At 43.7% G+C, this 71,326-nt stretch overlaps 2 protein-coding genes across 3 annotated transcripts; both read left to right on the forward strand.

Annotated features, from left to right (window-relative positions):
* Positions 1-9,047: 9,047 nt before the first annotated feature.
* Positions 9,048-22,303, forward strand: LOC306800715 (very long chain fatty acid elongase 4-like). The gene is given in 9 exon segments (XM_079303012.1): positions 9,048-9,092; positions 9,095-9,188; positions 10,350-10,415; positions 11,889-12,070; positions 13,816-13,896; positions 14,634-14,690; positions 15,784-15,898; positions 16,804-16,931; positions 18,174-22,303. Coding segments are annotated over 9 exon segments (924 nt in total). The 5' UTR covers positions 9,048-9,062; the 3' UTR covers positions 18,345-22,303.
* Positions 22,304-24,622: 2,319 nt separating this feature from the next.
* On the forward strand, positions 24,623-50,096 carry KCNA5 (potassium voltage-gated channel subfamily A member 5). 2 transcript variants are annotated; one of them, XR_013773942.1, is made up of 4 exons: positions 27,826-28,177; positions 44,965-45,044; positions 46,896-47,017; positions 49,425-50,096. XR_013773942.1 is itself a non-coding variant. In XM_079303396.1 (3 exons), exon 1 carries the CDS (start codon positions 24,780-24,782, stop codon positions 26,673-26,675), a length of 1,896 nt encoding a protein of 631 aa, XP_079159522.1. In that variant the 5' UTR covers positions 24,623-24,779; the 3' UTR covers positions 26,676-28,177; positions 46,896-47,017; positions 49,425-50,096. The 2 variants fall into 2 exon arrangements, 1 of the variants encoding a protein (XP_079159522.1); XM_079303396.1 differs by lacking the exon at positions 44,965-45,044 and having other exon boundaries at positions 24,623-28,177.
* The last annotated feature ends 21,230 nt before the right edge of the window (positions 50,097-71,326 follow it).

Below are 71,326 nucleotides of genomic sequence, written 5' to 3' on the forward strand. Positions count from 1 at the left end.
TACTAAGATTACAAATAACACTCTCAAACTCTTCATTTTTGAGATAAATATGATGCAAATTTATACTTGCCAAAATTCTCAGCATTTTACCACATTTTAAAGTGAGTTAACACTAGGAAGAAGAGTACTGTATAAAACAAAAAAAAAAAAAAAAAAAAGGTGAGAAGTGTCAGAAGGGATTGAAAGGTTTTTTTTTTTTTTTCCCGTTAGGTGTTTTTATTGTAAAACAATTTTTGGGGGGGTGGTTTGGTCACTGATCACTGTATTTTGGTGGAGGAGCAGGCAAATTTGAAAGGCTTCAGAAGAGCTCAAATGAAATGCAGGAACATGGTGGGATTGTTGGGATGTCTGTGCAGGACCAGGAGCTGGACCCAATGATCCCAGAATCCAAGAGAGTCTATTATTTTATTGCTAAATTGACTTTTTAAACAGATTTCTTGCAGCTGTTAAGTGTTCCCAAGTATAGAAGATGTGATGTCTGATGCCTGTGATGTCTGATATATCTAAAGACTCTTGACTACATGGCAAAAAACTCCCAAATCAGGTAATAACTGGTATAAGTCCCTAGTCCACAGCTAAGCCCTGGCATCTATGGTTTATTTCCAGATAGCTCAGAGAGAGTGACTATTTGCCTGGGGTCTACAGGATGTCTCTGATAATCCATTTAACTGAGGTATAATGCCCTCAACAGAAGTGATTTCCTAATAGTGCTGAGGGGGCAGTTATTCTGTTAATTTAGGGCCAGAGTTGGTCTGTCCTCTTGATGAGAAATTCCTCTTTATGAGCCATTCATGGGGTGGAAGCCTTGCTGCACCCCTCCCACAGTGCTAGGGGAGTGTCACCAACTCCCCAGGATACCACTGGGAGCTCTCAGGTGTGACATGAGACCCTTCTCTCATCACCTTTTACTGGTGGCAGCTGTGTTTTGGCTGAGACATTGCTCCTGGGGAAGGGTGAGGCTGTGAAATGCTGAAGTGAATACTTCTCTCAGCAGATGGGGAGATCTGTTGGTGCAATTCTGGCACTGTGCTGGCACTCAGTCCTAAATGGATGCCTTTGGAGATGCTTTTGGGGGGGACAGCAGGAAACCTCCTTTTAATCTTCCTCACCTACCTAGCACAGAGATGGAACTATCAGCCCCTTACAGTTTGCTGTAACTAATTTAGCAAATCATCCTAATTTCAGTGCACAATCCCTGTAGTCTTAAGGAAGCCCATGAGCCATGTAGACCTTTTTTTTTTGCTAAAGGTGACTCCTTTTCTTTTTCCTATCTGCTTTCTTTATATCATTAGTTTGGGCCCTGCTAGCTACAGAGTCATCATATCTTATTTTAATTGTCTAAATCTCCTCCTGACAGAAAGTTATTAAAAGGCATCCTTCATCTGCTGTAAGACAGATAAAGACAAATTGTGCACCCTCCATTTTTTTAATAAGCAGATGAGACAGGGGTATGTGCCCTGCATACTCAGGGTTTTTTTCCAAGGTCACTGCCTGCTCTGTGCTGCATCGTGCCTGCCATGGCAGAGATCAGTGTTTTCTCCTCAGAGGGGTGGTTTCTTGCCTTCCAGCTAGGAGAATACTCTATCACTGTGTTTTTCCCACACTGGTGTGTAGAAGATTGTGTCTCAAAAGCAGTGCAGGGCAACAAGGACTAACCCACAAACCAGAGCAGCATGTATCCCTAAGGGATCAGTTCCAAACTTCTCACAGTAGTCAGGATGAGAAGGAAGGATGGAGTCTATTGAAGTACATCGAGCTAGCCCACATCATTCCTCAGGATCTGGCCTGTAGCCTGCAATTATGACAAGGCCTGTCCCTGTAGGGCAGGTCAGCTTTCCCTAGAACCTAATCCAGTTACAGGGAAATGGAAAACAGGAGCAGAGGGAATTCCTGCATGTTACTCTGGCTCATTTATTGCCATCTTTATCAGGACTGCACTTGCCAGCAGCAGCAATGATATTAACAGCTCTTGCCATGAACAGATGGCCTTTCTCTAAGGATCCCCAAGAATAAAACAGTAATTAAACCTCATAATGCCTCGGGGAGTTGCAAAGGAGTCATGTCACTTTTATGGTGCAGCTCTGCAGCTGTTTGACTGTGTATGGCCCTTCTGTTATTGACTGATTCACCACAGGCCCAAGGAATCTGAACTGGAGGAGTCCCAAGCACATTCAATTTCTGCAATAAATGGAGGAAGAATGGCAGTTTTTCTCCAGTGAATCACCCATGCTGTTTTCAGAGAATCCCAAAATGGTTTGGGTTGGAAGGGGCCTTAAAGATCATCCAGTTCCAACCCCCTGCCTTGGGCAGGGGCAGTTTCCACTAGCCCAGGTTGCTCAGAGCCCCTGAGCAAAACCTGGCCTTGAGGACTTGAACACAATGTTCATTATGTTCATTACTTTGAGAGCAATGCATAAAATCCAGCCAAAGTCCCTCCCAGTAGAGATGTTGCCATTTTTTTTTGATGCGTGGAGGAGTTTGTTGCCTCAGTAAGGATTTCATGTCACTGTATTTTGTCATGAGTTACTTTAACTCAAGGTGAAACCTTCTACTTCACACAAAGATAGAGATTCAGGATGGACCATGAAAAAACTGCATCTTTTTTGCTATTGTAAATATAAGGCAATTTCAGGAAGATGTCTGCTGTTCTCCACACAGTAATTGCTTTAGAGGACAGAGATCAGAACACTCTGTGCTGCCTATTGGCTCCAAAATCCACCATTGGAAGTTGGAAAGTCAAACTGCTCATTTTTTGGCTCCTATAAATATCTGCTCTATTTGGCTTCCAGATCACTGGGAGCAGATGTACCAGATCATTAGAAGAGCAAAGAGGATTTTGCATCTTCAATTTTTATTGCTGCCATAAATACTTTGGTAGTCACTGCACAGGGAATGAGGCTCTGCAGAGCCTGCAATCTGCATGTCAGACACGATCCAGTGTTGTGCAGGCACAGGAGAATGGCAGGAGCAGGCAAATGGGAATAAAAGGAAAAGTGGAAAGAGCTGGGGACACAACACAGGCTGGTTGACACCACATGTCAGTGATTTGCAGGCATGATCAGGGTGAAAGGTTGGATGATGAAAAGGAGCAATCCTAATTTCTGTGGGGAGGTTTCTCCAGGTGTAGGGCAGGAACAGAAGGGGATGAAAGCACAGTGCCATCACAGAGGGATCCAAGTTTAATTTGGTGGGCACATCTTTGCAGAGGGAGGATTATATGGTATCTGCCAGGCAAACAAAAAACCAGGAAGAGTTGTCTTAGACTTCCAGAATCCCCATGAAGCAGACGCATGTTGGTGTGGTAATTCAGGGCATCTGATTTTACAAACAGAATGCATATTATTTTCTTTCAACAGCAGCATCCTCTTTCCTATGGTGTGAACCCCAGACATTTACAGGTGGCCTGCATAATGTTTGTGCACCATTAAATGTCTCTCTTCAGCTTCTGAAGTAGCATCTGGTATGACTGGCATGTTTGATCAACTGAGAGCACATAGCAGAGGAATATCAGAAACTAGAGGAGAAAAAAATAAAACAAAAATAAAAGGAAAATAATATCTTCTTCAGTGGCAGTGGATATTCAGTGGCAAGCTCTATTATGTGCTCTCCCTTTGATAGGAACAGCTGGCCAGAGTTAATTTCTCAGCTCAGTGCTGTTAAGGGGATGTGTGGGAGTGAAATAGAAGAGGAAAGTTCTCAGAAGCACTGAAACATTTAAATATTACCAAGAGACAGGTATATGGAGATTTGTATTCCCTTGATTTCCAATGGGAAAACAAGCCACAGTCATCAGCACTGCACTCTCATTATGTGGGTACTGCACTAATTATAGCAGGAATTAAATCTGTGCTCTACCCATGGCTCCAGCACATTGGAAATGCCATGAGGTCTGGATTTGGAGATCCACAGGCTGCTTCTATCGGAGCCCTTGGACAATCAGGTTCATTCTGTTATTTGTAGAGCTCTAGGACTAGAACAATATTCCTGGCATCCCTTGGATGTCAAAATGAAGGTTCATCACCTTCTATTCCTTTTGGCTTCTCACTCCTTTGCTACCATGATTCCTAAGGTTTGGGTTTTGGTTTGTTTATTTTTTGGGTTTTTTGGGGGTTTTTTTTGGTTTTTGTTTTTGTTTTTGGTTTTGGTTTTGTTTTTTTTTTTTTTTTTGCTTGTTTTTGGGGTTTTTTTGTTTTGTTTTTTGGGTTTGTTGTTTTTTTTTTGTTTTTTTTTGTTTTGTTTTGGTTTTTTTGTAAGAGGTTGTTACTACCTAATTGATCAATAAATAATTTTAAGCTCATTTCTGGGAGGTTTTTGGATAATGCTTGGGATCAGCATTAAATCCCTTCTCCTTGCCAGTCACAGTGCAACTTTGAAATAACACTGATTCAAGACATGCTTTAAAGACAGCAGATTTTGAGATGAAAGTCAAAGATTTCTGAGTTCTCTAGGCCTAGGAAATACTTGGGAGTGCATTTTTGGAGACAGGGCTGTTGCAGGCTCCCACACCCAAGACTGATGCTTGGTCACAAAAGCACATCACGATACAAGGTCCTTATCTCAAACAACTGATCAAGTAAGTAGGCAAGGTGGCTCTAGAAGCAAACAGGACTCAATTCAGATGCTTGCACATAGGAAGCTGCCCAGTGCCACTGGAGATGCCTTAAGATAGCTCTGATATCCATGTGGATGTGCTCAGGTGAGATACCTTGAATGTCAGCAGGTTCCTCTGTGTGGACAGCTGGATCAGCCCTTAGAACTCCCTTAAGCCTTGCAGAAGTTCATTAGGGGCAGACACCTAAATTTAGGGCTTTTACTCGATGATTCACACTTGAAATTACTGGCCCAAGGTCACAAAGAGCCAGAATTACCCTAGTTTGCACCCGGATGGGTGGAACATGGCAGATTTGGCTCTCCACTTGCTGCAGATCACCTTCACCACACTCCTGTGGGACAGACAAGGTTTCCTTCTACTTTACAGCTCTGGGAAGGAGAGGCTGAATGACTTAACTGAGACCCCCACAGATTAATTAAACTGAAAAATCTATGCTGGTAAAATTAAAATACTGGGGTTTAATACTGTTAAACTGTTTTAACCCCAGTTAAAATACTGGGGTTGTAATTTACACAAGAGTTGGTGCAATCTCCCAGTCCTATGCTCAGAGACAGTCTACTCAGTACTTCTGTCAAAAATCCCTTCCTGTAATCTCTTCCTAACCTTTCAAGGTCTGTGCAATTGGTTCATGGTGCATAAGGGAGGCAATCAAGAAACAGAATCCCTGTTCCAGAAGCATCCTCAACTGCTTCACTGTGCCTCTTTAGGGCTCCTTTTTGCTCTAAATCTATGTGAGTTTGGATTTTTTCATGCACAAGAGCTTTGTGAACTAGATCCAAATGTAGTGGAAAGATTGGTGAAGTTTTCAGAGTGTTTTAGTGATAGCTGATTGTCACCTGAAACCAACATAATTCTTAGAAACGTGTAAGCTGGTAATTGCATATTAGCAAAACTAACTCAGCCATTCAATTATTATTCTTTGGGAAATTCCATTGCTATAAAAACATCTATTATTGTGTTCCCCATTGTTGAGAGAGTACTCATAAAACCAGCTGTCATGTATTTCTGTTGTGAGGAATTGAGAGCTGAGGTTAAAAAACCTTTATTGAGAGCTGGTTGTTAAAAAGCTTGAATTAGGGGGGATGACATGAACCTCCTCTGTCAATATATTCACAAAGATACCATTCCAGGAGTTCAGAGTTTGCTCTGGGGCACACTCCTGCCAAGGAGCAAGGTATGCTTCATCTGCTGGAAGTGCAGATACAATCCTTGAACTTCTCCTGACTCATAAATGTGTTGTCCCATAAGCAGCTTGTTTAGCAAGAGTGGAGATGTGAGCTGAGTAAGAGATTTGTGGGTTTGTCACCTTCCTTCCTGTTCTGTGGCATCCTCAGCTCTGATATTTATCTCTCTTTGAAGTCAGTTCCATACATAAGCTACCAGTAGTTTTTATTATCTGCATATAAAACATTTCACCTGAATATCTGCATGCATCAAACTCTTGAGGAGTTTGATCCACTTGGATTGCACAGGAAGTGAATTTGATGCCATTCAGGAGTTCCAAGGGACAGGTGTGTGCAAGTTTGAGAAGTTATCTGGCCACAACAAATCTTTAGGAGTGTGCTGGTAGCTAAGGCTGTGGTGCCTGAAGAGGTTAGATATTCTGTGACCCAGCTTTAAATTCCTACTATTACTTGGTGTTTTGTTGATTTGAGCAGGTTGGTGATGCTTCTTGAAGGTGTGTTCTGCTGAAGAAGGGATCAGAGTCACTGAATGGTTTGGGTTGGAAGGAACCTTAAAGATCATCATCTTCTTCTTCTCCCTGGGGAATACAAAGCTTTGGGGTGACCTCACTGTGGCCTTGCAGTGCCTGAAGGGAGCCACAGGAAAGATGGAGAGAGACTCTTGACAAGGGCCTGGAGTGACAGGACAAGGGGCAATGGCTTCACACTGACATCAGGGTTAGATTGGATATTGGGAAGGAATTGTTCCCTGTGAGGGTGCTGAGGCCCTGGCACAGGTTTCCCAGAGCAGCTGTGGCTGCCCCATCCCTGGCAGTGTCCCAAGCCAGGCTGGATGGGGCTCTGAGCAACCTGGTATAGTGGAAGGTGTTCCTGCCCATGGCAGGGGGTGGAACTGGATGATCTTTAAGGTCCCTTCCCTCCCAACTCATTATGTAATTCTGTAATCTGCCAAGTCCCTGCTGTGGGGTTCAGAGCAGCACAATGACATAGCCTCTGTATCCAGATGTGGGTAGTCCCCTGCTCCTTGTCTTTCTCAAGCATTTAAACAGGTCTCCTTTGGTAATTTGTGCTTTTAGTACAGCTCTGGTTGAAAGCAACAGCAATCAAAGGACCAAGAGCAAAAGCTGCACAGTCTAGAAGCCCTCAGGATTGTTTTACTGCAGGTATTTGCTATTCATAATGATTTTGGGGCAACACCTCTAAACTCTGCTGAAGATAGCTAGGTTTTTCATTAGTTAAAATATTTTTTAATCTCTGATGGAGTCATCTGAGCTGTCACACATTCTGCATAACTGAGTTCTTTATTACTGTGCCTGTCATTCATATCCCTGTAATCCCCTTTTTTCTTGCCAAGGCACTGAATGAAAAACCCAATTCACTTTGGCATTCAGAGCTCCCCTAATACTATTCCAGAGAAGGAGCAATGCTGGGGGTTATTTTTCTACTGAGTTCTTGCTGAAAGTGAAAGCCCTGAGGCTTTTGTGTGTGGTCCCTGCAGAGCTGCCCTCTCAGTTGCACTGAAATTCATCAAAGGACACCCATTCCTGGAGTGTAAAAGTACCATGTTACTGATGACATCTCTCCATCTGCCAGCCATGCTAGGGAACATCTGCAACAGCACCACTGGGAATACTTCAGGAACAGGGAAGGTTTTAAAAAAATAAAATAGGTTTCATGGCATTAAAAAAAAAAATCCAGTTTATGTGAACAATGGAATAGTTTTTCACAAATGAAATTTGTGAAAATTCACTGCAAGTGATGCTTTTTCACCAGGGTAAAAAACTTGATGCAAAGGTTTTGCATCTGTAATTCTGAGTCTCATACATCAGTATAAATAGCTCAACAAATATTACTTAAATTACCAGATAGATATAATAAAATATAGTCCTATCTACATATGAGAGATTTATCACTTCCATTGATTCACACAGATAAATCATTGAACCTCTTTTAGGACTGGGGCACCAAAAATATAGAAATGAAACCTGATGGTTCATGAGAAATTAGAAAACTTCAAGGAAAGGTCTTTATAGGAAGCTCTGCAAAAAGAAAACAAACAAAAGAAGTGCGTAAAGTTCACTATAATTGTCTCCCTGACCCTGGGTCAGCAAAAAACCCAATATGATACCAAAGGCTAGTCAAACCCTCTTCTAAACTTGATTGCCTCGAATTTAAAACCTTCATCCTAAATCACCTTTCCCAAAAATATTTGTTTAAATTCTTTCATGTTTTCCATAAATCACAGACAGGCAGTAGCTGTCCAGCAGCATCAGCATGTGATGTGTTCCAATGAAAAATTCCCAGCACATGATATGCCTAATTCCTAAAGCTGCTTTGAAAAGCTAATCTTTGGTGCTTTGCCCTTCAGAAAGGTTTGTCATGGGTCTGGTGACAGACACAGTGCAGTGGTATGAGAAATGGTGCAACCCTCTATTTTATTTGGAGTTTGCTAATAATCTGTGCCCACTGGGAAAAGAAGATGACATATCCACAAACAGGTGACCAAGCTGAACCCCATCACCTGGCTTTGGGCTGTTTCTTGCAGGGTGGGGGTGCAGGGTCCTGGTTCTGTATTGGTGCCCCCACTTGGGGCTGGATCACTGCAGCTCTCTGCATTTCCTCTTGATGCAGTTGCTGGAGATGCACTTGGCATCACTGTCACACCAATTTTCCTGTTTCATTAAAAAAGGTGAATGTGACTCCCCCGGGGACACAGGTTGGATATGAGGGGTGAGTGAGTGAGTGAGTGAGTGAGTGAGTGAGTGAGTGAGTGAGTGAGTGTCCCCACTGTCATCTGCCCCCTCCTTTGGTGGTCTGGATCTATTTTGGCCACTCAAAATGCTTGCTGACATCCCCTCGTGCTGGTCTGAAGGAGTGCTCCAAACAGCCCGGTTTCCAGCCGTGACCCCTCTCCTTTCACCATCTCCAAAGATGTCGTGCCATGTCCTGAAGGAACCTGCAGGAGAAACGCTGGCCCGGTTCCCACTTGGCCGGGCGTGACACCAAAGGTCAGAGGCTCACTCCTGTGGAATCCCAGTCCTCTTCTGCACTGGTTTCCCTCTCCTTTCCAGTTCCCCTAATCTGATAAAGCTCGTGGGGAGAGGCAGCAGAGGGCGGGGGAGGAGAATGTGATGTAAGCTCTCGCTCCGGCCAAGGCGCGCTGCAGCCCCGCGGTGCCCCGGGGTTTTTTGGTGGCCGCCGCACTTTGGGAGGCTGGAGAAGAAGGCGTGGAGATCCACCACGGCTGCGGGAGAGCCTAGCAGGTGATGTACTCACCTCCCCTGCGGAGAGGAAAGCCGAGCACGGTGTGCAGCTCCTTGTTTTGCCGGCTGTACCTGCGCTGAACACACCTGGAGGAGAGCGGGATGCTCGGAGCCAGCTGCGCTGCTGCGGTGAGTCTGCTCCTCCTCCCTGCCCCTTCCCTGCCCTGGGCAGGGGAGCAAGGGAAGGGTTTGGGGTCATGGAACCGTGTGGAATCCCTGCTGGATTGACTCTGAGCCAGCTGATCATCGCCGGCTAATCTGGGGGCGGGCCAGCTGATCATCACCGGCTAATCTGGGTGCTGGCACAGCCCGCCCGGATTACAAGGGCGTGTGGCTCTGTGTCAGGGTGGGTGTGACACCTCTCAGGGGCTTGTGTCACAGTAGCAGCCCAAAAAGGAGCTTGTCTGCAAGGATTAACTGCAGGAGAGAAATTTGTGAAATTTTGATTTGAGAAATTGTGTCACCGACACAATATTGGGCATGTCTGTGAGGAGGAGTCAAAGGAGAAAATGTGCTTTTCCCCATGCCAGCAGGAGGTGAAGGTGGGAGGAAGCTGGTCCTATGTGTTTGCTGATGGAGAGAACTGGATCAGGTAGCTCAAGCTGTTGAAATTAACTGTAGAAAAGTCTTTTCTAGGAGAACTTCCAAGTGCAATTGAAAACATCCTGCTAAAGGAAAGAAGGGAAGAGGAGGATCATCATAATATGTATGAGTATTCTACTTTATATACTATATTATAGAATTCCTACTGGTAAAACAAAATTAATGTATTAACTGAGGCCTCAGAAAACCAAATAACCAGCTCTGTTAACACCTCTGGAACTGCAGCAGTGCTGAATGAATCCCTAGCTGCCTTCCAGCACTGGGAGTATCCAATAATGCCTGCAAAAGGATGCAGTTATGACACCTGGTGTGAGTCCTCACTTAAATGTTGTGCCCACACTACTTTAGGAAAAAATGCCACGCGACTGATTTTCCAATGGTACTGGCAGTTCCCTCCTGGGTCTGGCAGAGCACATGCAGCTGCTCAGAGCATTTTTTAGAGGTGAAACCTCCATGAAATATAAAAATCTGGAAATTAAATGATAAGTTATTTAAATTTATAAATAAATAAAATCTGGAACTTAAGTAGCTAATCATTGGGGTGGGGATTTCTCTTTCTTCCTTTTTCAAAGGTCTAAAAGTTAACTTTTTAGAAAGCTAACTATAGTCCTTTCATTAGCTGTATTTCTGAGCCTTTGTCTAAAGAGCCTCCTGATTCTAGGCTCAGTCAAGTTAATTTCTTTCCAGAACTTGGGATGGCTTCAACTTGGCAGAAAACTCAGGAATTCTACAACTGGATTCTTGAAAGTGGAGGTTGGTAAGAGATGCTGTCTAAAATGGGAATTTCTGCATGAATAGCAGGATCATGAAAACCAAACCTAGAAGGAACATAATCCTTATATTAGCTCACATGCTCTGCACTAGGCAGATTTCCACTTTTCCTTCTCCATGATCACAAACTTCCCTCAAGTCTTGAAATATCACAGGAAACAACACCCTCCCATTGAATCACAACAAAGAATAAAGGATGGGGGATTTTCCATTGGAAAATCTGACAGGACTGCAAGCAATAAATGCTTGGGATTGCCTGGAATACTAAGTGATTTTTTTAAATGCATATTGATGTGTCATGGGAAAGCTTAGTTGACTAAATGGTTAATACTTTGGGGTTTTAACTCTTTGTGATGCCAGTAAAACCTGTTATCAAATGAAATATTGGCAGTAACCACTCCTCAGTGCTTGAGATTTGACACCTTGCAGTGAGGAGACATCAGATATTCAGTAGTTAGAGGCTCAGCTTGGTCCCAAGGGGCTCTGTTGTATCTCTGGATGTAAAGAAAAAACACAAAATGCCATGAAGGTAGAACAGCAAGCTTGCATGATGGCTTTGGCAGGAGGAGGACATGGGACATAATGCTCAGACTTTATATAATGCTCAGTAAATGTTTCAGGATTTAAAGTTCACAGGAGAGTGTAAACTGAAATTCAGGACTTCTGATGAACTGCTAAATCCAGAAACATTTACTGAGCACAGCCCATAACAACCATCATAAAGAACTGGGAGGTTTAGAAGGGTGAGGGACTAACAGTGTTGTCTAGACTGGTATGGAACTTATAAAAAATGAAGGAGTGTGACAGAGCACAGATCACACTGGGAACAGGAAAGGGAAGCATGAATGGCACCTGGGATGTTTTTGCTGATATAACATATCCTGGGTGATAGCAGGATTAGGAGCAGGTGGCATGACAGAAAATCTGTTGAGTTTTCCTTTGCTGTAGGACCAAAGAGCTGTTTCAGCCAGGATAAGTGTTTTGGCACTTCCCAGTGAATTCATGCTTTTTAAGAGAGCAGGTATAAAAATGAAGGACTGGAGAATTTCAGATGTTCTGAGGGTTGTAAGGAAATAACACCAGTGATTGAAACACTTTTATGGTTTAGCTGTAAAGATTTACACTCCTGAAGAGCCACTGTTGCTTTGGCTGCTCCTGTGCATCCCTGCACAGTGTCTGGGATTGCTCCTTTCACCCAGGGAGGGTTCCAGCTCATCCCAGGAAAGATCTGCCTTCCAGTACTGCAGTCCATACCCAAAACCTGGGCTAAAACCTTTGTGTAAAGCCTTTTAGCAGAGTCAGATCAGGACTGAGGTGCAGCTCTGCAAAGACACAGAGACACCAAAATTTTTTCTGCCAGCGAGCGCGTTGATGGGAACTAATTAAATCCAATTAAACATATCCTCCCTGCGCTGTGTGGAGGTGCCAGCTGTGGCTGTGTGCTTTTCCTTCCAGATCCAAGGACAGACCCGTGGCCACTGGTCTACTCCCCAGTTCCTGTCACCCTGATCTTCAGCTGCTACCTGCTGCTGGTGGCCCTGGGGCCGCGCTGCGTGAGGCAGCGGCTGCAGCTGCGGGCTCTGCTGCTCACCCACAACCTGGCCATGGTGGCACTGTCCAGCTACATGTTCTACGAGGTGAGCAGGCAGGAATGGCTCCTAGCTAAGCACCTGGGCAGGGCTGGGATTCCAGAGTGTGATAATTGATAAATGGTTCATGTTAATCATAGAAGTTTTGGAGTTTGGATAAGCCAGAATACCTATAATAAGAAAAAAAGGTGGACCTAGATAAAGGAAAATATATGATTAAACCCACTTTGTTTAAATCCCCCTGTTATGAATAGTGTATATACCAGTTTGCAAAAGAAAAAAATGGGTTTTCCATAAGTCTGAAAGGTTTTTTTTCAGAATCACATTTCCTGCCTTTGTGTGATCAATCACAAACACTCTACTAAAGATCAGACTTCCCACTTTTTCTGCTTTTTATCTACCAAGACCAGATAGTTACATGACCAGTTGTCCCAAAGCTGTCCCACAGAAGTTTGGAAGTTTCTTTGACCACCACTGCTTAACTTGCAGAATTATGACAACAAAACAATAACAATTATTGACTACAAGGAAAACCATCCTATAAAAAGGGAGCTGCAAACCAAGTTTGGTGGAAGAGTGGAGTGGGCGGTGACCCCTCACGTTTTCCCCAGCGCTGCTTGCTCTGTCTATATAAAATAAAGCAATCTATATTTTGCTGAATATCAAGACTTTGCTTTTCATTTACAAGAGCCTCCACATTCCAGCTTTTGCTGATGGACTGTGCTGAAGGGAGTGGGAGCTGGCATGGACATATCTGTGTTTTGCCACAAGAGGAGTGGCATTGTCCTGCTGTACTTGATTTCCTCCCATTCCTCAATCCTCTTGCCATTCATGAAATTAACATGGGATTTCATTCATCCTGAGTGAAGGATTACAAGTTCATTAGGCACAGAGTGTGTGGAGGATGTGGAAAGGCCTCATTTCACCTCCAGTGTGGCTGGTGATGGATCCATATCTGAGGATGAGAACCACTGGTCTAGTGGAAGGTGTCCCTGCCCAAGGCAGGGGGCTGGGACTAGATGATTTTTAAGCTCCCTTCCAACCCCTTAACATTCTATGGTTTTCCAAAGTTGGCAGTTCTCTCCAGGAGTGACAAGCACTCTCTGTCTTCCTGATGCTGAGAGTGTAAAGGACGTTTTTTTTCTGCTTGTTCTTAATGCATAAGCCTTTCCACAAGCCTGTTCCCCCTAGTTTATGTAGGCCACTGAAAACTTTGAGGGAACATAGCCAAATAGGTTTCAAAAACATTCTGATGCCAACAAATATGCCCTTTAATTTGTATCACAAGTGTTACATTAATCCAAAGTGTTTTTGCTCTTTTTGAACCAATGCTGCTCTATCTGAAGACAGATGTGAAAATTGCTTTTCTGTGCTGGATTGTTCAGTTATACTGGGTACTTGGTCCATTTTTTTTGCCTTCCAGTGAACAGGCAAATGCAACCAACCAAAACAAAACAGCCTGTGATCTATGCAAAGAACAGAGTCTCTCAGCCTAGAATTCACTATTCTTGCTGAATTAGTTTTGAGTCCTCCAGTGATTACACAAAGAGTTACAAATCTTCCTAGGCCAAATTTTCTTTTTCTTTTTTTTTTTTTTTTTTCTTTTTTTTTTTAATATTCCAACCTGGATGTGAAGTATTTTGTTTTAGGTTTTTTTACTATTTGTTTGTGGATTTTCTGTCAGTAACTATAATACTGAAACCCTCCTACCTTAGCATTGATATACCCACCTTTTTTATAGCAGATGGCATTGAACAGATAATTGATTTCTATTTGCTTTTTGTTTGTTTCAGTTTCTGGTCACTTCAGTCTTGGCCAACTACAGCTACCTGTGCCAGCCAGTGGATTACAGCCGGAGTGAGCTGGGAATGAGGGTACAGTTCTGGAGAAAGCTTGCCTTAGGCCCTGCCCTTTCATGGCTATGCAGATTCGTCTGCACATAAATAGAAACTTGCATGGCTAAGAAGGCTTTGACTCCAGTTTGTTGTTGCCTGGAAATCTATTCCATTAAATTGTCTGCTTCAACAGTTGGTGCACTTTGCTTTAGCTCTCTAAAATTAATAATCTCAGTCCACCCAGCCATCTAAGTTTGATCACTGCAGAGAGGGTGATCTTACTAGCTGAAGTATCAATATTGCAAATTACTCTGAAATAGGTGTGATTCTTTGCATGGATTATAAGGATTCTGGGTGATCACTTCCAACAAGAAAACTAACTTTTATATCTTTTGCCTTGCATGACAAATCTTACTCAACACTTCTTTTAGCAGAGGGCTTTGCCTAAAACTATTCCTTGGTCCTCACAGGGGTTGGGTCTCACCAGCATCAGCTTTCCAAAAATGCTGCATGAGTTTTTTCTCTTTGAATTTGGAGTTACAGTGCCTTGCTTTGAACAGATGCATGCATCATATTAACTTTTCAGTTTTTCAGAGTCTAGCCATCTGGAAAAACAAAAACAAAAACAGAAACAAAACAAAAAAAAACCAAAACCAACCAAACAAACAAAAAAAAGTCCCCCCTTGCTGCAGACCCCGGGTGGGCAGGGATACGGCGTGGTTGAAAATGTGATTTTGGGTAAAGCTCTAACCGTCGTGCCTTGTGCTGCCCAGCAGATGGCAAGAGTGTGCTGGTGGTTCTTCTTCTCCAAAGTCATCGAGCTGCTGGATACGGTAAGGAGGGCTCAGCTCCTCAGCGGGAAACAGATATTTCCTTGTCAGAAAGGGGCAGCAGGCCAGAAATGATGTCCTGGGTTGATCCAGTATTGATTCGCTGCCTGTCTCCATCCCTTGGCTGCACACCCTCCCTCCCCAGCACCTTCCTGAGGCTGGGCACAGTGCTAGGAGAGAGGTTTTAACCCTGGCTGCTGCCAGGTTGGCTCCCAAAATTTTAGCTGCTGGTGCCTCACAGGTGCTGCTATAGCCTGGCTGATTAACAGTGGGGAAATAAAGGAGCTGCAAGTGGACAAGTCCTGGCATTTCTGCTGCCATGGATTATCAGGGAGCTGTGTGCTAAAGGTTTGTGTCCTGGGGGTTTGTGTCCCACCTCTTTATAGCTTGTCTTCAGGTCTCCTCCTGCACTGTAAATTAACTAAGTGACTGCACAAGGCCAGCAGAAGAAAGTTTTGTCCTAGTCCAAAACTTCACAGCTCTCTGGGGTGTAAGTTGACAACCCATCAAAATGTGAATAAACGTGGATCCTCCCTAGGCTATTGCCAGGGATTTGGCCAATCCCCTCTCTGTTTGCATCAGCACCAAAAGAAGCTTTTTGCCAGTCCTGAGTGCCTGAAAAGCAGATTTTGGTATGTGTTTGTGTGTGCATGTGCATGGTGAAATGCAGTGACCTGACACGTCTGGCAAAACCATTCTCTTTACTAATGCAAATTCCAGGAGGGTTTGGCCATTCAACACAGTGTTTTTTTCTGTGGGATATTGTCTGGTAGCAGTAAATATACAACTTATGTCCTGAAAAGAAGCAGACCAAAGCAGCTGTGAATTGTATGGAAGCTCAATCAGAGTCTCAGTTGTGTCCTCTTTGGACTTGGGGCCCTGAATCCAGACACAAAAATATTTGGGGCTTTGTGGAAGAAATTCTGTCTTCAGTTCCCTCTGTAAGTTCTATTGTGTTTCACCAGTTTTTGTCAGCAGCAGAGGAAATGGGTTTGGGAGATTCAGACTCATTATTAGCTATTTTTATAAGTTCTTACTGTGAAATTTTTGTCTAACCACATCGACTCAAAGTTTTCCTTTGCCCGGCTTCTTTCAGGTTTTCTTAATTCTGCGCAAGAAACAAGAGCAGGTGACTTTTCTGCATGTGTACCATCATGGCTCTATGCTCTTCAACTGGTGGTCAGGGGTCAAATACGTGCCTGGAGGACAAGGTATGCTTGTAAGAAATGCTGCTGCAAGAAAACTCTGTGTTTCTCATGGATTTTTAGGGGCTGTGGAGGTAGCATTAATAGTGCAGATGGGCTGACTGGCAGGTAGGAAGCTCACCTACTTCCAAAGGTGAGAAAAAGCATGTGCATTTCAGATGATTCCATCTGCTCAGATGTTGGGGCTATTTAGGCTGCCATGTTCACTGCCTCACCCAGAATGAGAGTGGGCCATCAGAGTGAGTCCATCAGAAAAAATAACATCCTACAGAAAGTCTATGTACATCTCCTCCCAGAGCAGCGCTCCCTCTCTCCCCATTCAGAGACCCTGGGACAGCAGCCCAGGTTCTGGCTCTGTCTCCTGCTCTGGCTGTGCCCATTTCTGGGCTGTATCCAGAACACTGGCCCTTTGTGCTCAACTGGAAGAGAGGCATCTGGGCACTAAGCCACTCTAGATGGGCCCTATACAAGTTGCTGGGGCATTCTTTTTTAGGAAGTCATTTTGGCTATATGGCCTTGACACCAGAATGGTGTGAAATGCTTAGGTCAGACAATCAAAGTCTCTCCTCTGAACACTTGATATGGGATTGGATATATTGTGGATGCCCTTACCCAGGCAGTGTTCAAGGCCAGATTGGATGAGGATCTGGGCAACTCTGGTGGGAGATGTGCCCTGGGGGTTGGAGATAATGGCCTTTAATGTCCCTTCCACCCAACACATGCAAAGATTCTGGCTACTGAAGGAAGGCAGAAGCTGATGTATTTCCATGGCAGAGCCCAGGTGGAATGTTCATCCCTCGGGGTGGGTGTGATGTGTTTTGGAAGCATCACCATAGTGCCTGTGAGCTTTTCACAGGGTTAGCCTGGAATGGGTGGTGTGCCTTGTTCACCCTCACTTTTTCACCCCTCAGCCTTCTTCATTGGGATGCTGAATTCCTTTGTCCACATCTTCATGTACGGCTACTACGCCCTGGCCAGCCTGGGACCGCGGATGCGCCGGCACCTGTGGTGGAAGCGTTACCTGACCATCCTGCAGCTGGTAATGAGCTCCAGGTGTCCTTCCCTGCCCTGCCCTGGGCCAGCTGGGATGGCCCTGCTGTCTGTCACCTCACTGGCTCAATCTCTGTTTGCTGCCCACGGAGAGCAGCACGTCCCCAGTGCCCTCCTGAGAGGTCAAGCCATGGGGGACCTGCTCCAAATGCTGCTTCCACAAGACTGCTGGAGGCCTTCAGTGACCAAATCAACCTAATTATCCACAGCTTTGTAATGGGGAGGGGAGAGAAAAATTAACAACTGGATTCCTCCTGTTTCTGTTGTATAAGGAGCACTGAAAACAGAGCTTGGTGTGGAGAGGTGGGGCAGCGATTCAGGGAAACTTTGGATTACCGATAGGGCAGCAGACTGGGGAGCTTTGATGCAGTTCCTTCAGAAAGGAAGGGTGACTCTAATGGTAGGCAAACAGGGATGTTAAAGAGAAATATGTGAATTTTACTCTTTCTCTAGAAAATCCCTTTGGATTTTCTCTCATCTCTGACGAAATTACAAATCCAGAAAACTCTGTGTTTTTTCAAAGATACAGCATAAATGCAATGGTCCAGACACGGACAATAGTTGTAGGAGAGTTTTTTCCACTTAAAGAGAGGCTTTGCAAACCAAAAGTATGCAGTTACAAGGGAAGAGAATATGTGTAAAATAGTGGTGCAGTGAAGGCTGCTCCAGAATTCTAACTTAGCCTGCAAAGCAAGGCAGAGCAAGAAAGCATTGCATAGAATAAAAAGGTACTTGTAATGCAAATTATAGCACAGAAAAAAAAAAAATAATAGCTTTTTGGTAGGTAGAACTCATTGCTTCAGTGTATTGAGACAGGTGACTTAGTAAAACACAAAAAAGAAAAATTATTGTTTAATGTTTAAATTAATAAGGGTAGTATCTGTAGTATCTGCAAGCTAAAATACAAATCAAAATAATTATGGGTACAATAACCTGATTACTACTGGGGAAGAAGAATCTCTCACCTTTAGTCTTCATACTCCAGCATCTCAGTTACTGCACTGTGGCAGAGAAATGGGTCAAGGGCAGGAGAGGCTAGGTTGGTTAAACCTCCAGGTCGGATGGGCATCTTTCCTGGTGGGAAAACACTGCTGGGTTTGATGTCAGGAGAGGCAAGCCAGTGATGCTCTGTGTTGAGGACACTGCTAGGATGTTGTGATAGCTGTGATGGTCTCAATGGCTAAGATGAGGTGTCCCTAATCTGGCTGCTTCTTTTTTCCACCTCTTGCAGTGCCAGTTTGTGGCCGTTGCTGCTCATTCTTCCTACAACCTCTTCACAGACTGCCCATTCCCTGATGGCTTCAACACTGCAGTCTTCCTCTACAGCCTCAGCCTCCTGGCTCTCTTCTTACACTTCTACTATGGGACCTACATTAGGGGAAAGCAGGAAAAGCTGGCTTAAAGGAGATCAGAGGGCACAGAGAGCACAGTCTGATGAACATGTGCATTCTCTGCTTCTTGTCACGTGCTTTCAGGAAGAAAATGTGTCTGGGGAGTATGTCTGAGGCTCATGTCTTGCCTTCAAATATCCCAGGTTAGGGAGAAGGAAGGAATGATGTAAACTCAGGGATTAAGGAATGAGGAGCACACTTAATTAAGCTGAGGCCAAGCTAAGCCACCAGCAGAGCAAGCCTTGGGACATTTGCAAGATAAGGCCTCTTTCCCTTCCATCTTTAACTCAGTGTCCAAGGTCTGGCAGCCAGCTACAGCTCCCTGCCTCATTTCTTAGGCTGTAGAGGGTTTCTCTGCATCCACAAAACTATCTCAGCCTCAGGGTCATGTGCCTCCAGGCTGGAAATCAATGTCCAGGTAGCAGCAGCAGCCAGGAATCCACACTCAGCTGCACTCTGCATCCCACCCTGCCCTGCTAAGGGAGCTCCTGCTAGGCCTGGGGTGCTCCTGATGGTTTAACTTAAAATCAGCATCAGCAGCAAAGAAATTGGACATTAGGTTGTCTGGCTGGGCAGGTGTCTTCACTGTCCTGGAGCTAAAGAAGGCATTATTAGAACTTTCACCCTAAAAAGAAACTAGTGCAGTAAGAGTTTCCAATGTCTCATTTTCTGGAATGTCTATTTTGTTTTGTTTGCTCTCATACCAATAGAGAATTTTAATGCATGAAAATACTTGGTATTATTCCTTATAGATGCCATAATTGAGCTAGAAAGAAATGATTGGTGTTCCTATTCATAACTTATCTACTCCAATTTGTTATTATTTTTAATGCTGTTATTTTAAAATTTTGTTTCTTGTCAAACCTAAAGAGTTTAACACCACCATAAGCAATCACCTCTACTACCTAATTGTATAAGAATTAATGCAAAATGTATTGGGCAAAATTCATTGGGTAGTGCAAAGCTGCATAGCCCCACTGATTTTAAGACATCTCTCATTGTCTTATTTTTTTTGCTCCTAAATCAATTGCAACTAGATTTTGGCACTTACATTCATCTTCAGACTGCTAAATGCTTTTACAGTTTTGATATGGCAATGCCTTGAAAACCCTAATTAAACTACAAAGTGATAATTATTGATTGAATCCTGCTCAGTTGATTAAAACAGGTATTACAGAGCAGTGGTATTTTGTGAAATGCAGAGGTGTTGAAGGAGGGGGCTGGAATTAGTGACATGGTGCATTGCCATTGCCAAGCCAAATCCACCTGAAATGTAGATAAGTCCAACTCCACTGGGATTGTCCAGAGGACTGGAGCTGAACCCAGCACATGGATGTATCCCAAAAGACCTGTGTGCCCTGGAATTGCTGCTCACTGCTCTGTGTTCATACCCCAAACCTTTCCTTCAGCCCTTCCACACACATGTGGAAGATAAAACAATATTCTGCCTTTGCTCACCCTCCTCCTCTTCACAGCCACAAAGGACTTGTTCACACTGTCCCAAGGACACATCATAAATGTCCTTCCTTTGATTTGAGCAGTCTCTCTTCTGATTGTCACTGGTGAGAATGAGAATCACTGCATCTGTGCTAGTTGGTTTTCTTCCTGTCTAATATTTTTCCATGCTAATTAATAAATAAATAGTGACACATTTGCATAGTGGACTTCTCTCAGAATTTTAACTAGCAAACCCCTGAGTGGGTGCTTCATTCCTCCCTTTGTTTGGAAAGACAGGAAAAGTTATCCAACATATTCATGTGGAAGATTCCTCTAGAGGCCCTCCAGAGCCTGAAGACTCAGCGCAAGTAAAGCTGTTTCATTACTCCTGTCCACTTAATGATTCATTTATGGCTCTCTCCTGCTTAAGCCATCAGTACATTTGGCCCTCTAGTTTCATGGTAGAGCATTTCCTGCAGCTGGCTAAATTATCTGTGCTCACAAAGCAATCTAATGGTCTTTTCCCTACACATTAGTGGATATCAACCTCAGTTTCCCCTTACTTTAATATTTTCACAATGTAGTAACTAAGTTGACTCATAATTTTATGCCAGAATAAGCATCATGTATTTTGATTTTTCTTGATTCATGACTGCTTAAAAATTAGAAATGAGCATGAAATCTGAATGAGATCACTCAATGCTTTTCCACTCTTAAAATATATGAATTTGTAATATGCCATTTAGCTTTTTTTAAGGCAGCCTATGGAGCCTAATTTGTGTCTGTGTGTGACAGAGCAATGGATTCTGGAGTGTCACTGGCCACATAGGTGGTAGCAAAACATGAAAGTACAAAACTGTCACCTGACAGCTTGAAGTGACAGATCACCTAAATCAGACACTGCTGCCACCATTTGTTCTAGACATGAAACCTTTGATTTATTCCTGTCCCTCTTCCTCACAGTCTGAGTGAGTGGCCTGATCTTGAATGAGTAAGAGCTTTTTGTTGGTGTGACTTTGATGGCATAGGATAAAAATAAAGTATTTTCAGTTGACTGATGAGGAGGGATTTGAGATTTGAGAAACACCACGTTTTCCACACAGGAACAGACACTGGCATGGAGCACAGCTGTTACAGAATCATTGATGCATGCAAAATTCACTTGTGAGGGCATTTGCACTGGCAGTGAAGAAAAAAATGCAGTACTATAGCTGAGTGGCTCTTTCAGATTGCACTTGCTTGTCTTCATTCTCCTGTTTTAAAATTGGGTTATCCCAGTTGGAACTGTCCACCTGGGCCACCCTGTTGTGACAAAAAAACAAACCTGAGAGTACAGCTATGTGCTCCTGGAATTTAGCAGAGAATAAAGGCACTGAATGGGATTTCCCCACTAAGATCAAGTCCCTGGAATTAAAGATTACCCCACAGCAAAGCACTGAAAGCCAAAAGGAATGGAAATTATAAATTGCAAGCTTGGATAGCTCATGCTCTCCGGTAGAGTCCAAACCTTGAGGATGAATTAAAAATACAATGTTGCAGATGGATTTGTGAAAATCTGGGCCAAATACTGGTTCTCCCAATATCAGTGACAAAGGCTGCAGATTGCTCTGGAAGGAGGCAGGCACAGCTCCTGTGTGGAAAACAGCTCCACAGCCCTGTTTGCTGGGAGCAGGCTGGAGTGTTATTCAATCTTTACAGATGACTTTAGAGGGCAGGTGGTGTGCAAGTCCCCCCCTTGTAAAATGTGGGTCATTAGATGTCTGTAGAGCAGTTCACATGAACAAGATGTAAAGCACAGTGTAAGTAGGCTGCTGAAATGAATAAGCTTGGTATCTGGTAGTGCTCAGCATCTTTCCGGCTGTTCCAGTCAATGTAAATTATGGATGTTCTGATCAAATTACTTTTGAATTAACCAGACCATTTACTCAGTGCTTACTTTCCCTCTGAAGATAAATGAGAGGGATTCTCATTTTAATCAAAACAAAATACAGAAAAGAAAATCAATTACTATTTAATGTTTTTTCCATCCCTGTGTGATGGAAAGTTTCCAGAGGAACTTAGGCTTAAAATTGCAAAGCAATATAAAATGCAGGGACATGGCTGGGTTTTAACTATTGGATTTTTTATGTACTATCAGAAAATATGCCTGTGTTTTTTTGCTTTTTTAGGGCAAATAATTACTCTAAACAATTAAACAAGCAAAAGCAGAATACACTAGATTGCTTCACCCAAAAAAATAAAAATGTCAATAAAGATGTAAACCACCTAGAAGCCAAACATTTAAAAAGATCAGCCAGCTCTGTATATAGAACAGTGTGAATGTGCTGAATTCATTAATGAATAGCTTCGTGGATTAGAGCTTGATAGATGGAGTGCTCCCATCCAGATGTTTACTGTGATTTGTCAATGGCCTCGTACTTAATCCTCCTGGGCAGGAAATGCGAGCCTTTCCTCTGGGGTCTCCCCTGGGGACTGCGGCAGTGCTTCTCCCTGCCTTGAATCATCTCAGCCCGGGATTGGGCTGCCGAGGAATTCACCAGTTAACCCTTTCGGTTTCCTCTCAGCTTCAGGTGATTTCCTCACCATCTGCCACAGCCTCGCTGTTATTCAGTCAGCACATGGAGAAGGAAAAAGAGTCACTCGTGTCACCCTGGGGTCCCTGTAGCACATCTCAGCTCTGTATGTCATCCTTTCTCTCCAGTACCTTAGCTTTCTGCTGCTTTTCAAGACAGTGTTCAGGGTCCTAACATTGAGATGAAAAAATGAAAGCTATTAAATAAAAATTGTCCTTTAAAATTCCCTGTAGATGTTCCTTCCCCTTTAACATCATCCTCCCATTCTCTCTTGTCCCTTTTCTCTGCTCTTCTTTTGTATACACACACACACACAGATACACATACAGATTCTCGGAGCTTTTAAAGCTGCAAACAAACTAGCTGCAAGTTACTCAAATGCTGTACAAGCAGAGGCATTTTCTGATCAATCAATTAATAATGTACATTTTCTTCATAGGGTTTTCTGCAAGGCTTTCATCCAGGTGAATTTGGGCAAATCTTTCTTTGAACTTTAGCATAATCCCATCTGCTTTCAAATTCAGGATGTGAACACTGCAACTGGATGCTTGGAAAGGCTAGAAACTTGAACTAGAACTTCAATTCAGTGTGATCCCTCCCAGGTATGCCCTGCTATTGATGAAGGAATGGCAGAATGGATACAACCATCTGAGAGGCAGCAAGTTACTGCTACTCTCTACATTTCATTCTGCTCTGTGTGGTGCCCACCATCACAGATGTCTGAGGATGTTTCCTCCTGAAATAAATGGGTTATTCCTGAGGCAATATTTGGAGGGAGAATGCCTTGCACGATAGCAGCTGACAGAGTAGGAAAACCAGAATAGTTTTTGAGTGTGCAAGCCCTTCTCTGGTTGTAATTCCTGACATGCATTGGTAGCAGATCAGCCACTCCTTGTTGGGGTGCACAGGTGTGTCTGTGGTGTGTCTGTTTATTGTGGGTTTTGCTAGTACCAAAGGGAGTTATCCCACATTTTGCAGGTTTAATATGTTATCCCATTAAATAACTTTAAATCAAAGGGCCGTCATTTTTAAAGGAGAACTTATCTTCTACACAATTTTGCTTGTAGAAATTACTTGTGTGAGTAAAGCTGTCTTCTATTTCACAGACATGATGGCAAAACAGGTTGGCAATTCTGTGTTCAGTTCTCAGAGATAAAATGCAAGCCACCACTTACAGAAACCATTTAATACAATAATGATTTTCGATTTAAGCTTTTAATATCTTTAGGCATATTTCATACACAGAGGTAATGTTTTAAATTAAGGGAAAGCCACCAGTCACAGTGAATCTGGGTAAAGTGTTTGATGGAGCTATGAGTAGTAGCATAAAGATTTAGGAAAAAATGTCAACTGGAAGGCAAAATGGTCACACTTAATTTTGTTAGAAAACCAGAAACTCCATAAGGCTGGAGTGGTGTACACATACCTACAAGCTCTAATCCTACAGTATTTATATACACATTTAGTATATTTCTTTGCAGACCTCGAATAGAATGGATGAGTTAATGGCTTGAATATAGAAAGTAAGATCTTAGCATCGATAGTTTTCCTGAATTGTAACTGAAGTCATTGTGTAAAGCTGCTTGCTCCTCTCCAATAAAATGTGCATCTACTGGAACTTTTCAGCCCTGTATGCGGGTTTAGGAATGTTTGCCGGCTTGGGAAGCACCTTTTTGGAGCCGCACTAATTCAGCGAGAAACTCGAGGGAGCAGGAGCAGAGAGAACAAACGCAAAGCTGGAAAAAAAAAAAAACAAAAACAACCATACCAAATCCCTTCCTTTGTTCTTATTCCGCTGGGGAAGGGGGAGCGAGGGGACACGTCAAGAGGCGCCAGAGGAATCCCCGGAGCTTTCAGCTCTGATTTTCACTAGAGGTGCGCGGGGGTTCGCAATCCCTTCAGCGAGCAAACTCAGGCGCGGGGGCCGCTCCGTAATGCCCGGGGAGCGCTGTGCCCCCGGCCCCGAGGGCAGCCCAGACTCCAGCCCCAGCTCCTGCCGGCATCCCACCCTTCCGCACACCTGTGGGCATCCCTCGGCCGGGCGGGGCGCGGGGGGACGCGGCATCCCGGCTCCCGAGGGATGCTGCCGCTGCCTGCGCGGGGGCGCGGAGCAGGAGGGATCCTCTTTGACGTCAAGCCACCATAATATAATGATGGCTCGTTCATATCCGGGTCCCCGGGCGGCTCCCCCGGGCCCCGATGGGTCTCGCGGTGAGGGGAGGCGGCTGAGGCGGGGCAGGGCAGGGCGGTGAGGGGAGGCGGCTCGGGTAGGGCAGGACAGTGAGGGCAGGGCGGTAAGGGGAGGCGGCTCGGGCAGGGCAGCGCGGAGCTGGCGGCGGCGGCAGCGCGGAGCGAGCGCAGCATGCCCGCCGTCTCAGACGCGCCTGCCTCCCGCCGCCGCCGCCGCCGCCGCTGCTGCTGCTGCTGCTGCCGCCCATGGAGATCGCGCTGGTGACTCTGGAGAACGGCGGCACCACGGCCATCGCGGGCGGCGACGATGCCGCGGCCGCTGGCGGCCGGGCGCTCTGGCGGGGCAACTCGCTGCACCTAGGCTCACCGCAGCTGAGCGACGGCAAGGAGAGCTCCGCGCCCCGGGAGGGCTCCGCGCCCCGGGAGGGCTCCGCGCCCCGGGAGAGCTCCGCGCCGGAGCAGCGGGAGCGGCCCCCGCGGGGTCCCCGCGCGGCAGGCGGCCCCGAGGAGCGGCCGGCCGAGCCCCGCGCAGCCCCCGCGCCGCCGCCGCGGCCGCCGCCCCGCGCCCCGCGGCCCGCCGCTGACATGGGACCGGCCGAGGAGGGGGGACACCGCCGGGGCATGGCCATGGCGGCGCCGGGCGACGAGGAGGAGGAGGCGGCGGCGGCCAACCCGGGCGCCATGCACCATCAGCGGGTGCTGATCAACATCTCGGGGCTGCGCTTCGAGACGCAGCTGGGCACTCTCAACCAGTTCCCCGACACGCTGCTGGGCGACCCCGACAAGCGCATTCGCTACTTCGACCCGCTCCGCAACGAGTACTTCTTCGACCGCAACCGGCCCAGCTTCGACGGTATCCTCTACTTCTACCAGTCCGGGGGCAAGCTCCGCCGGCCCGTCAATGTCTCCATCGACGTGTTCGCCGACGAGATCCGCTTCTACCAGCTGGGTGAGGAGGCCATGGAGCGCTTCCGAGAGGACGAGGGTTTCATCAAAGAGGAGGAGAAGCCCCTGCCCCGCAATGAGTTCCAGCGCCAGGTCTGGCTCATCTTTGAGTACCCCGAGAGCTCCAGCTCAGCCCGGGCCATCGCCATCGTCTCCGTGCTGGTCATCCTCATCTCCATCATCACCTTCTGCCTGGAGACCCTGCCCGAGTTCAGGGACGAGAGGGAGATGCCCGTGCCCTTGCCCCCACAAGGCGGAGGTTTGAATGGCACTCCCGGGGACTCCCCACCCATGCAGCCTGCCAGCAGCCTGGCTGACCCCTTCTTCATCATCGAGACCACCTGTGTGATCTGGTTCACCTTCGAGCTCCTCGTGCGCTTCTTCGCCTGCCCCAGCAAGCCCGAGTTTTCCCGCAACATCATGAACATCATCGACATCGTGGCCATTATCCCCTACTTCATCACCCTGGGCACCGAGCTGGCCCACGAGCAGCAGCAGCCCGGGGCTGGCAGCAGCAATGGGGGTGGGGGCCAGCAGCAAGCCATGTCCCTGGCCATCCTCAGAGTCATCCGCCTGGTCAGGGTCTTCAGGATCTTCAAGCTCTCCAGGCACTCCAAGGGGCTGCAGATCTTGGGACAGACGCTGAAAGCCAGCATGAGGGAGCTGGGCCTCCTCATCTTCTTCCTCTTCATCGGGGTGATCCTCTTCTCCAGCGCTGTCTACTTTGCTGAGGCTGATGACCCCGAGTCTCATTTCTCCAGCATCCCTGATGCTTTCTGGTGGGCAGTGGTAACCATGACTACTGTGGGCTATGGGGACATGAGACCTGTCACTGTGGGGGGCAAGATTGTGGGCTCCTTGTGTGCCATCGCTGGTGTGCTCACCATTGCCCTGCCTGTCCCTGTCATTGTGTCCAACTTCAACTACTTCTACCACCGAGAGACTGACCACGAAGAGCAGGGTATCCTCAAGGATGAACACAGTAGCGCTCAGGGCAGCACTGCGGGGGGAGAAGGGCAGAGAAGACCCAGTAAAAACTCTCTGGACAAATCTGTTGTGCACTTGGAAAACAGTGAGGAGTTCAACAGTGGCACCAGCTCCTTAGAGAAAGCCAATATCAAAGCAAAAAGTAACGTAGATCTCAGAAAATCCCTCTATGCTCTCTGTCTGGACACCAATAGAGAAACAGACCTGTGAGGGGAGGAGACAGTTAGAGTTCAGAAGGATTTTCTGGTGTCAGAAACTTGCTACTATAATTATTCTTTTAGTACCAATTAGTTTTTTAAGTCAGGCTGTATTTTATAAATTGATTACTGTCCTGAGCAGTCCTCCAGGAATACATGTTTTTATGTTCTTTTTCCATGACACAAAGGGTCACCTATTTTTAAAATAGACTAAGAATAAGCTATGCTCCATGATGCAGGAGCTGGTAAATTATGACAGTGAAAAATCTTATTTGTAGAAACTTATTTTAGCAAATGGTCATTGGTTTTGAATGGGTAATTTGTAACCAATTCAGTTGCTCCGAGTTTAGTATAAAGAACTGGGGGATGTGTGTGTGGAGAATGAATGGATTGGGGATGGGAGGGGGGAGGTTGAGGGGTTTTGTACTGTAGTTTTAAATTGAAATTATTCAAATATATTTTGTATCTGTATGACTGTATTTATGGTTGAAAGGAGATTTCTTATTCCTGTGAAATATGATATCATTAAAGCACTAGGAACATTAGCAGACCAGCACTTTCTGAATTTTCCACTAGTGATCAGTACAGATCTGGTTATCTTGTATGTGAAGTGAATTTGGTGCTTTGAACCCTAGAGCAGAAAACTTCTGTTGGCATTGATATGTTAGTTTCTTGTGAGCCTTAAATTATTAAATATTGTAGATATACTTCTTTATAAGTATTTTTAATAGTTACCTTCCTGTTTCAGAGTTTCTAAGTAATTCAGTCATGTGCTTACTGACCCCACTCAAAAGAAGTATGTGCAGCTTTTTTTTTTGCTTTTTTTGTGATTTTACAGTTTTATACTTTTGTTATATTTTTGAGACTGAAAGAAAAAAAACCCCACACTGTTTGTTGTTACTGTGTTGTTACTGGTTTCAATCCAGTGCACAACAGATCGAAAGTGATCTGAACATATTTTCAAGTGCACAACAGATCAAAACCATGAGGGAGTAGATAGGCAGAATGAGAAGGTGAAATTTGAGTGCAATATCTGCAAAGCTGCTCTCACTGTACGATTCCTTGAGCGTGTGTATCAGTCACCTTTATGTATGCACACACCTTTGTGGTTTTAGTTATCTCACAACGGGAGTGGATGGCACTTCAGGAGTGGAACGTGGCGTGGCTTTTCTCTTGGACACGGATGGAAAGCACCATCTTTTCATCAAAACATATCCCCTGGCTTCTTTTATTTCCAAACAAACCTTCTCAGCACTGTGGATTTTACAGTTGAGGTGGTGTTGAGAGACCAGTGACAGATTACCTTCATGGAGATCACAGCTTCCTCTGAAGACCAACACCAAGCTGCTCCTTTAGCTCAGAGAGCTTTCTTACCATTTCTCTTGCAAAGGACATCTCTCTTTTCCCCCTCCAGCTTCTGTTGTGCTGCTGAAGGATGTTCCATGCCTTTCCCACATCCTGTGGCACAGCAGGAGTAGCAGAGAAGAGAAGGCTTGATTGTCAGCATTGCTCAAGGTTTGTTTCTAACACATTTTCTAATATAAATAAGTGCTCCGTTTGGACTATGATTTATTCAAGTACCTCATCTTTCTGCAGAGATAGATTGAGATCAGCTTTGCAGAGCAGCATTGACATTCTCTTCCCCAGATGCAAGTGCTGCTTTCCTGTCCCTGACTGTGCTCTTTAATGATAATGCCCAAATGCATGATGATTTTTTCCTTCCTAGTCAGTAAAATAAGTGCCAAGCAAGTCATACTTTTCAGGAACAGTGCTCAGCCCAAAACCCGGGGCTGAGGGGAAGAAATTTTAATCTCATGATAGTGAACAGCATCTTTCACATTAATTTTAGGATTTTAGATGTTGGTTTCTTGGTTGGTTTGCTTGTTTATTTAGAAGTAGAATGAGGCTGTAATGTGCTGAGGAGCTGTCTGAAGCAAGACTGACGGGAAAAGCATCCAGTGCAGCTGCACTCCAGACTCAGGGAGATCTCCAGCTTGCTTTGGTGGGAATTGTTGCACCAGGGGGAAGTGCAGAATCAGCTCTTTGGTGAGGCTGAATCTCAGATGAAACAAAGAAGTTGTGTAATTCCTCTGCATGTGCTGAGACAAGCTCATTAATGGAGAGTAAGGCTTTTTGCTCAGACAAGTGCTTTGATTTGCTCTCAGTGATCACATCCATCTGACTTGCCTGAATAAGCACCAAACAATTGCAGTGATAAAGTTTTGGACTGGTCTTTCTCTAATTTCTTCCCCCATCTTCCTGACTACCAGAGTTTGGTCTTCCAGCTGTTTGTTGTTGGATTGGGCTGTGGGCTCCTTAGAGCTGTGTCCACACAGCCACTTGTTTGTAATCCTGTATAAGGATTTTAGGGATGTGGGTTACATCTCTGCAGTCACTGCAGCAAGCTGATGTAGGTGAAAGCAGATCAGGGCTGTGGGGCATGGGTCAGGCTGATCTTGGTGACACAAAGGGAAGGCTTGGTCTTCCTACTTTTTTACTTTTCTTCTTTCCACCATGTGTCCTTTCACTGAACTAGTTCTTCCCCTAAGGAAGTTCTAGTGCTGCCTTCTCTTCCTGGAGGTGCCTGAGCTCACTCATCGGACAGGAAATTAAATTCAGCCTTCTGTTTTAATGTGCTGTGTTTTTCCGTAACAAAACACCAGAACTTTTCAATAGGAAGAAAACAAATAATTCTCAAAGTATGGTTAAAAATATTTGCTTGGCTTGGGTTTCCAAACAGTTGTTAAGCACAGTTCAGGAAAATTTGGTTTTGACAGCTTTACGAATAAATACATAATTTCTGTTGGCTTATAGGACAGTAAATTTGCTTTCTAATGAAAGAGACTGCTGCCAAACACTGAGTAATGTGACCAGGAGCATAGTCAGAGTCCAGTTCAACAGAGCATTTAGCATGGACATGTGCTTAAACCAACACAATTTTCAGCAGGTGTTTTAGATGCACTGATATTGATGATTTTAAGGTTTGAGATCATGGGTTGGACTTGGATGTTCCATGTGGGTTCCTTCCAGCTTGGGGTATTCTTTGATTCTCTGATGGTTATTTAAAGATGAGTTATAAACTGGGCTGAAGCCTTGGAGCCGTTGGTTCCTCTTGGATTTTGGGGCTAATACGTGGGTACATGGTACACTCACAGAATGTGCCAGTGCAAATTTGTGCTGCAGAAGAGTGTGAGAGTAAGAGAGAGCTGAATCCCTCCAAGAAGGGTCCTGGAAATCTGAGACAGGAAGAGAGATTTTCTCTTCCAGGCCCGTCACAAGAAGGAAACATGTCCTAACCACTGTTGATTTTATGTTGGCTGCCCTGGAATGAACAGCAGGCTGAATCAAACCTCTTTGCTATATCAAAAGCATCAAGATATCACAGCTTAATGAATAGCAAATCATTGCAGACATAAAAAATCCCAAACAAACCCTGACAAACAACAAAGCAACAATTTTTTGTAAACTGTTTTGGCTAGGAGCTGCAACAGAGAGGCTCCCTCACCCCACACATGCTGTGTTTATTAGTGGCTTGTCCTCTCACGTGGGACACTGCACTAAAATGCATTTTTGGGGATGCTGAAGTGAATGTTCATTTGGGTCACTGGTAATGTAACTTTAGTTTGCTTAGCTTGGCCCCAAGGGGAGTCCATATTTTCCTTTTACTTTTCCATCATCCTAAAAACGATAAAACAGTAGCAAGCAGTTATATAACACCATTCATCTCCCAGAGCTCTGTGAACAATTGCACCATGCTCTGTGTACAGGCAGGGTAAAGAGAAGGAAGGAAGACCAAGCCTTTCAAAGGGGGAGAGGGCTTGGAGAGGCACAGATAGGAGTGAGCTTGGCTGGACTGGGAGGTCTAAAATGTGGATCTCAGGGAAGAGAGATTCCCCCTGTGGTCTCTTGCATGGCTCTGGGTGGCTCTGCAGGCAAGGACTGGGTGCCAGCAGCTGTGCACCACGACCCATCTGGTGGGGTCACTGAACACAGAGGGGGCTTAATGCTGCTCTGAGCAGCACAAACAAATTCCTCTGTTGTGTGCTCTTTTCATTTGTGCTCTGTAGGCTGTTCCTGGCCTCTCCAGCTGCAGACACTGCTGGTCTGGATGGGCTTGCACTGAGCTATTCTCCAGCTCTGCCTTCACCTCCCATTAGGGAACAAAGCCCATGTCAGAGCACTCTCAGTGTGTGCACAAAAAGCCTGGCTCTTCTGAAACCTATCACAGAATCACTGGGGTTGGAGAAGACATCCAGGGTAAGCAAGTCCAACCTGTGACCAGTCACCACTTTGAGCACAGAGTGCCACATCCACTTGCTTCTTGAACACCTCCAAGGATGGTGACTCCACCACCTCCCTGGGCAGCTCGTTCCAATGCCTGGCAACCTTTTCTCTGAAGAAATTCTTGTTCCTGCTCAGTGCCAGTGAAGCTGAGGTCAGATGAGGAGAGCATTCAGGGGCAAGTCATCTGATCCAGCCACTGAGCAAGATGCCATGAGCTGGAGTGGAATTTGGCAGGAGCCTCAGGGTGGTTGCTGCAAATATTTAAGGAATAACAGAAGGAGGGCTTTAGGCACCTCATCAAGACTTTGGCCTTGCCACTTGGCCAGTGGTGGGAATGTTGTGTGGCAGGCAGGGTGTGGGGGAAACCTTGGGAATAGCTGAGGGGCACCAAGGAAACTGGGAGATCAAGCTCTAACAGCATCTGTCTGCCTTTGGTTCAGCTTTAACCATGTCACTGTGACCACCAGCCTCACTCCACAGCTACAAATGTCCAAAAAATTAAATAGGAAAAGCCTTTATAATAATATAGCCTATGACCTATTAAAATCATTGTCCCAAAATCATTCTGCCATGACTTTTGCTATATCAGCACCACTGTATTAGATTGTGCCATTTAGTCTTTTTGTAGGCTCTGTAATGTTTGGTTTTTGGTTAGTTTGTTTGTAGTTGGTTTTCCTTTTTTTTTTGAAACTTTTTTTCTGTATGCATTAACTAGTCCCTAGCTCTCCTGGTCAGCTTGTTAAAGTTCTGTTTCACCTAAATTTGGTACCTCAGGGTGCTGATACTCTTCAGTGGACCAGGGTCATGCCACAGCAGTGTGTCACCTCAAAGGAGAAATAAACATGGAAATTCTCCAGTAACTCTGTGGGCCATTGACCAGAACATACCTAATATTTGTATGATGAAATATTGTGAAAAATGTGGTTATAGTAACCATTGAAATAATATGAAATAAAAACTTCTATGTTAATTGGAATCAGAAAAAAAAAATAAAGCTGATAATGGTATGACTAAGGAATTAATTGGAATTAGAAGTTTTGAAGAGAAATACCAACTTGTTTAAAGAAAAAAAAAACTTCAAACTGACAGAAAGTAGGTTTTCATTGGATATTAGGCAGAATTTTTTTTCCCTGTGAGGGTGATGAGGCCCTAGCACAGGTTGCCCAGAGAAGCTGTGGATGCCCCAGAAATTACCTGATCTAATAGTAGAATTAATATCCTTCCTAGATGGTAAGATAGTGTTTTCATTAGAGCTTGGGATTCCTAGCACAGTCTTTATGATTACTGCAGAATTAATAATTTTCCTGATAGAATTTAGAATTTACCAAAAGTAATTTGCAAGTTGTCTTTTATATATAAGTTTTTTACAGTCATCAGGGAGATGTTTCCAAATAAATCAGTGTAGGTTTTAACACTTGATTGACAGGAAGAAAAGAAAAAAAGAAAGTTATTTCTGTGCTTTAACTGTGGTATGCCAGGGAGATTGCCATTTGCAATTTTGTGGAAAACAGCTGTGGTAGTGTTAAAAGTAACATTGGAAAGAATGTTGCTGGAGAAGCCACCTTGGATGAAAAGAGGTAATAACTTCCCTCTCAAGACAGTGGCTAGTCTGATCTTCTCTAGTTTTCTGACAAAGCCAGTTTGGACATAAATGTTGAAATATAAATCTCTTCTCTCAAATCCCGTGTCCAGCCAGGAGTGGTGTTTTCCTCACTCCTGTGGGTGAGGAGTCAGTGAAACCTTGCAGCTATCTTCATGGTAATACAGCTGGAGAATAAATACTGTAAAGATGCTGGAGGAAAATATGTCATTTAAATAGACTACATTGGTCTAAGGGTCTGGTATGTACAAGGAGCAGGTAGAATTTTGTCCTTTGCATGATTTCACTCCAGTGGTGGTGTCCTAGCATGTTGTAATTCCCCCAGAAAATATCACTAAATCCATACCAGGGCTTGCTTTGCTCTCTTTAGTTAGTCGAGATTAGTTACATTATTCCATTCTTAATTCTCTCAGGCAAGTTCAACACATTTCAAGCCTCTCCTTCTCCCTCCTCACTGCTTAATTATAGGTAGAAATTCCTGTGGTTGAAAAATTACTTGAATTATTTAAGCAACCTAGCCTTATTTTTTTTTCTGTCTTGTTTAAAGTGTTATGAAAATCTAATTCATTTAACATGAATTTGCAGAGCAAATTGTGTGAGTTTCTCAGTTCAGCAAACACAATAATTTTCAAAGTAGTGCTGCACATGGGGGCTGTTTAAAGGAAGGTTATTGTAAAATACATGGTGTTTTATTATGCAAGAGAATGGTGCAGAGAAGCAGGGAGTCTGGAGGGTGGCAAAGCTGGTTCTGGGAAGGAATGCCCTCTAGCTTAAGCTCAGCCTCTGTGCTTTGGAGGAGACAGTGTTCCTTGAGCCAAAGAGGAAGCAAAGGGAAGAGCTGTCAGAGCATTTGACTGAAAGGGATGGTGGCTCCCACAGCTGTCTCTGGATTTTCAGGGGCAAAATACCTGCTCAGGATCTCTCAGGATCATGTTTTAAAAGTCTGCTCAGTGCCTTGAAAGGATAACCTGCCTTTAGGAGAATGTACTGAAGTGTGGATGCAAGGCAGGCACTGCCATCTTCCTGAAGCTTGGTGGACTGTGTTCCAGTAACCAACAAAATTTTGGTCAGATTCCCCTTTCCCACTTGTCTCCCAGAGTATCTCCTTCTCTGTGGCAAACACTTACAATGGAGCAGGGGCTGAGAAGTGCAGAATTCTGGAGCACAAGAGAGAAATCTCTCTGGAAGGCTTGGAAGCACAGGGCATTTCAAAATAGCATTTGCACTGCTTCTTGCTAGTAGAAAAGGGGGTAGCTCTGTTCTTAAAAAGGAAGCTGGGTATTGCACTGAGGAGGAGATACAAATTCTCATAGACATCCTGACTACATCTATATTAGAAAACGAAATGTGCCCAGGACCATTCCCTGGCACTGAAGCCAGCTGGCAGGAGCCAGGCTGAGCTCCTGCTGCCAGAGACTCGCTCTAAAACAAGGTGTTCAGCACTCAGCCTGCTGGGCTCCCTTCCTGCCCTCTGCTCCTTCCCACATCCTGCCCAGGAAGTATTTTGGGTGCTTGGCTACAGACTCTCCAGCCTGAGCAGGAGCCTTTAAGTGTAGTTGATTGTGATTAATTGCTTGGGAACGTTCTCCAACTCTTGAGGTGGCAAGTGTAGATACAGCTTTGATGCCTCTTGCCCTCAGGCAATTTTTGGGGTTTCTTAAAAGCTCTACACATTTCCTCCTATTGGCACATTCTTAAACAATAATCAGTCTCTATTTACTGAGAACAGTTATTCCTGCCAAAATCTGTTCTCATCTAATTCTACTTCCACCTGCACTCATCTATATGCAGCTCTAACTAAAAATCAATACACTCTTCCAGCTGCACACAGAGGAGCACAGGTGGGTCTGACAGTGGGAGGGGGATGCTTTTGCTTTGGTTTTTGGCTGATTTTCCTGTTTGCCTGGCTCTAGTATAGGCTGTATCTTATTTTTCAGTCACTGCATCTTCTAACTCTGCTTAGAGTTCCAGTTGAGGCCCTGGTGGCCAAGCATATCCCCTGAACTTGATATCCAGCAGGATGCACCAGAAAATGACTGTACATTAAAATTAAAAAAAAAAAAAACTCAATAAAAATACAAGGAAGGAGTGAGGACACACTGCATTCTAGGGCTGAAGAAAGCACAGACCAGCCAGCACAGGCAGAAAGTGACCAGCACTAGAATTCTTCTGTAGGCTTCAAAATGAGCCTGCATGCCAGTGGTCCCCAGGGAATGGAACAAGAGTTAAATTCAGTCAGAGGGAGAAGAAAGGGTGCATGTCTAGAAGTGAACTTCCACTTAAAATCTCTTCTGTAATCCATGGGTCTTGACAGCTCTAACTACAGTAGTTTAAGATGTTAATGCTGTCAGCCACCCCAAGAAGGGGGTGAGGAGTGAATCCCTCTGAAGGGGCAACTAAAGACAGATTGATGGGATCTTTCCTTCAGCAGATGAGTGGGCACATGGTTTAGTGTGGGTGTCATAAAGAAAAGGCCACCAGAATGTGGAGGTTGGAATGCTGAGGTGCAGCACCTGGGAAAAAGTGATGGAACTTTTGTGCAAGGGTATCACTCCTTAAGGTCTGGTTCATCAAGACTGAAAACTCTATATATTGTATTTATGAGTTAATATTTAGAGACAGGACCTGGTGAAATGCACATGTAGAAAACGAAGATTTTCAAGCAAGCAAAAGTGTAATTCAGGTGCAAAACACATCTTAGAGGTGAGCAGATCCAATTATCATCAGAGCCAGTAAGCGGGGGAAGGCTTTCTAATTATTTCCCCAAGGGAGAGCAGTTGTAAAGTCATCTTTGCAGCATTCATGGAAATATATGTTTAAATATCTCAGAAGTACTCTGTTCACTCTGCAGCTACGGATTAGTCCTGCTGAAGTCAACTGGATTCCGCTCCAGGAATCTGCTCAGATAGACTTGAGCTCTGCAGGCACATCCTTTGTTTTGCTTGACTCCTGACAGCCCAAATTAAACGGAGATCTCTTTAGCAGTGAGGGAATGCTGGTGGCATGTGCTATGGGCATGGTGTGCAAACAATAATTTTCCTGCCTGAACTCAGCGTGGCCAAATGGCAGCGTGGTATGTCCTGGCTGCACTTGTCTCTCAGGCAAGGCAGGTGGTGCTGGTGAGGGGTGTGAAGGGTCCGAATTTGGAAGAGAAAATAATCAGGGACTGATGACTGGAACAAAATGCTCATGCTTTCTCCCTAGGGAAGCTCTCCCACAGCCAGATGCAGTGTTGTTTAGCTGTCTGCATTTCATTCCAGGACTGCACGTGGCTCTTGAGGTCCTGCCTGGGACTTTTTGTCTGCTGTTGGGTAGCAGACCCATAAAACAGGAACTCAGGACTTGAACAGGACTCTCACATATCATCCACTTCTCATCCCTGTAAAACCCATCCCCCTTCTCTTGTCTGATTTCTGATTGAATCGTCATGGGTGCTCTGTGAAATTCCCTCCTCTCATTTGCAGAGAGCCCAGAGGCAGGAGCCAGTGTAGCATACTTGGAATTTGTTTTCCTTTTTAGAAGGGGTTTGCATTTTGGGTAAGTTTTTTTCTGGGCTAATGTACATCTGATGTCAGGCTCCCCAGATGAGAATGGTTGGACTAGCGTTGACATTTTTAAAAATATGTGCGAATGGAAAAAATATCCCGGGAGTGCTGCCAATGGCTGATTCTGTAAAGTTTTAGTCTCTGTTGGATAGGAACCATGAGCCAGGTACCTGTACTGAAAAGAAGCCTTACTCACAAAGTGTCTGGCTCAGGTGTGTGTCTTCTCAATTTAGAGGGCAGGAGTGAATTTCAGCAGGCTGTGACTCAGCCAGGCAATATTCAATTCCCCTTTCTGATCAGATGACAAACAGCCAATTAGCGTCTTTCCCAAAGGGGGCTACAGCAACAGCAGAAGTTCTTCCAAAAGATGGATTTTTCAAGGTTTAACTGGGAAGAGGTGCAGACACATCTGCCTGACCTGTGGCTGTTCCTTCCAGTTTGGTGCTGACATGACTGGGACAAGCCAGCTTAGAGCTGAGCTGGTTTGCAGCAAACCAAACCTAATTCAAGCTTTCCCATTCCCGGTGATCTGGTGGAATTTGGAGGATGGGTGCAGCTGATTGCTGGTGCTGTGAATGTCAGCAATTTTTATGGGTTTTATGGGGACTTGCCTTTGCTGCATCATCAGAGCAGATGCCTTGTTAGCAGCTCCCACTGAGCCAGCAGGGGCTGGCAGGGTCCTGTAGAGCTCCGTCCTGAGCCTGCCCTGCTGTCCAGGAGGATCAGGATGTGCCAAGCTGCCCTGCCTCGGTGCTCCAGACAGCCAGAACAGCTCTCCTTCAGCTTTGGGGGGCACAGCAGCCATCCCAGCACAGTGCCAGGCTGCTTTTGTGCACACTAGGCTTCTCCCATCCCTCTGTCTCTTCTGCAGGCTCAGCAGGCTCTGCCTCACCATCATCTCCCTCCTGATTTCCATACTTCAGGTTCAGTGGATGGGGCTGTGCCTGGTGCTCGTTGTTGAACAGTTGTCTTCAACATATTTTCAACCACCTGGATGCAGGAGCTGAATGCACCCTCAGCAGGGAGGTTGGTGATGCCAGGATGTGCCATGGATATGTGTTCTGGCCCCAGCAGGGCTCCCGGGGTTGGCTCCTGTTGGGGATGGTTCCCCACATGGCTTAGTGGTGGCCCTAGCAGTGGCAGGAAAATTAAGCCACAAACACCAGAGGTTTATGTCCAAAAAAGAGACAGAGGAGTCCTGTAACTTTATTTGAATAAAGGGAGAGGCCATGAGGAATTCCCCTGGGGTCTCTCAAATTTTTGGAGGATGCAGCCTCCTTTTTATCCTATTTTCTTGGCTGCATTTCCCTCTCTCTTTCCCATTGGCTGAAGTGCTTGGCAGGTACAGACTTCCTTCCCTGACACCTGACATTCCCCTCTAATGTATAACCCTCCCTTTTAATTTTTAATTCTTACAGAATTCATAGTTTTTCCCCATTGCTTCTGTCATCTTCCAATATCCAGTTTCATTTATCAGCAAACCTACAGTTTGTTTATCAAGGCAAATATCTTTTTCCATTCATCAATCAGTGGAATCCATCCTATTGTTTCTTTTATTTCTCAGTGCTAGTCTTACCTACCAGCAGACATACAGCTTGTTTGTAAAGACAAATCCCTCATTCCTGTCAGCAGGAAGTTCAGGTGCAGCTATTTTCATACATGGTTGGCTCTGTGAAGCACTGTAGAAATAGGTTTATATCAGACAGCAGTGGACAGAGCTGGGTTCAGTCTGGACAAGTGTTTGGTGTGTTTTTAGTCACTCTTTTGTTCACTGGTAGCTTTTGAATCCATGAGCCATTTCCAACCAACTTTGGCAGAAGGACACTGGCCTTGAAGAGGATAACTTCCTTTTACAGCTTTTGGAAAGGCAGCTGGCTGCTTGGGGGAAAGAAAGACTGGAATTAAAACTGCTTCTCTTACACAAAAGGTGTGGCATGACCTGTCCTAAACTGTTGCTCTGTGAACACAGGAGAGACTCTGGAATGTTCACTGACTTCTCTGAAGTGCTGCAAATTCTAATTAGATGGGATTTGCAGGGTAACAGCAAGAAGTTGTGCTTAGAAATAAGGCAAACAGTGCCTTGTATCTTGAGGCAGAGTTCCTTCCTTCCTTCCTTCCTTCCTTCCTTCCTTCCTTCCTTCCTTCCTTCCTTCCTTCCTTCCTTCCTTCCTTCCTTCCTTCCTTCCTTCCTTCCTTCCTTCCTTCCTTCCTTCCTTCCTTCCTTCCTTCCTTCCTTCCTTCCTTCCTTCCTTCCTTCCTTCCTTCCTTCCTTCCTTCCTTCCTTCCTTCCTTCCTTCCTTCCTTCCTTCCTTCCTTCCTTCCTTCCTTCCTTCCTTCCTTCCTTCCTTCCTTCCTTCCTTCCTTCCTTCCTTCCTTCCTTCCTTCCTTCCTTCCTTCCTTCCTTCCTTCCTTCCTTCCTTCCTTCCTTCCTTCCTTCCTTCCTTCCTTCCTTCCTTCCTTCCCTCCTTCCCTCCTTCCCTCCTTCCCTCCTTCCCTCCTTCCCTCCTTCCCTCCTTCCCTCCTTCCCTCCTTCCCTCCTTCCCTCCTTCCCTCCTTCCCTCCTTCCCTCCTTCCTTCCTTCCCTTCCTTCCCTTCCTTCCCTTCCTTCCTCCCTCCCTCCCTCCCTTCCTCCCAGAGGGAGAGGAGTGTTCAGACAGTTGGGCCTTTCCAACTGAAAATATTTTATTTTTTTGCTCTATTTTCTAAAGCTGTGAATCACCCTGGAGAGAGGCAGTCATGCTTGATTGATGCACACACAGGCAAATCTGGGTGAGGATCAGAAGGCATTTGATGTGCTGCCATTGTTAATAAAGGATGCAGAATTTTGTCAGTGATAGATTTTTGGTGAAATCTGTTCAAAACCAGTGATGAAATGCTTGCCAGACCAGACACTTGCAACACTTCTAACTTTATACCATGCAGAGCACACAGTGTGTCTACCTAAGCACTGGGGAACAGGAAGAACCTCCTGTTGGAAATAGGATTTTTACATTAATCATATGATGCTGTGAAGTCTGACTCATAATCATTGAACACTCAGCCTGTGTTGAGCACTCAGCCTCTCTCAAAAAGCAGCTTGATTCTGAAAGGTAAAAAACTGCTGCAGAAAGAGGCAGAGCCCCAAAGATCCTCACCTTCAAGCCTGCCATGACTTCCAGGTCTGGAAAAATCTTCAGTGAAGGGTTTAGGGGCTTTATTTTCCCTTTATGTTCTTTTATCGTGGTAAAATAAGTGTAGCAGCCTGCTGCAAAACAAATGGAACATAATCTGCCATTTTTTCTCTTGACCATTTTGAAACAGTCTGTTCAAATAGCCAAAGAATGGCACGCAGGCAGTTTGTGAAATCATTTTGCATGAAGGGATTTCAAAAAGCTTCCCCAAAAGCTACCTATAAGTTATTAACTCACATTTGGGGCCCATCTGCCCAGTGGCTTTTCAAAATAATGCTATAAGCACACAGGCTAAAAGCAAGAAATCTTACAAAAGCATATTTTGCAAAAAAAGAAAAAAAAAAAGGAAACAGAAAAAAAGGCAAAATCTGCAGTTACGGAGCCTTACCTTTTCTTATACCCTAGGTGATAAATCAAAAGGTATTTGGGAACAGAAGTGTATCTGGGGCTTTGCCACAATACATGTATGTTCTGAAAATCATGTTGTAGCTCCTGATGCAGAATTTTGATCTATTTTGCTCCTGCTACATTTGTTTGGGGAAGATGTAGTGCATGTGAAAAGGACATTACAGTGGCTCTTCAGATTTCACAGACAAGAATTTACAGCAATTTCTCTTCTCTAGAGAATGACCAGAGATTGGAGAGTTTGAGGGTTTTTTTTTTTAATAAATCTGTAAGGCTTCACCTATACAGGAACACTTTGGAAGTGTAATCTGAATGGGAATTAGAAAAAAAAAATTCTTAATTAGAATGACTCAAATTGTTGTACACTCCTTTGTGGATAATCACATCTGGGACAAGGGTAGGCCTGATTTATGTGCAATTGAGTCCACTATGGAATACTAAAACAAATTTAATCTTTATTACTTTGAAGGAGAATAGCTGTGCAGGGATTAACCAGGACAAACATGTTTTTTTTCTAGGTAGACCATCCCCATTTTTAAAAGTCATCACAGAAGTCAGGGAGGACACAAGAGTCACTGCAGACAGAGATGCCAGTTTCATAATTTGCCATCCACAAAAGGAACACTTCATCAAGGTGCTGAGCAACATTTTTTTTTTGTGTGCTGCATTCCTTTTACCATCTGTGGGTGTTGAGGACCATTGGTGTCACCCCTGGTGAAGTACAGGTGGCATTGAGGGTGACATGTGCTGCTCAATACCAGTTATGTGATAGCTGTCACCAAATTTCATAGGCATTGAGTGAGAAGTAACTTAATCCTAAAAGGGATGAAAAAACCTTTACCATTCTTAGCTGCAGAGCACTAACCCCTGGGATCAATCCAGGATCTCAGGGATGATAAATGTCCTTACAGAAAGGCTGAGGGAATTGGGATTGTTCAGTCTGGAGAGGAGAAGGCTTTGGGGTGACCTCACTGTGGCCTTGCAGTGCCTGAAGGGAGCCACAGGAAAGATGGAGAGAGACTCTTGACAAGGGCCTGGAGTGACAGGACAAGGGACAATGGCTTCACACTGACAGAGAGCAGGGTTAGATTGGATATTGGGGAGGAATTGTTCTCTGTGAGGGTGGTGATGCCCTGGCACAGGTTTCCCAGAGAAGCTGTGGCTGCCCCATCCCTGGCAGTGTCCCAGGCCAGGCTGGATGGGGCTCTGAGAAACCTGGGACAGTGGAAGGTGTCCCTGCCCATGGTGGGGGGTGGAATAAGATGATCTTTACCAATCCAAACCATTCTGTGATTCTATGAATTCTATGGAATTTGGACCAGAGAGATGCCCACTCCATTCCTTATTTACTGCAAATTGGTTTGGACTCTGAAGATGTGTTCTGCTGTAGAATTGAATGGATGTTTTGCAGCTGGCTTCAGCAGACAGAGAGAGGATGAAATAGCACTGTTGCTGGTTTTGGTAAACTTTCTCATTGCTGGTTGGATGGAGCAGGGGTTGGTCTGAGCCCTGTTTTGAACTGGTGGCAAAAATCACTTTGGAAAAGGATCAGGGTGAGGATCACTGTCAGCTTGGAGCCTAAACTATGATTCAGTGTGTTCTGTGGTCTCTTACATAAGGCTGGGTGTCACTGTCAGTACATAGTGCTCAAACTGGGAAAAATGGAGCTGGAGTAGGTGGGAACAATTCTAGACAAATGGGACTTCTGGACTTCCCATAAGAAAACTTACATGGGGGGTTGTAAGTACTGAACTGATGGGTAAAGACCTTGTGTGGCATCACAAGATTCCAGATTAGTGCTTACTATTTGAAAAGATATCTGGAATAGCAGTTATTCCATGTTTTTATTTTCTGTAATTTATAATCTGGAGATTTCCTTCAGTGTCCTGGCCTTTTGGAATCCAGTTCAGTTTTTGGCTTCTCTGATCACCTGTGTCACTAAGTTCCATAGCCTGATAACATCTTGTGATCAGAAGTTATTCCTTTTCCTGCTTTCATATTTTCTGCTGTGGATCATTCACACTTCTCCTGTAAGACTTCTTAGTCAGTTTTAAGCTCCAGCACTTAAAGCTGGGTCCTAAAATGGGCTGATCTATTAATGTAAAGATATTTTCAATTTTTTTCTCACACATCCTGTCACTGTTATAGCTGTGACTGCACCCTGTGTGGTGAACTCAAGCCTTCACTTTGCAGGCATTGAAACTCTTCTCTGGGGTCTCCCAGAGACAGAATTTAGAGCACCGACTCTAAATTCTAAGTGGTGGCAGCCAGGTCTCTTGAATATTCACTGTTGGTTAAGTGTCAGGCTGATTCACATTTCAATTTGGGCTGGCATCACTATAAATACCCAGAATGTGTTTTTTCAGAACAGATACAGAAGTTTAGAGCTCTGTGATACACATGAGGATTTTTTTCTTACACGTTATGCAGCTGCAAGTTTTATTGGCTATTTTGCTGTGTGTTCACCCAGCTTTTTCCTCTTTCTTTGAAGAATCTCAACATTCCTTTTGTCCCAGCTGTTGTAAATGAATTGAGCATTTGCAGGCTACTCTGTCTCATTTCTGTCTTTCCAAAGAAAATTTAAATATTCTGTGGAACCTAAGCACCAGGGAACCATGTCTGGTCTTCTCCCATGGTTACACCAGGTGTCACTCACTGAGAGGGACATTCAGCCTTTCTTAAGTAGGTGCAGGGTTCTCAGGAACAAATCCCTTCCAGTACCTGAAGGGACAAAGAGGGATTTTTTACAAATGTAGTGACAGGATAAGGGGGAATGGCTTCACACTGATAGAGAGCAAGTTTAGATTGGATATTGGGGAAGAAATTCTTCCCTGTGGGGGTGGTGAGGCCCTGGCACTGGTTGCCCAGAGAAGCTGTGGCTGCTCCTGAAACATCTTTTGCTGCTTTTCAGTTTGTGAATAGCCTCCAAGCAGCAGTCATTAACAGGACTGTCTCCCCAGGCTGCCCTGTTAGTTCTGCCAGCCTCCATGAGTCACAGCAACACCTCCCACCAGCTCCAGCAGCACCTGTGCAAGTCACACATTGCCAGACTCAACACTGCCTTGTGCCAGCCTAAATTTGCCTTTGCCATAGGCAAACCTGGCCTGATGCTGCATTTTGTGAGGGGAGTTGCTGTTGTTTTTGTGATGGGAAGGTGCTGCTGGTCTGAATTCCCAGTTAACAGAAAAAAATCTGTGTTCACAGAGCCTGTGTAGGAGCAGAGGAAAGGCAATGCCACTGAAAAATTGCTCTAATACTGTTGAACATACCAAGGCTGGTCTAATTAAGCTGGGGGTGAAAGAGTTAATCCAGGCCTTACCATGGCAACCAAAGGGTGCACTTGGGTAATTGCCAGTAATTGTCTGACTTAAAAACAGTAAATCCCAGTCTGGTGCAGTGGAAGACACTTGGTGTGGTGCCACTGACTTCACAGGGGTCAGAACTGAGCTCAGGGCTCAGTTTAGACATTTGGGACAAGTAAAGGATAGTGATCTCTGCCAAGAGCTGAAAACTGAATCCAGCCACCACAGAATCAGGTAGTTCCTTAGGAAAGTTTGTTAGACTTGCCAGTATTGACACTGGATTTCAGATGTGTATTTGCTTAATTACTCTTTTGATAAAACCCCTTATTAAGTAAGACTGCTCTCCATCTGGTGCTGATCTGACTTAAAATACAGCAAGATTGGCAACTCTTTAATTCATGGACAGGATGAGTATAAAATTTGCATAAATCAGTTAATATTAGAAAGTACAAAACTTGTAGTTTCTTGAAAAAGCAAACTGTGTTTCTTTCCTCTTAGGACAGAAACTCTTTGTGAGATGGAGAAGTATCTCACACGTTTCTCCTGACAAAATATTGAGTAGTAGTGTTTGGGTTTTTCAGATTCCTTTCCCATTAATTCTTGTTCCAAATATAGAACTATATTTGTCTTGAAACTGGTGACACTTCATGTTCAAGGCAATATTCCTGCTCTTAAATGATGTGGTTTTATTTTTAAGGCTTTAGTATTACATCAGTAATTTTAAGTGCTTTTCAGTGATGCTCTGAACAAGGAACTACCATGCTTCTTTGTTGTTTTCAATGCCAGATGACATTTTATCCAATGGTAGGCATCCATTTGCCATGAAGATTGAGTTCCAGGAATGCAGTGTACAGATGTCAGGCAATTTTGACCATTGCTCTCTAGAAATTATATTAGTATTTAGTTTGCCCTCTGGTAAACCTCTGGTTTCCAACTCCTTCTTCTGAATCACTAAAGGGAAATCACACTAGTTTTCTTTGGGTTTTTTGGTTTTTTTTTAGTATTAAAAGTCTTGTTTAGAATGAACCACCCTGCTGCAGCTTGTAGGAACTTTGATGGCAGAGTTCATCTTCCCTCTGATTGAGGAAACCTTTACCAGAGAACTTGGGATTGAATCAGGAATGTTTCCACAAAAAATGTCTCTTCCACCTAGCATCCTCCAGAAAAAACAGTTCATGGAGAAAGTCCCTTGCTTTGCTCTATCCTGTGTTCCAGTTGACAAAAGTGTCCCTGCATCTTCCTTTCCTTGTGTTTGGAGAAGAGTGGGAGGAAGGGCAGAGACCAACTCAGTGTGACTGGAAAGCTGCTCTTTGTAAGTCATTTCCTGACTGTTCTTGGTGATGGCATTCACAGAATCCTTGGGGTTGGAGCTCATCCATTGCACCCCCCCCCTGCCCAGGCAGGGTCACCAAGGGCAGGTGACAGAGGAACACATCCAGGTGGGTTTGGAATGTCTCCAGAGAGGGAGAATCCACACACCCTCCCTGGGCAGCTGTTCCAGTGCTCTGCCACCCTTGATGTAAAGAAACTCTTCCTCTTGCTGAGGTGGAACTTCTTATGTTTAGTTTATGGCCATTGCTCCTCATCCTGTCACTGAGCACCACAGAAGAGAGCCTAGCACTATCCTCTTGGTACCATCTTTAAGATATTTATATATCCTTTCCTGACCTTCTGTGCACCTCAGGTGATAAGACAGAGCTGAGAAGTAAGATATGAGAAAGGTTCCTCTGGATTCATAGAGTCTGCTTAGAACAGCTGCAGACAAAGGTTCAGAACAGGAGATTGCAGCTCAGGACAAACCTTACTGTAAGACTCCTGACAGGTGTTTGACAGCAAAAACTTGTTTAACTCAGTAGTACCAAGGAGCCTCTTTGTTGAACAGAAAGCTCACAGCAGGACACTGCTGCATTAACAAGATTTTCTCTGGCTGCTCCAATTCCCTTTAGCTTTGTAAATTCTTTTTTTTTTTTTTCTGTAATCGTCTTTCAAACTGCAGCAACATTTGTTGTCCTGAGGTGCTGAGTCCACTGGAAGAGATTTTAGTGGAAGCTTCTCCTGCAGTATGCTTCATTTCAGGTCAGTCACCACATCCTCCTCAGCCTCTCCTGGGGCTCTCACATTGATCACCCTCCAGCTGGAGGAATTGTCTGAGTGGAAGGACACGATGTTGTGTTGAGACATTTCTAGACTGAGGATGGACTGAGGGAAGCTTCTGCCCTTTGGATTCGGGGGAGACCTGACATTTAGATGTGGTGTAGATGTGCAAGCCATCAGCCTTCCTGCTCCGTGGTGCACGTCTGCCCCCCTCCAGGCAGCCACTTATGCTGGGGAGGGACAAGAGTAGAGGGCACAGCATGTGACGGGTGGCTTGAGCTGGTGTTTGGGTTTGAGCAGCAAAGTCTCTGCTGGATGAGGCTGTTTCACCAACAAGAGGTTCAGACTGTTCTGAGTCATCAGCAGCAGTCCATGTGAAGCACTTGAGTTGATGTGATGGGGTAGGAAGTTTGCTCCAGGACAAATCTGAAGCACAAGACATCCACAGAAATAAAACATGCTTTATGTTTTTCAGTGTTACCTGGAGGGCCAGATTGGAGCAAAAAGAAAAAGCAGGAGGCCAGGGGATCTAAAAGCTTTTGAGAAAGCTTTTGCTAAGTTTGTGGAAGCTGGAATAACACAATGGATCACAAATGATCCTTCTGCTAAACTGACTCCAGAACCAGCTGACTCCTACCTACATTCTTAGCAAAAAAGAGCATTAATTTGGCTAGATACACTCTAAGGTCTCCTGGAGAGCCCATTGCTTCAGTACCTGCATCAGGGGAATCTTGCTGCTGAGTGGAATTCTCATACCTGAGTTAGGATTTTATTCTTCTTTCTCCAGATAAACACCTTTTTTTGCAATATGTAAATATTCTGTGGACAAGGCTTCTGTAAGACCTTTCAATGGAGCTCATTTTTGAAAACAGCAGGGCAAAAGAGGAGGAAACATCTAGAGTGAGATTTATCCATTATTTTATGGTATGAGGTTTGTTTGTTGTTTTTTTTTTGAAGGGTGATCTGGTGTCAAATTGCTGCTTGAAGTGCTCCTTCAAGCCTAGAGAATATTTGCTTGCTTATATAAAGAGAGAACCTTCTGTTCTCTTGGCTTCTGGCTGGTTAGGAAATGTCCCCAGGAAAATGGAGGTGGAAGTTTGGATACAGGGAAAAGAGGGAATTCTTGAGCAGGGGCTGTTGTCATTCAATGAGCGGATAAGAGAAAGTAATTATGCTTCCCCTGATCAGCCTCATTTCTGGGAGGAGGTAGAATTTAGGTTCCAAACTAGCAAACTACATATTACTTCTGGATTTAAAGAGAAACCAGAGTCCAGGCACTTGGGGAGCTGAATCCACTGGGAATGTGAGTACAGGATTCCATAGCAGCAGACAGCATTGGGCTTTAGATGTTCTGCATCTTGGATCACAGTAGCTATAGGTGCTGTTAGTAAGGATTTTAACATCTAATTCCTCCTGTGACCTTGCCTTCCCATTCCCACATCAGGGAAGGAACTGTGGTTTGGCCTTAGGAAACATTGACCCTGGATTTTCTGCCTAGAGTGGCATCAAGGACCGTATCCCTGAGGTGATAACCAAGAAATGTGTAAGCAGCAGCTCTTTTACTCATCTTGAATTACATTCACCTGTCTCTCAAGAGCCCTTTCTCACCTCACAGGCTGTGCACTGTACTTACACTAAAGGCTGGTGCAGTGCCAGCTTTCCATGAGATTCTCTGGAACTGGGACTTACATCCCAACATGTCACTAAGGCTGCAAAAACAAGGAAGAGCTACAACCCTCACAAGTGCTGGAAACAGCTTGCCAAGGAGGCTGCAACATCCAGAGCAGGTGTGTGATAAACCAGTAAATTCTGTTGCCTCTCTGTGTTTTCCAGGGTGACCTGGAGCTCAAGAGGAGCAGAGTTCTCCAGACAGCTCTCCACATCTTCCCTAACACCAGTAAGCCACGAGACTGAGGCAGAAATTCCAGTGTGGGGAGGGTGTGAGTCATGAGATGGTGAGTGAAGGAAACAGCAGGATAAAAATAACAGAGCCCAGTGTGATGCAGAATATTAATCTCTCACCCTGTGTTATCCTCGCTTGTATTACCACTCTGCTGCAGTGTAGATGCTCTGCTGCTCAAAACAGATCCCTCAGTGCTACTCAGAAAGATTATGGCTCAGGATGCCAGATTGCAGGGACCCCTAATACTCCTGCCTTTAAGTTGGCTGAAAATTCTTAATCAAGAAATTCCTGCTGTAGAAAACACGTAATCAAAGAGCGTCAAAATGCTGCCTTTGTATTTTTCATGTTTACATGGAAACGTCAATTTCAGTCAATTTAGCATCAGCTGAAAAAAATTATTTAGACTAAATTTAACTGAGTGGAGTCTCATTTACAACCTTCTTTTTTATTTATTCTCTCTCCTTCTTCCTTCAAAAGGAGAAAAGAGAGGAGAAGAGTATGTAAAGTCAAGTTTGTTTCTAGCTAACATAAATCAGTAAGAAAAAACAAGTAGGAAAAGTGAAATTGGCAAAATTAAAAAAAAAAAAAAAAAGCTAAGTATTTTATTTTAATATGTGAATCTCTTTTTCTACTCACATCTACCATCAGATTTGCTGAGCTTTGTTCTGAGATCACTCACAACAAAATCAGGATCTCTTCTAGGGAGCATTTCCCTACGTTTTTACGTTTATATTTCCAGCTTAGCCAGTGTGAGGTTTCTAACCCAGTCCCCTTGGCATGTCCTCTAATCACTGGGCAGTGGTCTTCAGAGAGCTCCTGGGAGCTTGGAAGCCTCTTACTCTGGTCTTTTTCAATCCAGTCAGGAATCTGGGCAACATAAAGACACCAGGAGCTTTAACTTCAAAGGGTGCCAGCTCTGGCACTGAGGCTTCACTGCAGATTAACACTTGGGGAGCTCTTCTGACAGAAACTGCCTTTGGTATTTCACAGTGGGGAGAACTGTTTATTTCATTTCACACAGATTCAGTTCAAAACCTTGCCAATGGAGTTCACTTTACTGCTTTTTGTTGTTGTTGTTGTTAGCTTTTTTTTGTGTAAGTCATCTTTGGGCCTGCACCTTCAAGACTGTGTAAAACTTTACCAAAACTGGGGAACAGCCTTCTGAGACAGGCAGGGAGGTGGCTGTGTGGTCCCCATGCTGCAGGGCTTCCAGGGTCAATGACCAATATTTGTAGGGCTCCCTCTCCTCTTTCAGGGCTCCTGTATGAAGTGGAGCATTTGCACACATGCTGACAGAAGGCACCATTCAATTGTGATGGATTTAAGGGGTGTGTGTGTGTGCAAAATCATGGGGTTCAGGTGTGAGGTTATGGTTAGAGTACTCCTTGCTCCCTTTCAGACCCCGTGAAACCAAATTATTTGATCTCACTAAGCTGAAAAATCCCTTTTTCCTGCTTTTTTTTTCCTTTTCTATTTTGTCTTACAGAAGCTGCCTGGGAAGCTACTTGGGAATAACTTTTCTGGTTTAAAATACTCTTTCTAAGCAATCTCCTGTTATTTTTTACGTTTATATTTCCATCTATTTAACTTATTCCCGTATACCAAGTCTTTTTTATTTTCCAATGCGTAAAGAAAGAAAGACTTATTTTGGAAGTTCTACAAAAATGGAAGTCATTGTAATCATGATTTGATGTCCTTGGAACACACTTTATTTACTATTTGTTTTTATTAGGACATTGTTTGAACGTAACTCTAAGACCAATAAGGTTCCAGGACTAATCTCCTGGGAGAGGATATTTATGGTCCATATTTTCAGAGAGGGAGATTGGAAGTAGAAAAAGGCTTAAGTATTTAGGCCTCACTTCAGCTCTGAAGGCAGGGGAAATCTACAAATAGTCACTTGACCAGCTGGAGTGGAGGGTGGCATGTGCAGATGCCCAGCTCCAAGGGGCACTGGCATTCCATGTGTGCTCATTCCAAGCAGAAACGTGGGCCTCAGATTGTGTGCATTACTGCAGGGGGAGCTGACCTATTTTTCTGGAGAGGAAAAATCTACCATAAAAATCTAATTTGCAAGGATTGTGGGAGTGGAAATAGGGCTTTTTTGTTTTGTTTTGTTTTGTTTTGTTTTTTTCTCTAGGATATTTGGTTATGCAAACAAATTGATGAGGGAGAAACTTCCAGCAGGAAAACTGCTGGTGGCTCTCAGTGTCACTCAATTAATTGTAACACTTATGAAAGGAAAGTGAAATTAGGTGAATCTTTCAGAGAATCATAGAATGGCCTAGGTTGGAAGGGACTTCAAAGATCCTTTAGTTCCAACCCTCTGCCATGGGAAAGGACACCTTCCACTTTGTTCTAAGCCATAATTTTGTGTCCAGTCTGGAGCCTAATGGTTTTTCCTCCTTAATTACTGCAGCTTTTTGCATGACACTCTCCTGATTTCCTTCCCCTTGCAGACAATGACCATCAGGAAGATCCTGCTGCAGATTCTGAAACCAAACCAGCCTATTCCTTGTTCTCAGGTCATCTTGGGTTGGAAGTTGCTGAAAAACTTCCTTCTGCATAAATAACTGTGATGTCCCCATCATCCCCAGAATTGGATTTCTTCACTGGGATTGCTGAAACACTGCTCTGCTCCAAGGTTTCTCTCATAGAGGAATTGTTCAGCTTCACAACAGGAGTGGGCAAAGTTTAAATGCTGTGAGGCTCACTCCCAGGCACAGGACTTTATTATTTGAGCTTTTGTTTGGAAATAAATTCAGTTCTTGTCATAGATTGGGCATCTTCTCCCCTGGTTCTTACATATCAAACTTTCTCATCTTTCTGGAAGAAGATTCAAGTGTTTGTTCTCTTTCTTTTATTGGCACCCATCTTTGTTTATTTATTTTGTATTCTTGAGTTGTGCTGCATCTCTGGAGTTTGTATTTCTAATTTTAGCATAAAAATGCTGTACATACAAGTCTAGAATGCATCTGAAGATTAGTCTAATTTTTTCATGTGACTTTGACTTGAACATTTTTCTGTTTATGTTTATATTGCTATTTCAAATATGTGCATTACCTGTATTCTTTATGCCTTTTCCCCATCTATAACTCAATAAAATAATGTCCCCATTCTTCAGAACCATATCACGTGTGTGTGACAGTGATAACAGTTTCTGAATAATAATGACTGATAATTTTAAATGTGTTAATCTATATTTATATCTATATCTGTATCTTTATTTGTCTGTCACAGCCTGAAATTCTTTTGATGTGGGATTTGAGATGGTGAAAAAATTACCAGTGAGTGGTAAGCTCAGCTCAGGAATAATTCTTCTTAAGTCTGTTTGGACTTGAAAGGTAGATGTTCCTGCTCCATAAAGGTTTATGTTCTTTATTTCAGTTCTCATCCATGGCTAAATTTAGAACTGATATTACATGAATCAGTGGAGTGTCACCACTTCCCTGTGCAGCTCTTGGGACTGGATGCTGTGGGATCTGGCCCTGCTTTATGAGAGTCCTTTGGGCAGATTCTCAGCTGGCATGAACCAGCCTCATTTCCTGACATTAGTGGAGCTCCTCTGATTTTTGCTCACTGAACACCTCAGAGTTTACCTGCATTTAAATGAAACTTGTTTCTGTGAATCACAATCTTTTTGAATGAATTTGGTTGTTTGGGTTTTTTTAAACCCTCTCTACAAAGGAAAAGAGTACCATGACCTGGGAGATCTGTGGGCTGATGCAAGCCTTGGGCCTTTAACTGGGGAACTTCATCCTTGTCACATGGATCTTCCCATTCCTTCCAGCTCCCTTGATTTTCTTTTGCAGGATGGATGCAGTGAGGTGCTCAGGTCTGTGCTGAGGCACAGTCCTGACTGACATGAACAGATGCACAAATGGATGCAGGACTGAGGCTTTAATGAGGAGATTTCTGAGACTCTGGAAAGAGCCTTTGATCTCTGAGTGAACTTATCAAAATTCTGAGCGCTCTGAGCATTCATGGACATTAAAGTCCCTCAGAGCAAGGACATGAAACCATTCAATGTCTCTCCTGCTTTGGGGAGATTCAGCTTTTTTTGGCTTTTTCTTTGGAAAAGACTGCCACGAGAAACTCGAGGCAATTGTACAATGCTGGCTTTTTACTGCTGTAATATTCCTTTGGGTCTCAAAGGTTTAGTGAAGTCACTTCTATCACTTTCAGTGTGTTGGGAACATGTCCTTGCTGCAAGTAAGACTCCATCAAATACAGCTGTTTACAAAGCAAAGCAAAGAGAGAAGGACATTTCTTGTCCTTGTCTGTTTAATGCTGTATGCCAAGGGGCTGTTCAGGATTTTAAATCGTACAGATTACAAAATGTTCCATTTAAATAGAATGAAGGCTGAACCAACTCAAGCTGTGGGCTATTTACCACAGGGAGCAGGCAATAGGACCTCCCGGGAGAAGCCTGAGGATTGAGTGGTGACAGTGGTGATGGGGACAGGTGACTTGTCCAACTTGCCTGCACTTCCATCACTGAACTGAGTAGAGTACATTTGGTACATTTGCTCATGTACCCCAAAATGACACATCTAGACATCTCCAATCAGAAACAAGATATGTTCCTGTAAACAAACAGCTGGGGCTGGCTTATAATTAGGGTTTCTATTAATAGGACATCTTCTTTCATTTAGGTGAGCTGCTGCTGCTGTTTTGCCCAAAGCATGTTCATTAATTTCTTTCCAGCTTCTCCCTGTCATTATTAGAGCCTAGGAAGCAAGTTCATGGTTTAATAAGCTTGAGTTTCAGACTAGGCTAAGCAAATCATTTTGGTTCTGTTTGTCAGCTTTTAATTTGCAATAAAAGATTAAATTTAGATTAAAATATCTTCAGCCTGAAAAGGGGATTTTGCTGAGAAATTGGCTGTCCTTAACAAGAACCTAGCTCTGTGCTTGAACTGTAGTTACAGGAAAAAAGGTCCAAGGTGGTCAGGAAACACAACAGAAGCCTCCTAATGAAAAGAGGAGCGATGGACTGAAATCCACCGCGGTGAGGGCGGTGCAAAGACCTGTCCAGGGCAGGATCCCTGATCCCAGCATCCATTCCCGCATCCCTGGAGCGTGTGTGGAGCGTGTGTGCAGCAGAGGAGCCCCGCCGAGCACGTGCCTGCCATCAGCCTGACCCGGCTGCCAACACTCCGCCGAGCCCATTCATTATTACTGCCGGCTTTGCAGGAGGCAGGATGAGCAGAACCAACCTCAATCTCCAACAGATGGGACCGGAGGAGGGCAGCTGCAGGCTCACGGTGCGCTACATGCGGCGCACGTGGAATCCTCTGCCCCCGGAGCCCCGGCGGCCGGGGAGCAGCGATGTGAATGAACCGCCGCAAATCCCTGCGCTGGGCGCTGCCCGCCGGGACTGCGCCGGGCACGGAGCTGCCCTTCCTCACGTGGCAGCGGGGGGAAAGCACATTCCTGCCTACGTGAGATTCCTGTCAGCCTCCTGCTTTTCTCTTTTTTTTTCTTCTCGTTCTGTTTTGTTTTTACCATTCGGGTTGGTAAATGAGATTACAGCACAGGCACGCAGAAAATAAAATGCGGAGGAAATGTGTGTAAACAAGATTACTAGGGCAAAACGGTGCCTCTCAGCACATTAACTGCACTGGGGGATGTGAGGCTGGGGCAGGGTTGGGAGCAGTTTTTGCCTGGGTACAGCAGATGCAGGCAGAAAATATTAATGATGTGCTCTGAGAGAGCTGCTCTCACCCTGCTCAGAGTGCAGACAAACTGAGGGTGGGAAAAAAGCGCAAAGAGTTCAATTTCTTTGGGGTATTTTTATTATTCTTTCCCCCCCTAAACATTGTCTTGAAATCATGTTGGATTTTCACAATTGCTGTCTCTCATGCAGGGACTACACACACTTGGCTCTGTGGGACACGAGAGCTGTCATAAGATGAGAAATCTGATAATGACCAAAAATGTTTTGTTGGTCATAGAGAGGGGATACTTTGGGTTGGATTATTTGCTGTCAGTTTAAAATGCTTGAGGTTGTTGATAGGAGTCCTGTCTACCCAGCCTGTCTCAAGAGCTGTGAACTCTTACCTTGCACAGCTCTACATGAAGAAGAGGCCACGGGAGAAATTAAATTAGCTCATGTTTAAAAAAAACCAAAAACAACCGCATCACAACAAATCCTCCTTTCTGCTTGCTGGCAGAATCTCTGCTCCCTCCCACGCAGCCCCAGCTGGAGAGCTTTTACTTGCAGCAAAGCCACTCTGGTTGTGACAGTGCCTTTCCACTCACTGCTCCCTTTTCCTCCCCTCCTGGGGAGCAGCAGCTGCCACCACAGCCCCTCTTTTCTGCCTCCAAGGGGCTCCCCACTTCTGCAATTTGCAGAAGGGAAAGGAAGAAAATACTGAATTGATGCTAGGCAGGGTCAGGGTGATCTTCCTAGCTGCAGAGTTTAACAGGTCCAGTGCTGCAGTGAGAATCCTGCTTCAGTTTCAGGTGGAGGAAAGTCACCCAGGCCCTGAACCTGCCAAAACACAAAGCCAGGGCAGAGGAACTCTGTGCTTGTGTGCTTCTGGGTTTAAAAGTGCCTTTCAGGCCAGAGCTGAACCTGGAGTTTGGAGCCAGGCTAAGTTAATGTGTTGGGGGAATTTTGGCTGCATGGGAGCTTTGTTGCAGTGGCCAAAATCTGGTCATTTTGGCAGTGCCAGGATTGGTGGTGCTGCTGAGGGGTCACCTAGGGAGACTGTCCCCTTACTCCCCTCTCTATCAACCACAGAAAGGAAGGAATAAGTGTCTTGAGCAACCTGGTCTGCTGAAAGGTGTCCCTGCTCAGGCCAGGGGCTGGAATGGGGTGATCTTTAAGGTCCCTTCCAACCCAAACCATTCTGTGATTCTGTGACTTCATTGAACCATGCTGGGTGCTGGCTGAGTCAAGGGCATTTAGTCTCTGTCCTTAAAGAGCAAAGCTCAAAGCAGCTTTTGGGAAGAAGATGGTGTAAAAGGCAAGAATTAATTTTCCTCTGCTCACTTTGGGTCTGGCCCATTCCTGCCCATGGGTGGGATGGATGCCAGTGTGGAAGCTGGGAACACATGTGTGCTCCAACAGCTAATGAGGTGTGAGTGATTGCTTCCCTTCTTGCTTAGGAATCACAGCAGAGTGCTCCTTTTCTGCCACTGGCCATCTGAACAGGGATTCCAGGAGGGAGAAGTGTCAGAGAGTGAGGAATGAGCAGAGCAGCCTTTGGGTGCTGCAGGGGTGGCAGCAACCTCAGTGCAGTTTGTGTGTTGGCTAAGGGCTATATTTATTTTACAAATGGAGCACAGCTATCATCCCTCAGATGTGTGGAGGTTACAAACCTCTGTGGAGGATAACCAATCATTTGGATTGGCTTGTAAGCTCCTCAGCAGAGAGTCACAAACGAGACCGAGGGGGAAAAAAATCCCATCTGTCAGTGCAGAATTCACACAAAGCCACTTGATTGCTAGGATTCCACTCCCTGGTATTCCATGAGCTTCACAGAATCATGGGATGGCTTTGGTTGGAAGGGTCCTTAAAGCCCATCCAGTTCCACCCCCTGCCATGGGGGACACTTTCCACTGGGTTGCTCAGAGCCCTAACCCGGCCTTGGACATTTCCAGGGATGGGGCAGCCACAGAAACATCTCTGGGCAAGTTTCTTTCAACTCTTGCTCTCACTGAGCCTGCAGAGCTCAGGCTGACAGGCACAGAGGGTGTAACAGAAAACCCTTTCCTGTCTGCTTACAGAAATTGCTACCTTTGCTCAGGTACATTTTACTCTTACACTATGAAAATGATGCACTAGAGAACAAAAATCTCCTTTCAGAGCTATCCCACTCCATTCTCCATCCTCTGTCATGCATCCCTGGGCCCCACTGGCACTGCCTGGCTATGCAGGTAGGGAATTCCCAGGCTCAGCACCACACCCAGGGGAATTTCTGGGTTGCTTTGGCTTTCCTTGATTTTTCCATTCTTTTTGTGCCTCATTAGTGTGACAAAAAACCAGGCTGCTCCCAGCAGGCACACATAGAGGGAAGAGTAAAGACCTTTAAAAGTGAGCGGCATGTTTTTCTCAGTAGCTTTTTCCACCCTGTTTTGCGAAACTGGCACTCCCTGCTCAGCCTCATTTGGAAATTGCCACAAATAAAGCCCATACTGAAAACCTTCAAAGTACAAATTACTATGAAGAGAATAAGTCCAGGAGTTCATGGCTGTCCCAACTTTGCTTAAATTGGAGTTTTGCTAGGAAAGATTTAAGATTCTGGAAGAAAAATCTCAAATATATATATATATATATATATATTTTAAAAAAGATCTACTTAAAGTGCTTTGATACACCAGAATACAGTGTAGAAAAGCAGCTTTTATCACTTACCTTTGATCATCTAACAGGTTTTCTGTGAGGAATATGAGCAAGAGCTGATGGGAAAAAGAAAGGGACAGGCAATAGTTAATGGTAGTTTTTAAAACTGGCCATCCAGACTAGTGCTGCTGAGTAAATGTGACAGCTAAAATTCTGACTTGCCTGGCTCTGTCCATATGAATTGCTGGTAAAACTTCCTTTTCCCTGAGATTCCCCTGAGATGAACACTTGGTGAGTGTTTTGCTGTTCTCTGTGTATGAACTGATATGAATCAGAATAAAAATTTCTCCTTGTAAATATCTCCTGACCCACCTTCCAAAAAAAAAATGAAACTCAGGCCTAGAAGAATCTTTTCATGTGGTTGTGTGGTGAAATTTTTTTTTTTTTTTTTTTTTTTTTTTATGGTACCCATAATTTGAGGATAGGCAGGAGGGAAAGTCATCCTCTGGAGAGATGAAACACATGTAAGAGAATGGATGGGACATGGAATAATAACAAATTCTTTTGCCATGGCTCAAGGCCAAGAAGATGGGATTGCTAATAAGCAGGTGAATCATGTGAAAATGAGGTAAGAATATTATTTTGTTCTCCCCTTGGGCACGGGGAGTCCATTTGGAGGAAGGTGCTTTGATTAAATGGAAGTTGTTTCCAGGCTACACAACCCCCTTTCCTCTGGGTAGGAAAGATCCATCTTGGCAAAATAATGTACCAAACTCCTAAAGGAATGGGCTGCTAACAGCCTTATAAGGAAGGTATAACTTGGGAAAAGAAGGTTGTACAGCAGGGAAGAAAGTAATAGGGAATGACTTTGGAAGAAGAGCAAACCCTGAAGATCCAAAAATTCACTGTAATGAACCTCCCAAAGAGAATACTGAGTCCAGCCAGTGAAAAGACCCCTTGGTGACCAGCTTGAACCTCCCAAGATGGGAGGATGGGGTGAAGGGAAAATCACCCCCATTGCTGCTTCTTCATTCTTACCCTGTCTGCTTTGTGCTGGAACAGAACAACATCAGGCAAGAGAAGGGGAAAGAGGGGAAATTTGCACTGGCTGGGATTCCATGGCCAATTGATTCCATGGCCACTGATCCCAGTGAATTCTAACAGCCTGATGCCAGCACAGTGCTATCTTTCTTTCATGGGGTGAATTGATTTCATAAGCCTTTTCCTTTCAGTAAAAGGCCTGATTAAAGTGATGGCAGTATCCCTTAAAGGGATTCTGATGGTAATAGCCCAAGTGAAAAAGCTGCAGGATGCACAGGAAATTTCCATCCATCTTCTGTCCCAGGTAGCCATGGCACTGAGAGCAGTTTTTGTGACATTTCTGAAAGAAGTGTCAATAAATCAGCTTCACTCAAGGGCCGCATTAGCAATGTAACCACTTTTTAAAAGAGTCTAGAAATAGTGTAAAGACCTCAGCTCTGTTCCAACAAAAATTTATGATTGTGAGGCACACCACAGTGTGTGGGACTTAAATTGCTTTCAGAAAGTCTTTTGGAGTTCTCCTGATGTAGGTCAATGCATAAGATTAGGTTATACATGGTCACTTGTTAGAACACTTAAAAAAATTGAGAAGGAAGAATTTGTATTTTTTCTATTTCTCCTTTTGCTATTTTCCCCCTTAGATTTTGTCCAAAACTTAGAAGTACTTTATGAAAATAATTGAAAATTTCAAAAGCTCTAACTAAAATGTTTTATAAGTCAGCAATTTTTGTCCTAGCTGAAATGACAGAGTGCCATGAATAGAATATATAGGAAATTATGATTACCCCTGAATAATATTATTTGTAGTAAGTGTAGTAAGACAATATGGTGAAACAAAGCTTTACTGCTCTGTATGAGATGCTTCCAGTCACCTAAACTATGTTTCCCAGCAGAACATTGTTCTGATTTTTTCCACTAGCTCCATCTTTACTCAAAATTCATTAGACATTAGGGAGTTAAAGGCTGAGAAAACCACATTGGTGATTAAGACAGAAGCTGAGAGTAAATAAAGTGCGGATCTATCCTAGTGTGGAGAATGATCTGGTCAGATGTGTGTAATCAGCTTTCTGTGGCTCCCACATAGCATCCCCATCAGCCTGTTTGTGAGCTTTTCTCTGTCCTTGTGCTCCCAAAAAACCTCCAGCAACCCACTGGAAGCTGTGGAAAAACAGGTCCTGCACTAAACACAGCCCTGTGCTGGAAGAGTGATGTGGAAATACGAAGAATAATCTGTGAGAAAAATAGTTTTATATTTCTGATCCTCATTCTGTGAATGACATAATTCCTTTCCAGATATACCCAAAATTAGAGCCCATATCTCAAAGTGTGTTTGTCAATTCAATCATACAAGGAATAAAAGTATGGAACAGCTGATAGTTGTGAGAGGGTTAAGAATAATGAATAGGATTTTAAAAAATACCAGCCCTATTGAGGTAACAACTCTGTTGTGCTTCAGCCTCATGCTACAGAACTTGTGTTTTCTTCTCTTTTGCCAGAAAAGCTTAATGGAGGTTAAGGTTTGTACCAGTACTTGAAATTTTGTTTTGATATCTCAGATACTACAGAACATAACTCAGGGAAATTATACAATTTTCTTTCAGTAGCACTGATCCAGTTTGGACCTCATGTTATTTGGAGCTGCAACAAGTCAGAAGAGTTATCCTGGTCACAAAATGAGGCACAGAAATGCCTTTGCTATACATAAATTAAGTTAAAATGATATGATTGCATCGCATTCCCTTGGGTAGTTTTAGGCTAAAACAGCCTGGCACCAGGGCAGAGCTCTGATAGTGAACATTTTTTTACACAGGCTCTCCCATCTTCTAAAACTCCAGCTTTCCCAAAAACCTAGTCTTTGAACTTTGGTAAATTTTGTAAGATGTTCTGCCCTCACCCTTCTTCATGTCCTTCAAAATATGCTGCTTTTTTTCCTCTTGGTTGTAACTACTTACCCTTTCTTCTTAAAATATAAGAAAAAGGGTGGGTTTTTTTCTTTTTTTTTTTTTAAATCTGATCGAGTACTTTGCCAGATTATTGTATCTCATGAAGTTTCTCTGTCTCTGTGGATTGTTCTTTATTTGCTCAGAAGTTGAAGAAATTAATCTGTCCATATCTGGCAGTGAAACTTAGATTGAATGATCGTGGTTCCTCACTAATTTCTGGTGCTTAAGGTGGCCCAAAAATTCTTTTTTTTTTCCTATTTTTTTTTCTATTTTTTTTTCTTCCCACACAGGATTTAAATTTAGACTGTTCTCCACCCTAACACTTATCGGATGATATGCAAATGCAAGATGAATGTGGACTACCACAAACTTGCACTTAATCAATGCAAAAGTAAGGACTTTTTTCTTCATTTGTCACACTTAGAGAAGTTGAAGTGCTCTCACCAGTTCATATCAGGTGAGTAGGAGAAGATTCCAGGTCAAAGAGATTGAACTGCTCACCACATGAAGAAAACTTGACCTGACAATCCCAAAATCTGCCCTCACATCAACTTCAGGATCAGTGACCTCAGTGGCTCTTTCCCCTTTCTCTCCAGTGCTTCTCTTCATGCTCCATGAAATGTGCATTGCCTTGACAGCCAGCAGAGCACTGAAAGATGGAAAACAAATACTGCAAATGTAAAGAGTTGATCTCCCAAAGGAGATGTGTTTTGTCCTGTATGCGGTCTATGAAATAACTTCTAGAAGATTTTGCGACACAAAATATCTATATCTATATCTATATCTATATCTATATCTATATCTATATCTATATCTATATCTATATCTATATCTATATCTATATCTATATCTATATCTATATCTATATCTCTCTAAGCTATATATAAACTATATATAAACTATATATAGTTTATAGCTGTTTGTGTTTTAAAAAAGAATCTCCTTTCCTTGCCTTATGAGACTTGAGTTTCACTTGGGAAACTTCTCTCAACAGCTCTGGGTTTTGTTTTTATTTTCTTCTCTTTCAAGTAAAATCACGAGCTGCTGAAAGGTCCCAATTTAAGTTCTGTGGGACAGCAGGGCCCTCCAAATGGTCTCTGCAGAAGTGGCTCTTGGCAAAGGCAACATGCTTTTTTTATTTAGTTTTCTCTGTGAGGATGAAATTCCCACAAAGAGGGCAGAAAAGAAGGCACTGTACAATCCTGGAACATAAATATTCAAAATATTACTAATCTGAAAGTGGAAGGAGGGAGTACAGACCCCAGTTGGTACAAGAGATAAACAGGTAAGGGTGCAAACTGTGGGGACACAATGAGAAAGGCAGAAAAAAAGAAGAGGGTGAGGGACATTGTCCTCTGCTCTGTGAGAGTCCAGGGATGACACTGAAAGGAAAATCTCCATGGATATAAAAAAAATATTAGGAAGAGGGATGATAGTCAGATAATTACTGGAAATTTAGAATGACTGACCTGTAGCATTTTTATTCTGTGAAATGGGTGTAAAACACATAGGAGAGGGGTAATCATAGAGGATTTCATCAATCTCAGTGTCCAGCTGAGTGTAGAGAAAGGAGACTGCAATCAGGATAAGCACACAGCTGGGCTGATGGCTCTCTGATATTCTGGTTTTGGGTTATTTTTGAGGTTTTAAAATTATAAATAGTTGCCAAATTCACTTTGTAAAATGGGTACCCAGTAGTAATAGCTGGAATATAAGATGGCTCTTCTTGGTTTCCTCTGAGACTTCAGCCTGGAATCAGGTCACTGTAAGTGAACCCTTTTTTCCCATGTGGACTCAGATTGTTCCCTCTTCCTCCAAATCCCCTGATTTGGGTGGGTTTTGAAGACAAAAAACGTATCACATGTAGGTTTCAGGTGCAGCTTTTCAAATTTGCAATGTTTCAATGTGTGGAACAGTTTTGGTGGTTCTAGGATAGCTATGGATAAGAAGGGAAACATTATTTTCTGGGCTGAAGCAGTGAATTCCACATAGTGACACCATACATCTCAATGAACCTTGAATACATGGTCCATTAATCAATCCTAAACTTTAGACACTGAGCACCTTCAAACCCTCAACTGCAGAAATCAGTCTAGGAGAGGGACAGCTCCAGCTTCTGCTTGCCCATGTTTAAAAGTGTTTCCTGTCTCTAGAAAACACGTTGGCCATAAAAATGGAACAATCCAAGGAGGCAAAACCCCATTATTTCCTCTAGATGGAATTAAGTGGTGTGAGAGTTGGGAACATCAAGTCTCAAGAAGCAGATTTGCTCCTGAATTTGTGTTATTTATATCTTCTAACAATGCCAATCCCATGAAAAGGGAAGAGCTCATCATCTACAAATATATAAAATAGTGATAATAGTATGTGCCAGACACACGCTTGCTCCCAAAAGCATTTTCCCAGTGGTTCCCGTGTGTCTGTTAAAAATGTGTCTCATTACCTGGAGTCACCCAGGTATTCCAGGAGGAAAAAAAAACCAAAATCCTGGTTGAAACTGAACACTGCTGGCCATGTACCTGAGGTTGCCTGAAAAGAGATAAGATTGAAATAATGTGATATAATGATTGATGATGCAACTTCTCTCCCTCATTTTAAAAGGAAATAATGACCTGTTAGATTCCTGCCTTGCTTGCATTTAAATAACAAAACGCTTACAGTCTCAGGATCTTAAGGGCTGCAATCTTCTGCACAGAGGAAACCATCTTTAGAATAGTGATGAAAGGAAACAGATGGTCTCTCCTTTATGCACTAATCTTCCTGTATGTTTCAGAAAATTAAGGTTTGGGGAGTGGAGTTGAGGCGGGGTGAATTCTTCTCCTGGGAGAGAATATTGAACAAAAATCACTTCAAGTAGATTCACTGAAAATCGTATCTTTTTATGGATAAGTAGTTTGCAGGCATATTGCCTACTGCTTTTCCAGAATATGAACAGCTTATTTTAGCAGTTCTCTATTGTGCAACCTCTTTGTAGCCATCTCCTCTCTTCCCAATTTCATCTGGGCTGCACTGTGACAATGCTGTCTCTGTTGCAAGTTCTACTGGGGCTCACTACCAGTGTTCTTCACTTTAGGGGGAGAAGGGCAGATTTTCATCTGGGATTTAGTCTCATTCTGCTTCCCTTGTGCACTTGAGAGGAAAGACTTTTGGAATTAAATGTGTATCTGAAGAAATTTCTGAGAAAATTTCTGAGGAAATGTGTATCTGAAGAAATCAGTCAAGTCAGTTATGGATTACCTTGTGTCTAATATATTTATTATCACAAAATGTTTATCTAATTATGGACAAGTACAGTATCAAACTTCCAGTGATCCTACAGGGAGACTTTCTTGAGTGAGACTTTTCTCTGTTTCTTGAGTTTTGGGTTAGTGGTGGGGTTTTTGATTGGCAATTTGGTTGTTGTTGGTTTGGCTCAGCATTTTGAAACATCCCTTCTTTGAAGAACTGCCCTTAAGGTCTTTTCCAAAGAACCACAGGATCATGGAATCATTAAGGTTGGAAAAAATCTCCAAGATATCAAGGCCAACTTCTGACCTTGACAACTACACCAGAGCAGAGTTTGTGCTCTGTGCTTGTCTGCGTTGGTGTCTGTGTTTGTGTTTGTGTTTGTGTTTGTGTTTGTGTTTGTGTTTGTGTTTGTGTTTGTGTTTGTGTTTGTCAAGAAATGTCATCCAGTCATTTGTTGAACACCTCCAGGGATGGGGACTCCACCACCCCTCTGGGCAGCCAATTCCAGGCTTGGCAAGCCTTTAAAATTGGAGTAAACTGAACTTTGCATCAAGAAATAGAAAACTGGCCAGAAATTAGGGAACCTCAGGGTTCTATCTGTAGTCTGTATTTGCTAAGGAATCACCAAAGGAGGAATTCTACCTCCCCAAGTTTTTCTGTTCTTTATTCAGAATTAGTGAGCAGTGTAGGTAGGAGACACTGAGTCTGTGGATCTGGGAGAAAACATGAGCCTTTCTCAGTCATGTATTTGTCTTCAGAATTCTTTCCCTTCCAGGGAGCTGGGGAAGGGGCTGGAGCAGCAGGAGGGGCTGAGGGAGCTGGGAAAGGGGCTCAGCCTGGAGAAAAGGAGGCTCAGGGGAACCTTCTGGCTCTGTACAACTCCCTGACAGGAGGGGACAGCTGGGGGAATCAGAATCTGGGAGCAGAAATAATGATCCCAAACTCTTTCATGAGTACTAACTTTCCACCACCCAAGGAGAAGCATGAAGCCCATATGTATCTACAACTCCCTTGAATGAAGGGGGAAAAAAATGCCCCATTTCTATACTTGAAGCTTGCCAAAGCTGGAGGTAAAAATCTTAAAAGGGGGAAAGTGACAAATTTCCCTCAGGAAATTTAGAAACGGAAGGGAAGTTACAAATACTTTCAAACTGTCAGTGCTTGCTTGTCTACCCACTTAATGGAAATATGAAAGCTACACTGAGGAAAACCACAGCATATTTCTTCTGTATTTTGTGGGGTTTTTTTCTGAGGACATTTCTGACTTTTCACTCTGTGCAGGAATAATGAGAGCATGCACGTCTCTATGGTCACAGGAGCCTGTTTATATTTCCTTACACCTGACTGAACTTACAACCATGTGAACTTCAGGAAAGTTGTGGCTATTATTTTAAGGCAGCACTTTCCACATTTCCAGCCTCCTGATTTTAATACAGGCAGGTGACAGGCGGAATTGGCTGGTTCAGTGGCAGTGCCATGCTGCAGCACAAACTGATCATGCTTCTTCAATATTTGATATGATGAAGCATTGCAATGCCTTCAAAGCAGGACTCTACCATGCAGAACACCATGACTTGGGAATTAGTGTTGGGATGGCAAAGCCCAGTTTCAAGGGCCTTTGCAATTAAGTTAAGCAAGACTTGCCTTTCTTAAACCAGCTGCTGTGCTTCACTTTAGTCACCTTTGTTGCTGACTCTAATGAAAAACATTTGCAAAATGATACATGATACAGGCTGCTAATGTTCTGCAGAGGTGAAAGATAAAGGCAGGTGTGGGATTTCACTCAAGTGATTTAATAAATTAACTTTAATGTGACCTGTAGTTCCTTTGTCGAATAATAGGCTAGCGAATGAATTTGAATATGTATTATTTGAAAGATGAAAGTTAATGTTAGCATCTGAATGGGACCTGGAAACCTGACAGGTTTTTATTGAGTGCCAGTCTTCTTATTTCTAATTAATAATTCATGTCCTGAAGGTGGCTGTGGCAGAAAGACTGCATCACCAGACATGAGACAAAAGCAGATGTTTATCCCATCCCATTCACACTTTAAGGTGAGCATTCAGGTAAGAACAAGACTGCAAGCCTAATTCTGTCGGGGTTCAGTAATTCACAGCATCTGGGAGCAGCCTGGTGTGGAGCAAGCCCTAGGGAAGACAGCAGGGTGAAGTTTCCTGCATGGGCAGCACTGCCCTGCTCAGAGAGCTTCTCATAAGTGATAAGGCTGTGCCAGGAGATTTCTTCATGCACCTGGCATTGCCTGTCACTGTGATGTGGTCTATTGCAAATAACCTCCTGGATATAATTTAGAGGAGAATTATTGAATGATTTCCTAAATGATATCAGGGAAATAAAATGCTGTTAAAACACAGAAATGATGGATTCTGCTGCTTGAAAGCATCACTGAAACTGATGCTATGACTGAGACCAGTTTTTTATTCAGTAAATAAAATGTCAAATTAAACATAGCTCTATTGATACACCAAGAAAAGGGTTCTTGGTTTAATGCCAACATCAATAATTATAAAGGGGAGACAGCAGGCTAAAAGGCATGGCTGGCAGCACTTCTAAAATATTTGTCCTTGGTGGGACCAGAGACTGATTTAGTTTAAATTTAGATTGCAAAGGAAAATAACATCTCAAAGGGCATATCATAAAACTTAACTGGTTTATTTGTTGCAAACCAGATCAAACAAAATACAGTAGAATAAATATTTATTGGTTTTAAAATAGTGGAACGCTGCAGTCAGATGAGTGAGTTGGTTCAGTAGGTGAGGATTAGAAGATGGAGTGAGGGGGATTCTGCTCCATTCTGCTGAGACCCCCAGAGGGATGGGGGCAAAGGGGATGCTGTAGGAAAGGCTGAGGGAATTGGGATGGTTCCCTGGAGAAGGGAAGGCTTTGGGGTGACCTCACTGTGGCCTGAAGGGAGCCACAGGAAAGTTGGAGAGAGACTCCTGACACACTGACAGAGAGCAGGGTTAGATTGGATATTGGGAAGGAATTGTTCCCTGTGAGGGTGCTGAGGCCCTGGCACAGGTTTCCCAGAGAAGCTGTGGCTGCCCCATCCCTGGCAGTGTTCCAGGCTGGATGGGGCTCTGAGCAACCTGGGATAGGGGAAGGTGTCCCTGCCCATGGCAGGAGGGTGGGACAAGATGATCTTTAAGTCCCTTCCAAGCCAGGCCAATGGTCTCTCTTCATCTTTGAGGGTTTCAAATCTGTTTGTCAGTGTCTATGAACATGTGGTGTGTTCTAGACAGCTCCACATGATGAAGAGCAAAAATTTAAATGGACAGATTCTGTCTCAGTTATGGCTCATCTCTTTATGATTTATCTCCAAAAGGAAGCAGGTCCTGTGTGTGGAGGGCAGACAAAAGGTCTCCAAGCAAATATTAGCTATTAAAGTCTATTGAGTGGAAATCTGCCTTTATGGAGTGGTCATGCACTTAGACAGTTAAGGCAGAGCCTATTGCCAGTGGGTGATCTAAACATTTTCTGGCAGATCCTGAGAGAAATCACTGTGACTGAGGTTTGTAAGAGAGGAAAAGGCTTGTTAGCTCATTCACCATTCTCCAACCACTTGTGCACAAGCCCATGGTTGTGCAGAGCACAAATATGGGCTGAGCCACATTGAACAGTTACAAGTGGTGACAAATACCTGGGACAAGGCGACTTGTCCAGATAAGAGAAATAAAGTTTATTGTGACTTCCTTCTGTTCTGGCTCTGCAGCCTGTTGTTTGCAATGAAGAGAACACATTGCACAGGCAGGAAGCTCATCTCTGGGGCAGAGAGAATGATGTCGCTGCACACCATGGAGATAACTCAGGCCTTTGGGACCAAATCCAACAGGACTGCAGTGGATGATCTTTCCTGACCATTATTTGATAGATCCACACTCTCAAAGTCACACCCCCTCTGAGGAATAAATCATCATTATCCTTCCAGAGCCAGTGAAAAACTCTTCCATGCAGAATGCTTTTCTAAATGTATTTTGCCAAACTTTTGCAAGGAAATAAATCTCTTTAGAAAGACAGTTTTTCAAGGGGGGTTTCTTACAAAACAGTCCTCTTAAAACTGTTTAAAGCCTCTATTTTGGGGGAGAAAGCTGTTTCTGAGAGTGTTGCAGCAAAGTTTTTAGTTTTCACCACTATTTTGTTAATATATACATTGGCTTCAAATGATCTCATGTTCCTTGGTAATTCTTAGGCAACTTACAAAATAATAAGTTTAAGAGAAAGTGTTCTGCACCAAGCCAATGCCTGCTCTGATGTGGTGACAAATGCTATTTTGGGAATACTACATCTCTGTCAGAGATGCCTCATTGCAATGCATGAGTGTAATAACCCATGGAATCCTCTCCCTCTCCTACTGGAGTCAGATCAGTCCTGAATTTTACCCCCTTTTTCAACTGGCAATCACCTGATCTCATATATTATGCCTGGTCTGAACATTAAAAAAACAGTCTGATTCACTGTCTGAAGCTCTAAGGATGGCAGAAAGGATATTTTTTTTTCAGGATCACATGCTCAAAAAATTATTTTCAAGTCTTAACTTTCATTCAAAATAGGAAAAAAAAAAAGATGCCAAATCATAAAGATTTTATTCTCCAAAGTTCCAAATGTGACTATCTAAATAGTAAAAAAAATCCAAAGTAGAATCTCTTTCCAGTGGTTAAATTTGAATTTGTAATATATTTTTATAGTAATGGTGTTTTTATCTTTATCAAAGATAAGACACTGCCTACTTACTCCAGGACCTGTGTAGTCCCAGTAGAGATGCCATCTGTTGGATAAGAACTTTTCCTGTGCAGCCACAATGTTCTGTTTCCTTTCACCTTCTATGTTGTGAAATTACTCCGCAAATACTCAATTTTTAAGGAATTATTTACGATTGTCATTTCTTTGTGTCCTTTCCCAACCCCATGAGAAAATTTATTTCCTTCTACCTACCACTAGAACTGGAATTTCCCTTGAAAAAAAAAAAAAAATTAAATATCCATAGGATCATGCCAGGTTGCATCAAGTCATTCAGGCTTTCAAGACATAACATCAGCCTACACAAAGTGACATGGTTGCTGCATCGTGTCACAAATCTTCAGGGATATTATAGTTTTTTAATAAATGATTGTGGAAGTTACCATGGCTACAAACCCTCTTTATTCTGTTCAGATTTGAAACATTTCTTTAAATATTGGCTAAACCACTCTTTCCTTCCCAGCAACAACACGAGTCTTTCAAATGTGCTTATTGTCAAGTTTTGAGGATGAGGAAACTCCTAGAATATTTCCATGTGGTTTTTGTTGTTTTGTTTGTTTATTTTTTTTAAATCAGCTGTGATTTCTTTCCTTGGGATTAATGCAAAATGTGAAGAAAGGGATTTTGTTGCTATTTAAACAGCACCTAAGAGGACTTAGCTGCTGCAGACCAGGACAGCCCCAGTAGACTTGTGAAGGTCATGGTGTTTGTGGGTTAGGAAGGGCCAGTGCCCTGTGAATGCCACTTGTCATCCCTGCTCAGTAATCCTTATCTTTTCCTTGGAATTAACCAGAGTCAGGCTGGCCCTGAGGAGAGACCTTAAGGCAGGTGGTTTAATAAAATTGGAGGGAATCTAGTTTTATTTCTATTACTATGCTGCTGTTTCCTCCTCTTTCTTCCTCCTTATTTATCTTTTTCTTTCTCTTTTCTGGCAACAGAAGGTTTTATTTTTGTGATTCTAGTGTCCACCCTTAGCAAGTCCCAAAGTCTGGTGGTCTTGCCAAGAAAGTTTGTGTAATTCTCTTCTGAATTTGCAACCAGATGTTGGGAGTTTCAGAGTCAGTGGAGGAATACAACCTGGGAAAATCACCTCTGAAGACAGAAGGTAACTTTGAGTTTTGCTCAAAAAAAAAGGAAAGACACATCTGGGTTCATCTTCTTCTTGTGTAGCCCTGAACACTCCATGGCTGGTCTTGCTGGGCTGAAAGGAAGAAAATTATTTATCTTTTGCCCTTTTGCATGTAATAATTTACATTATATGATTTTAATTTCTGGATTCCACTGAAAAATTGACCCTAGTTTTACCTAAAATACATCACTTTCTGCCAAGTTTCTTTGCTTGCTGTCTTAGTTGTGATTTTTAATATTTACCAAAGAAATGAAAATTTGTTAGAATTTGACCAGATGTTTCAATACACTTTATCATAATTATCTAATATCTGTATTATGAAATGTGAAATCTAAGAATTGAAAAACAAGGAATTCTATCCTTTCTCTCTGGGGATTTTGCATATCATATTTTTATACACATTATATTATTGGTATATATTTATTATATGCAATAATTACTACAATATATTGTTTATAAATATTTTAACTACACATCCTTTTGTATGTACACATTTTGAAGTGATTTCCTTTAGTGCTAGGAAAATCATTAGGAGCAATTGCTAGAAAAATAGCAGTTGGCAGGATGGAAGATCTTGAGGGACAAGTTTTAATAGAAAAACATCTATATTAGGATTATTTTCTCTGTTCTTCGTCATTTTCATCATAAAAATGGAACAAATATCAGTGATTAAAACTGTTTAAAAATAAATTTTCCCTTCTCAAGTGTGCATGCAAAAGTTAATGGTCTCAGGGGAGTTAAGGCTCCCATGTGGCCAACATCAACTCCATTGGATTTGCACAGTTTTGTTCACCCAGAGTCAGCGTGCAATGTTGTTTTCCTTTGCCTTTTATTGGGTCCTTCCTTCCTGTGGTTAATTCCTGCAAATTCTCATGGCTCATCTGTTTCTGAGGTGGCTCTTTTTGCAGCCAAACCTCATTCCATGAAGGAATGAATGAATGAAACTTTGTGAATCAGTGGGGATGATGGCACCTGAAAAGAAAGTCAGTGAAAGGGATGCAAGTAGCCAGTTAAAAATACCACAAAAGGGTGACCAGTGTTCTGATTTATATCCCTTGGCAGTCACCTCACAGTGGGTTTGAAAGGACCATTTTCAGTTGGCTTGCCACCTGTGCCAATGTATCTCTTTAGCATAATCCATCACCTGGGCTCTTTTAGCTTCTGGAATTTTTGCTATCCATTTCAGAGGGAAACTGAGATGGGCCAAATTTAATGAAGGTTTTACTGGAATCCGAATCCTTTAATTTCTAATATCCATTCTATCTGGGTATGAAGTGATTTAAGATTGCATAATTTAAGTATCTGGAATTAAATTAAAAAAAAAAAAAAGGAGAGAAATGTTATTATCCTCCATTAAGTAGTTCTTTGGTTTGTGGTTTATGAGCAAAATGCAATTCTAAAAAGAAAGAGCAGAGAGAATGAATTTTATCATTAGACTGTGATTGTCCTTGTGAAGCAGCAGGAGAACCTCTCCCCCAGGATTCCTGTTTCCCATAAAACAGGATCCTGGTTCCTACCCTCACACTCCCGTTTGACATTATTGTGTGCAGTGTTGTGGAAATGTGTTGATGGTGTGTGCAGCTCTCTGTGTGTCCCTGTGAACAGGTGGATGTCAAAATCAGGGACAAGGTGATAAAACCCCAGCAAAATTACCTTTGCTTGGTATTTCCAGAATTCCAGAAATCTTTTTTTTTTTCCACCCTGTGTCAGGGAGCAGCAAGGGCAAGGCAGATTGAGGTAGCACTCCCATCTAGTGCACAATCCTACAGATCCAAACAACATCAGATGATAACCAAGGTTCTTGGGTCAGGCAGTGATTTTGGGCACTAATTGACAACCAGCTGAACATAAACCAGATAGCCAAGAGGCCAATGGCACCTGGGCTGTGCAGCCATGGGGTGGCAGCAGGGCCAGGCAGGGACTGTCCCCTGTGCTGGCACTGCTGGGGCCATTCCTCAGAGCCTGGGCACTGCTGGGAACCTCAGCACAAGAAAGACACTGAGGGGCTGCAGCGTGTCCAGGGAAGGGAACGGAGCTGGGGAAGGGGCTGGAGCAGCAGGAGGGGCTGAGGGAGCTGGGAAAGGGGCTCAGCCTGGAGAAAAGGAGGCTCAGGGAACCTTCTGGCTCTGCACAACTCCCTGACAGGAGGGGACAGCTGGGGGGTCAGGCTCTGCTCCCAAGCCTGAGCACACACCTTTGTGTTAGAGGTGTTCCATCACCCAGTCCCATCCTGCTGAGTGGAGTTTCAGGGCTGACCTGGGTCTTGATTTGTTTGCACCATCAAATGAGGGTGTTGCCATCACCCATCTCTGCTCAGGTCCTGGGGGATGCTGCTCAGGCCAGGTGGGCACTGCCTCTGCCCTTCTTGTGGTCACCCTTGGTTTCTTCTTGTCCTTGACACACCAGCTCTGTTCCTTTTGCTCCTTGGTGAAGGTTTGGTGCCTTTAGACCCCTCTTCAGCCACTGCTGGGAGAAACAGGCACATGCAGGGGCAGTTCTGTTCTCAGGGGGTTGGAATTGTGTTTGTGAGGTGCCTTTATTCTCCCTGTCCCTGCAGAGGACACCTGGGAAGGCTGGACCCTCAAACTAGGTGATGAGGGAGCAGAGTACACTGGCAGCAAAAATCATGTTAGTGTCATGATAACTGTGCTGCTTGTTGCATTTGAGGCTATAGGAAACCAGCAAAAAGGATAATGCAACACAATTCTTCGTGTAATGGAGAAGCAAAAGAGAGCTTTATCTAAATAAACACTATACTATATAGGGTAGTTAATGCAAAACAGAATAGAAAAGGCTCATTGGTCCAAGAAGGCAACACCTCTTTGAAAACATGCTTTCTGCAGAACATCACATCTCTCACACACCCTGCAGGTGCATGATCATTGTTATAATTTCTTATCCTTGTGCAGCCTGAGAAACCCAAGGCTTCAAGGCTGCTTTTCCCTGATTCCCAGCACCCAACAACACTGCTTTTGCAAGGGTGAAAAGGAAGTTTAAGAGGAAGGGATAAGGAGAAGAAACTGGTAAAATAATCTAAAAGAAAGGGAAGGTGTTGAGTGGAGCTGAAAAACATTGCTAAGAAATTCACCACAAGAGCTGGAAATCGTCAACCAGCACAGGATTGAGCAAATCCAACCACAGACATGATAAATGAGAAAGTTTTCTGTTTCTAGCATCGTGTGTGAGCACAGTGTCCCTCAGGCTGAGTTCTCTTTCTGTAAATTTCATCTCAAGCCAAATGGCACGTTTTACCCTCAAGCCAGAGGAGCCACCACTTGTGTCCTCTTTGCTCTCAGAAAGCTTTCCTTGCTCAATTCTGGGTTTTGAATAAAAAATAATCCTACTGGGACCTCCCATCCAGTGATACTGTGGCTGCTTCTGCATCCTCTTCTGCCACATCAATCCTGTGTTGTGAATCCCTGTGAGAAAGATATTCCTGCCCTCTGTGCTTGTTTGGCTTTTTACTGGGAGACAAAGTCATCCTCTGCACAGAGGCATTGCAAGGTTCAGTTTGTCCACAGGAAGGTTACACAAATTGTTTAATACAGAAAATAGGTAGCCCTGGCAGTGTTTTCAGAGTGGTTCTTCTTATGAGCAAAATGCAAACAGAACCAAAACTTTCCATTTCTCACCTGGCACCTAATAGTTAAAGGGCCTGTTTTTTAACACTGCACTGAATGATGACTGTACACTTCTAAATGACAGCTGTTTTGAAGGCCCTGCACTCATTAAAAGTGCTCCAAATATAATATCAGCATTATGGGTTGGATATCAGCAGCCCTTTTTCTCAAATAGATACAGAGAGGGGATAATTTCTGAGAGGCACAGTTTGAATGTTGACTAGACACTAATCCTGTGTCACTGTGAAAAGTCAGGTCTGACTTCATTATGCTCTGAAGTGTGAATCTGCTCTAAGTGTGACCAGCTTTTGATTTTCCTGGAGAGGGGCTGAGTCACATCTGTAAAGCTTTTT

The sequence above is a fragment of the Erithacus rubecula genome, assembly GCF_903797595.1.
Source record: "Erithacus rubecula genome assembly, chromosome: 4".
Lineage (NCBI taxonomy): Eukaryota > Metazoa > Chordata > Aves > Passeriformes > Muscicapidae > Erithacus > Erithacus rubecula.

What these genes read in the sequence shown, in the direction of transcription:
- KCNA5 (XM_079303396.1), top strand. Translation starts at nt 24,780, where the DNA reads ATGGAGATCGCGCTGGTGACTCTGGAGAACGGCGGCACCACGGCCATC.